Source organism: Neofelis nebulosa, chromosome 6 (assembly GCF_028018385.1).
Source record: "Neofelis nebulosa isolate mNeoNeb1 chromosome 6, mNeoNeb1.pri, whole genome shotgun sequence".
NCBI classification, from domain to species: domain Eukaryota; kingdom Metazoa; phylum Chordata; class Mammalia; order Carnivora; family Felidae; genus Neofelis; species Neofelis nebulosa.
The window spans coordinates 70,941,304-71,013,392 of NC_080787.1; the positions used below are offsets into that span (position 1 = coordinate 70,941,304).

Here is a 72,089-nt window from a genome sequence, read left to right on the forward strand (position 1 = left end):
CCAAGGAATCTGATTGCCCCACTGGAAATGTGCCTACCACTTATCAAATCACCTATTAGGGTATTGGAATCGGAATCATGTAATAATAAACTTGTTTTATACCCACATAAGAGATAGCAAAAGAGGAAGAGAGGGAAGAGAGGAGGGATTATCCTGCTGTTTCCCAGGTAATCCCTTGAGGTTTTCTTAAGGAGAAAACCCTAAAAATTGTTTGTTTGCTTGTTTGCTTGTTTGTTTTTAATTAGCTGCACCTAGAGGTGTGTTCTGGTAAAAGATTAAATATTTAAATACTGCATGTAAACAGTAACCCTTATTTTTGTGTAGCCAGTCACACATTCTACAAGCATAGTAATAAACAAGAAACAAGGGACTCAAATACTGTAAATTATGATTTAAAAACAAAGGTGGCTTTAGCAATATACTTTTTGAGTCATTTTTATTGACTGATAAATCAGTCAGAACAGAAACTCCAAACAGAAACTCCATTAAGGCAGAAATTTTTCTTTTGTTTGTTACTATACCTTCAGTGGCTATAACAGTTCCTGGCACAAATCAGGTTCTCAACAAACGTTTGTTGAATGAATGAATGAATGAATGAACGATGAATTCATGGATAAACTATTTTATAGTTCTTAACCTGACCTCCAAAATAGAACCTCAAGGTGTCCATGAGTGCCTGATATTGCATGAAAAATAGTGTATACATGCAAAGGTTTTGGGGGAGAATTCATCATTCCATCAAGAGATAACACATTATTAACCTCTGAATTTATTTATTTATTACTAAAGAAAATCGTGAAATATTTGTGTGGAACTTGGAAAAATATGGTGAGTTTTAAGTGTCAGTTAAGCTCAGTATGAGTTTAGCCACATACATCTCAGAACATCCCTGCATATATGTGTGCAGTTGATGCATCCTTGTGGATTCATACTCTCAGTTCTCTTTTCTATTTCCGCAATTGTTCTCCACTTTGGCTTTTTGGTTTTCTTTTTACTTGCTTTCTGTACTTACGTATTAACCTTTCCTATTTTGTCCTCTCTTCTCTTTTTCCTCTTTTTCTTCCTATGAAGTTTCTTTTTTAAAAAAAATTATTTTTCAGTTTAATCGAGGTATAATCAAAAGAGTTGTAAGATATTTAAAGTGTATTCAGGGATTATTTGATACATGCATGTGTTGTGGAAGGATTCCCTACATTGAGTTAATTAACAAATCCATCACCTAATATATTTTCCCTTTTTTTTAAGTTTTAGTGAGAAATTTTAAGTTCTACTCTTAGCAAATTTCAATTATACAATACAGTGTTATCAGTTATAGTCACCACCTTATACATTAGATCCTGAGAACTTAGTCGTCTTACACCTGAATATTCGTACCTTTTACCAACCTCTTCCTGTTTTCTCCACCCCATAGCCCTTGGAAACCACTTTTCTGTTTTTATCAGTTTGGGGTTTTCCTTTTTGTTGTTGTTGTTTCCACTTATAAATGATTCCATGGAGTATTTGCCTTTCCCCTTCTGACTAATTTCACTTAGCATAATGACTTTCTTTATCTGTTGTTACAGTCTTTGGCTTTAGTTCTGTTTTGTCTAATTTAATTATTCCTACTTTCTTTTGGTTTCCCTTTGCACAGAATGTATTTCTCTGTACCTTCTCTTTCAGTCTGTGTGCTCCCTAAAGCTGAAGTGAGTCTCTCATAGGCAGAACATAGTTTGGTCTTGTTTTTTAATCCATTTGGGCACTCTAAGTCTTTTGATTGGAGGATTGAGCTCATTTATATTTAAAGTAATTATGGGTAGGTATTAACTTACTATTACCATTCTGTTTACTGTTTTCTGTCTGTTTTGTAGTTCTTCTCTTTCTTTCTTCTCTTGTTCTCTTCCTTTGTAATTTGATAAATTTCTGTAATGGTATTGCTTAATTCCTTTCTGTTTTTCTTTTGTGTGGCTTTGTGATTGCCATGAGACTTACATAAAGTATCTTATATTTATAACACTGTATTTTAAGCTGATAACACTTAACTTCAAGTGTATTGAAAAGTTCTACATTTTACCCTCCCTCCACCCCATTTTATGTTTTTGATGTCATAATTTACATCTTTTTACATTGTGTAACCATTAACAAATTATTGTATTTATGGTTATTTTGAATACGTTTGTCTTTGATCCTTCATATGAGAGTTATAAGTGACTTACCCACCAGCCTTAAAACTGGGATATTCTGATTTTAACTGTATACTTACCTTTACCAGTGAGTTTTATACTTTCATATGTTTTCCTGTTATTAATAAGCCTCCTTCAGTTTCAACTTGAAGAACTCCATTTAACATTTCTTGTATAAGGCTGGTCTAATGGTGGCGAACTTCTACACATTTTGTTTGTCTCCTTTTTGCTTCTCCCTTTCTGCCTAGAATCTAAAACCCTAGGTACCTTACCTGATCTTATTTCTCAATAAAGGAATATAAGTTAAGTCTAACCAAAATGAGGAGAGATGTTTCCTCATGTTCATTTTTAAATAGCTTGGAACTTCCAAAGCCTAAGTTTTGGTTTGGTTTTCAGAAAGCGTATTTTTTTTTTTTTTGGAATTTTAAAAATATGAAGTTGATTTTATTACAAATTTCAGATAAACACATTTAGAAAATTGTTTTACTTGGACCCTTTACAAAAGTATTAATTTCACCAAATCTGGAATACTGGCAGTGTAAAAGTCTTAAACTAACTTTAAAGCTAACAAATCAAAGGCACAGTATTAACACACTTAAAGTAACTAGTGTTCACAGGACAACACTGAGAGGTGCTTTATAATTAAAGTGTTATCAACCTAGATCCAAAACTATCTAGCTATGACACAACCAGGAATGAAGCCCTTGATTAGTTCCAACCTATCAATTTCCAAGACTAAGATGCTATTTTCTATTAAGAAGAAAACCTAATAGTCATAACTATTATAACATCTAACTCCCAGACCTTAAGAATGAACGGCTGATGAACAAAGTTTCTGGACTTGATTAAAAAGATACAGGAAACCAGAGAAGGCATGAACTGATGAAAAATGTACTTGTAATGTAGATTATACTACAGTAAATTACTTTTCATGGCTCAAAATTGGGTCATTCAAGTCTTTTACCCCAAATTAATTTCAAAGATTTGACAAGTGATAATACGCTATTTTCATATATAAACTGCTAATATCCAGTATTTGTCAAAAGGAGGCAACGGTTGTCTATCACAATCTAATACCCGCTTTCCAATAGTGTCTGTAAATAGTAACAAATTCTGAACCATAAGTTATAGAAATTAGTCACAAGAGTGCAAAAAGTCCCTGGAGAGAAGTAGTCCACCTAACAATTACAAATATAAGGAAACACTTTACAAAGTTTCATTACTATGAAGATGATTTCCCCTTTGTTCAAACTTTGAACAAACGAAGAATTTTTTTTTACTGCAGGAAACAAACTGTAAGTAACAGTGCATTTTTAGGCATAAGTATTTATGTCTGGTTCCAGTATGGTCAGGTTAATACATAAATACTTTAGAAACACAGAAGTTCACATTAGTGGAAAAATCCAAGTTTCTCACGTAACCATTCTTCAGTTAGGTCTTCGGTGTTTCTTATTTCAAATACCTTGGTTAGTTCAGCTGTTTGGACTAACTTATTCTTACTCCCAGCATACATCATCTGTTGTTCAGGCTTACATCCAACAGGACTGGAGAAAATAAAGCACAGAGGATATGAAACTCTTCCATCATCATGTTGGTATTTATAACTATACACAATGAAGGTTCGAGGTTGTCGTTCAGGCAGTTCATCTTTAAGTTCATCCGGTGAAATGCCCTCGAGCTCTTCATCCAGTACCACCAGGCGTTTATCCTTATCAATCTTCATTATGATGGCAGCATTGTTCGTTTCTTTGCGAAAACGAAACTTTCTCAGCTTTTCCACTAAATCTTCAGCAACATCACAAACCACCAAAGACTCACTCTTTTTCTTGTCATTTCGCCTGAAGGACAAGCTCAGTCACACACAACTACAGGACAGTATACAGTGCAAATGCTCTGGAGATCCGCATCTTTCAGGCTAGAAGAACAGGCAGAGGGGGCCTCTGGGAGCCCAAAGGTGTAGGCGAAGCCCTGAGCCTTGGACAGAGATGGCCGGCATACATGTTTAGAATTCAGAAAGCGTATTTTTAACTTGTACTTCAGGTGGTTTTTGTTACAATGTCTTGAGTAGAGGCTCTGAGCAGTTTCCTACTAGTCACCTCTACAAGGGACCTTTAAAAAATACTCAAATCAGCTGTATAAATGTCACCAATTTCATTGTTAGTTACCATTTATGATTACATCCTATTCTTATAATCATAATTATGTGGGTTTTTAAGCATATGTTAGATGCATTTAGTTCTATCCTGTGTTGATTACATCACCAAATTCTTGATTTATAGTTGGTCTTCAAATTTTTCAGCTCATAATCATTGCCTCATTTTTAAAAATTAGAAGGAAAATTTCACAGGACACCCTTGAAGCTACAAACGTGGGTCTTTGGAGGTGGAATTTGACTGCTCATTTTGACCTTGGATTTATGACATCATTTGAATCAAGCTGATTAATGATACAATGTGGTGAACCTTGACTCACAGTTTTGTCCTCAGAGGATCCTTAACTCTGGAATGTGTTTCTTCTCTTGGTCCAATGAAATATGAGCTTCCTGGCTCCGGGGATACCTTCAAGGGCCAATTGTTTACAAAAACATTTGCCTAAGGGCTTGAAAGTAGGGGTCCAGATGATAGATGGCATTTTAAATGCATTTGCCATGTATGAATCCCAGGAGGATCAGTCATGGAAACATTTCAAAAAGTAATACCAGTAATTAGGCACATTGGTTTATGAAAAATTAGCCTCATATAGTTTGAAGGTTTGGCATGTCAATGATTCCCAGATTTCTAAAGTCAAGGTGTAAGAAACTAATTGCCAAAAATATAGACATGGATTTAATAAACATAACTCAGTCCAGCTTCAATAGCCCAGAAGCCCAAGAAAATCTCAGAATTTGATTTCTCAGAACTTCTATGACCTTTGGGAGCCTTCCATTAAAGAAAAATGAAGCAGATTTGCGTTAAGTAATTCCAGCCTTCAATGATAAATAAAAGGAATACTTCACAAACATCAGAGCTTTTTACAGTTTTTATTTCAAAAGGCCCAAATGTTCTGTAGGGGTTTTTAAATTATTTTCATAGATGTGGAGAAAGTTTTGGCTTCTCAGAGCTAATATTCTGGGAACAATGAAAAATATACTGAGAGAACTCCTTTTGTAGAGCCTATGTTAAAAGGAAATGCAAGGTAAGATTGAGATGGTTTCCTTGTTTAGGTTAGACTAGTACTTGAAATACACCCAGATTCTGTAAGATTGTATAGAGTGAGCTGGCCCCTGAAATTCCCATTAAACTTTTCACCTTCAGACTTTATTGAAACTTGGGACAACACCTCTCCCCCTCCCATCCTCAAATGGTTTAACTCCTGCAAGACAGAACAGGATTGCTCTCTTAGAGAAAGGACTCAAGGTCATTTTCATTCTTCACAATATACCAGGGATTTGAATTCTCCAATTTGCATTACAACACAGACTTCTGAGCTAAAACATCCTTAAGGGTATATGGAATGTGAGCGAGAACTTTTGTTTAGTAGTAAAATGACAAATTGCTGAGAAGAGGTATTACAATATCTTAGGAAAACTTCCTAATGTCATTGGGCTTCTTTGATAAATGTTTGTATTGCATAATCTCTAAAATTAATTCCAGCTCTAAATTTTTATCTCTCCTTCATAGAAAAAGAGTTACGCTGCAGCCTTGGTGTCTCTTTCCTTGAAAAGTTCAATTGGAATTGTTGTCAATAATGGTATTTTGCAAAGAACTATTTTAATATAATAACAAATGAATATAAAACCGTACAAAAATTAACACAGGGTCAGCCTGATTTTACGATATATGGATGCTGGTAAACAGTCAGAGAAAGTAGTCTTCCCTGATACATTCCCAAACGATGCACTCTAACTTCATGCGAAGCAGAAGGGAGAAATGTGTTCAATCTTTCCCTTTCTAGCTGTGAATGTGATTATTTTTTTTTATTGATACAGGTCTAATTTCAATTTACTGCATCTTCTAGAATCAAGTTTCTATTAAGATTTTCATTTTAGCAATACCCAAGATTTCTAGGTAGTAGAAATAGTGGAAATAATAGTAGAAATAGGAAATAGGAGTAGAATTTAGTAGTAGAAATTAATAGTAGAAATTAGAAAATAGTTTCTAATAGTAGAAATCTACTACCTAGAAATCTTAGGTGGTAGACTAAGAAACACCCACCACCACCACCATCCATTGTAGGATGAGCCTAGGAAAAGCTTTAAGCTCTTGGAGTCACAATTTCTACATCTCCAATATAGGAATGATTCATGACCTATCTTTAATATGTGTGTATGTGTGTGAGAAGCTCTTAAGTGATAAATAAATGTGGAAACACCTATTAACCATAAAGTAACTTACCAACATAATATATTTTTATTGTAGGATCAATAGAACATAGGACATTTCATCAGACACCGAAGAATGAAGACATTTTACCTATTTATCTGTGTGGCAGAGGGGCCAGTAGAAGCAATGGCCTCGGTAAAATTGCATGACCATAGTAGATGCTTTGGAAAGGGGAAAGGCATAATTTGTCATGTTATTTCTGCAAGATGTGAAAGCAGTATCAATTCCCACAGCCCATAAACTCCAGCTCTTCTTTAAAATGGACGTTTTATTATTTTTCAATCCGGAGATGATTGCCATTGAAAAGATAGTTTGTTCATCACAGTTCCCAAGAGGAAGAGACATTACGTATCGCACAGGGAGCACAGAGCAGTACAAGAAAGCATCAGAGCTGGTCAGCAGGCAGAGGGAGTGAGGGGAAAATACCGGTGAGAACCTTTATTGTGGTTTCTGTGGTCAGGAACTGGCAAGGCAAGGCTAGGCAGGTTTAGGATTGGCTACTTTGAATAACTTCAGTGTACTCAGAGGTATAGAGGCTGTCCCTGGTGTTCTGGTACTGGGCCTTGGGATGATTAGCACAGGCAAATAGTGCCCTTGAGTGTTGTTGGAGCCCAATAGGTGGTGGGGATGTGGGCTCTGGATTGATTACTTTACATATGAGAGGTATCCTCAGCAAGCCAGTCTTTCACTCTCACTAGGAATTGTCTAGCCCTGCGAAGACTAGTCCCTCCAGGGTCAGCAAGCCCCCTGATGCTGATCTGTCGGAAATATGGAAAATAAAAAGGTGATTAATAACAGAGAACACCATTTGATAAAAAGTCAAAGAGAAACTGTATCTTTCACAAACACACTAGTGTTCACGGTTCTACATAAGAAAATTCAACCTGATTTGTATCAACTAAGTAAAAAAACCATACTGAAATGAAATCTTTCAGAATGTCTCACTCACTTTGTAACAGCCAAATGATTCCAGTGACTATCACTGTCCCTGGAATGTTCTCTCTGTGTCCTCTACATCGCGATCTGGTCCTGGTGCTGTAGTGCAGCATTGCAGCAAATAGCTGAAAAAGAATATTGAAAACAATCTGTGAGTGTACTTGCTGAGAAGCTCCCTCAGTCCAGGAATAGTTTGTCTGAACCATCCTCGTGTCTCACAGTACCTTAAAGATTGCTTTTTTTAAGTGTTGAAAAAACGTTTCCATGAATTGTCTTGAAGATTTAAAGAAGTCGAAAGAGCTTTAAAGAAGATAAGATGAATCTAGTTTGGAACGTACTGACGGTTTGAGGTGTAAGATGGCCAAAGGAAGATACTGTAGTAAATGGCTAACTATAAAAGATTTGGAGACCACAAGAAAAAAGTGTCTTGAAAACAGAGACTGGGAGATATCACACAATGAGAACAGAACATGAAGGGGTGCCCAGGTGGCTCAGTCCTTAAGCATCTGACTTCCCCTCAGGTTATGATCTCGCGGTTCAAGAGTTCAAGCCCCACATAAGCCTCTGTGCTGACAGCTCAGATCCTAGAGCCTACTTCGGATTCTGTGCCTCCCTCTCTCTCTGCCCCTTCCCCGCTAGCGCTCTGTCTCTCTCTCTCAAAAATAAATAAGAACATTAAAAAAAAATTTTTTTTAAAGAATGGAACAGGAGGAAAGAAGAAGGTTGAGAACATACCGATGGGGATTATTTCACACGCCATGCACATTGTACCAAGTGCACCATATGGGAAGGGGCTCCCTGGAGAGGCAAGGGGCACAACCCATCCACTCTACACAGCAACTCTGAGCACTGCACAGCGCAGAGCTAATGTTCTATAAATGTGTCTAAATAAAAGGAAGGAGAGCAAAAGAGTAGCCCGCAAGGAGAAAGGGGAGAAATATTTTCATTGGAAAACTGTATAGTAATAGATTCCATTCTCGAAAAAATTTAGATAAAACATATCTTATGGTGAAATATGTTTAGGTACTCTTTCTCATTTCAAATAAATGTGATCTTCCCCTCCCTGTGAAGAAAACTGTCAATACTGTAGTTTAAACAGAAAGAAACTCTTTTATTTTTATTCCAATATAGTTAATATACAGTGTTATATTCATTTCAGTTACCCAGTATAGTGATTCACCAGTTCCATATATTCCTCAGTGCTCGTTAAGGTAAGTGTACTCTTAATCCCCTCCACTTCTTTCACCCATCCCCCACCCACCTCCCCTCTGGTAGCCATCCGTTTGTTTTCTGTAGTTGAGTCTGTTTCTTGGTTTGCTTTTTTCCTCCCCTTTTGTTTGTTCTGTTTCTTAAATTATATACACACGTGAAATTTTATGGTTTTTGTCTTTCTTTGGCTTATTTTTCTTAGCATTATACTCTCTAGATCCATTTATGTTGTTGCATATGGCAAGATTTCATTTTTTTTTATGGTTGAATAATATTCCATTGTGTATATATACCACACCTTCTTTATCTATTCATCTGTCAATGGACACTAGGACTGCTCCCATAGATTGGTTATTGTAAATAATGCTGTAATAAACATAAGGATGCATATATCACTTCAAATTAGTGTTTTTGCATTCTTTGGGTAAATACCCAGTAATGTGATTATTGCACTGTAGGGTAATTCTATTTTTAATTTTTTAGAGAACTTTGCACAGTGGGGGTTTGCACCAGTTTGCTTCCCCGCCAACAGTGCACAAGGGTTCCTTTTTCGCAACATCCTTGCGAACACTTGTTATTTCTTGTGTTTTTTATTTTAGTCATTCTGACAGGTGTGAGGTGATATCTCATTGTCTTTTGGATTTGCATTTCCCTGATAATGAGTGATGTTGAGCATCTTTTCATGTGTCAGCCATCTGGACGTCTTCTTTGGAGAAATGTCTGTTCATGTCTTCTGCCCATTTTTTAATTAGATTATTTGCTTTTTGATGTTGAGTTGTATAAGTTCTTTACATATTTTGAATGCTAAACCTTTATCAGATATGTCATTTGCAGATATCTCCTCCCATTCAGTAGGTTGTCTTTTAGTTCTGCTGCTTATTTCTTTTGCTGTGCAGAAGCTCTTTATTTTGGTGTAGTCCCAATAGTTTATTTTTGCTTTTATTTCCCTTGCTTCAGGAGACCTATCTAGCAAGATGTTGCTACAACAGTGTCAGAGAACTTATTGCCTATGCTTAAAGAAAAAGAAATTATTTTTTTTTATTTAAATGTTTATTTACTTTGAAAAAGAGAGACAGAGTGTGAGCAGGGGAGGGACAGAGAGAGGAGACAGAATCCAAAGCAGGCTCCAGGTTCTGAGCTGTCAGCAAGGAAAAGAAATTCTTACAGAATAAAGAATAAAAGAAAAATGGTTGAATGCAAACAAAGGAGGAGTTTAGTTACTGTTTAATCAAGCCACACTGTGTGTTATGAAATTAAGAGTTAGGGAAAGGGGTGCCTGGGTGGCGCAGTCGGTTAAGCGTCCGACTTCAGCCAGGTCACGATCTCGCGGTCCGTGAGTTCGAGCCCCGCGTCAGGCTCTGGGCTGATGGCTCGGAGCCTGGAGCCTGTTTCCAATTCTGTGTCTCCCTCTCTCTCTGCCCCTCCCCCGTTCATGCTCTGTCTCTCTCTGTCCCAAAAATAAATTAAAAAAAAAAAAAAGAGTTAGGGAAAATAAATGTAGAAACCTTAAAATTAGTTCATCAATTGAAAATTATATTAAAAAAAGAAAATTATATTAATATAACAGATAAAAAAGAGTGGTGAAAGAGTTGGTAAATGATACCTATTATTAATATTAACCCATTTGATAGTATATTTAGATTGTTTTAATACATTATTTCAATTGTCCATCTCCATTATCATTACACTTATACACCCCCTTTTATGTATACTCATGTACCTATATATAGCCTTTCCTTGCTAATGAAAGGCTTTTGTCATTTAAAAAAATTTTTAATGTTTATTTATTTTTAGGAGAGAGAGAGAGAGACAGAGTGCTAGTGGGGAAGGGTCAGAGAGAGAGAGGAAGACACAGAATCTGAAGAAGGCTCCAGGCTTCTGTCACAGAGCCCGATGTGGGGCTCAAACTCGCGAACTGTGAGATCATGATCTGAGCTGAAGTCAGGCGCTTAGCCAACTGAGCCACCCAGGAGCCCCATATTCTTTCAAAGCACCCCATACAAAAAAAAGACACTAATCATAGTATTTTTGTGTGGTCTTTTAATTGAAGGTTTGTTTGTCTCTTCCACTGGACTCTGATGTCAAAAATTCTATATAATTTCTTCACTGATGTGTCCCCAGCACCTGGCAGAGTATCTGGTACAAAGGAGATGCCCAATAGATCTTGAATGAATTAAATAAAAATGAATGAATAAGCGAATATATCTCAGATGAAAGATCAGTCATTTGATTGTGGATGAAATCACTGATACAAATTTGCCATGTTAACAAGGATGCAAACAACCTAAGGAATGATGATGTTGAAAGTAACATACTTTCCTAGCTGCATCAGTTGCTGTGTAAAAGCAATAAACAATTCTTAAGAAAATCCTCTGAGCAAATAGTTTGGTTGTCCAGAATGGGGAGGAGCTGCCCACCCGAGTGTTTTAAAATGAGAATGACTATCTTTTTCCACGAGGAGCATGCCAACTCTGAGAAGACCTATGAGTCGTGTCATTGATTTTATGCAATTCTTATTCTTGAAATTTTATTTTCATTATAAGTGTCCAATACAATATAAATCAAAGAAGGCCAAAAACCTAGATATTCCAGTAAAAGACCCAAAACCATATATTTAATTTTAAAACCTGATTTGAATCTTGCAAAAATCTTAGCTTTCCTAACACACTGATGTAGTGTTTATTTCTTTTTGCCAATTTCACTACATGTCAGTTTACTTGGTGCTATTTCAAGGCTTTCTTTGAATATGAGCATACTTTTTTATTTTGACATTAATTCAAGAAGCTTTATTTACCACTGGCAGTTACTTGCTATTGATTTTTACTACCAAATTATTTCTTTTTTAAGAATAGTGGACTTAAAATTTGGTCAAGCTGTCTAAAGTCTTAGAAACTTGCTCTACTGTCTGACCCATTCCACTTATTCTCACTCAGTTTATTCAGGTAAAATTTACATACAATAAAAATCACCATTTTTAATTATACAATTTGATGAGTTTGGGAAAAAATATATAGCCATGTGTACATATTCCCTTATACCACTTTGTAGTCAATTTCCTTCCCCCAGCCCCAGGCTCTGGCAACCTCAGATGTGCTTTTGATACTAAGGTTTTGTCTTTTCTAGTAACATTTTATACATGTCTAATCCGGCTTCTTTAACTTAGCCTAATGACTGAGATCCACCCATCTTGTGTATATCAATAGTTTGTTCCTTTTTATTAGTGAGTAGTATTCCATTTATGGATATTTCACAATTTGTTTACCCATTCACGTGTTGATAGACATTTGGGCACTATCAACGATTCGGTTGTTATGAACATTTATATACAAATACATGTGTGGACATATGTTTTGATTTTTCTTGGGTAAATACCTAAGAGAATCCAGTTAGGGATTGCTAAATCTTATGGTAAGTGTATATAAGTGGGGGTTGCACTTGATATTTTCCTTTTCAAGAAGTTTAGTTATGATGTGTCAATATTAGTTTATCAGTTGTGACCAATGTATCACAATAATGTAAAATGCTAACAATATGGGAAACTGGATACAGAGTATATACGAACTCTGTACCATCTTCACAAATTTTCTATGAATCTAGAACTCTTTCTAAAATAAGTTTATTACAGCAAAAGACCTTTGATCTTTGTGTTCTTAGCACAAATAAAGATGCTTCCTTCATTCATACTGAAGCATGTCTTAATTATTAAGAAGTAATTTACACTGTCATTAAATGTTAATTATGCCTTCAGAACACATATAAATTCTTCAAAACTCTCTTTTGAGTTCCACTGTCACTGAAAGTGCTAAGGGAAATTTACTAAATTATAATAATTTGACAGTTTTCCACACTTATACACGGCAAGTCAAGGAGGTGTGTTGCAAAGTAAAACTCTAAATCAAAAGGTAAACCAGATTAGCAACTTTTGTATAGAGGAAGCAGACTCTACAGAATTTATTTTTCTTTACCCTCTGCAGAAGCAGAAATTTTAATCTTATTTTAAATACTCCAAACTGGTTTGAAGCAGCAAATGAATGGCAGATATAAATTGAAGGGTGACAAGAAACATCAAGTAAGACTAGATAGTAATGCAGGATGAAAGTCTTTATTTCAGTTGACATGATATGGCTGGAAAACTGAAACTGAAAAGATGATCCATAAGAACAAAGGGCTAATGGAGCCAGGACAGTAAACTGTTTTACTTTCACTGTGACATCTAAAGGAAGGAACTAATAGGAGTGGAGATTCGGAGACCATCCTGGACTGTCCCGTGCCTATAAGAGGTAAGCTGTACGTTTTTGCTACTCCCAGCAGCCCCAGTGGAACCCACGTCTTGCCCTCTGCTGTAATCCCATCTTATTTAGCTCACTGTTAAGAACTGTACTGTGTAGGGGTGCCTGGGTGGCTTAGTTAAGCGTCCGACTTCAGATCAGGTCTGACTTCAGATCAGGTCATGATCTCATGGCTCCTGAATTCAAGCCCCCAGTCGGGCTCTGTGCTGACAGCTCAGAGCCTGGAGCCTGCTTCAGATTCTGCAACCCCCTCTCTCTGCCCCTCCCCTGTTTGTGCTCTGTCTCAAAAATGAATAAACATTTTCTAAAAATTAAAAAAAGCACACACACGACAACTGTGCTGTGTATTTCAAGGGCCATAAAAGAAGAAAACCAGAAAATGTGTCAATAACCCCAAGTAGAATTTATAGCCTTTCCCAAAATGATCCTACTGACCTGCTTCACCTTGTGCTGTCCTTTATTAATATCCATTTGTTTTAATCAGCTAACTGAAAAAACAAATTAACTATTTCCTTTTGCATGATCTGACACATGCAATTAATGCCTGGTGGTGGCAGTTTTTTAAGCTTTTAATTACATGTTTTGCCAAGGGCAGAATTTATTATGTTTTCAATGAAAACTAATGTTTTCATAATACATACTTCTTACAGTCAGTATAAATATTGAGAATTTCTTGATACATTGTTATCTAAACTGAAACTTTCAGAATGGAATTTTATTCATCCTAAGAGTTTAAAAAAAAGGGGTAATGTTATGCCTTAGGAAGAGCCAAATGGTATTACAAAAGCATAAATGAGACGTATTGTAACTTTTCATGGAATGTTATGATTTTCTTTGTTTTTTTCTTCTCTTTTCCTTCTTTCTTTCCTTCCTTCCTCCCTTCCTTCCTTCCTTCCTCATCCCTTTCTCTTTCTTTCTTTCTTTCTTTCTTGGTTATTCAATTAAGAACACAAATGCATAATGCATAATGCAAATTTTCTGCTGAAGTTTTAAAACAGCTTTACTGAAGTGTAATTGACATAGAATAGACTGTGCATATTTAAAATGTACAATTTTTTAAGTTTGGATATAAGAATAAACCCATGAAACTATTATTACAAGCAAAATAATGAATGTATTCATCACTCAAAAATTTCTTTTCGCTCTAATGTAATCCTCATCACCTGTTATCCTCCTATTTTTAATAAACTAATGACCTGTTTTCTGTCACCGTGCATTAGTTTATATTTCTCTTATTGTATATAAATGAAATCCTAAAGCATGCACTCTTTTTTTTTTTTTTCTGGGCTTTTTTACTCATCACAATTATTTTGAGGATTATCCATGTGGTTACATATATCAACAGTTCATTCTTTCTTATTGCTGAAAAGTACTCTGGTGTTTGGATACCATGATTGTTTATCCCCCATACCTGCTGATACATATTTGGACCATTTCTAGGTTTTGGTTATTATAAATAAAGCTTCTGTGAACATTTATGTCCAAGTCTTGAAAATACCAAGAGACTGAAAAGACAAGAAACAGACTGGGATAAAATATTTACAAATGACATATATGTTGAAGATTTTTAACAAGGACTTCACAAAAGCTATTATAAAGGTAGAAAATAAACTTAGGAAAAGATGCTCAACATTATTAGTCATGAGCAAATTAAAACTATAATTAAATACCACTGCATACCTATTAGAATGACTAACTTTCCAAGTGTTAGCTAGGATCAAAGGAACTTGAAGTCTCTTATGTTGCTTGTGGAATTGTAAAATGGTACAACCAACCATTTTGGAAAACAATTTGATAGTTTCCTTTAAAAAATGAATCAGATATATGCTACGTGAGTCAGCTTGTTTATTCCTAGATATTTACCCAAGGGAAATGAAAGTATTTGCCTTATCTGCTGAATGTATTCACTGATTTATTTGTTCTTCTGATCACTTTTCAGTTTGACTTACACTGTCTGTGCTTATCAGTTTACTTTTAGTTGTATACCTACCATATTGTTATTTTATGTTTTATAGGACTAGCTGAACATTTCTTTTGACATTCCAATTACTCCCCCACCCAAATACACCTAGTGTAAGTATCATGATGTATTTGTTTCCTTTAATATCTAACTTCAAACCTGAAAATAAAGTTTGTCAATTTTCCAATAGCCTATAAGTACATTCTTCAAAGTTGTTGGTACAAAACAAATCCACTATTTAAGGAATGCAGTAAAATGCATTTGAAAGAGACCATTTGAAAACCTGAAAACATAGGTATCTTTAACCTCATCAAGTTAGACTATTACATTCTATACTAAGGCATGGACACTTTATACCTTGGATATAGCAAGGATGAAACATTAGTATATTTGAGAATTAAGTTGTCCATAATCCTATAGAAATGTTATCAATTCCATTTTCATGCCTCTGTTTTTCAGCTGTAAAATGGGGGTGATGATATTTCCATCTCACAAGCTTATTTGAAGATTAGAGGTGGAAACCTTCACGAGGGCCTGTGTCATGGCCAATAATCACCAAATGTTTTTTTCATCTCTACTGTCAATAATTCTTTGTTTAATTTAGTGTCATTTACACAAATAAGCTTGTGATGAAATTAACTAAACTAACTTTTTTGCAGTGGAAATACATCTGAATTCTGGTAGATTTATATAAGCCTTAAACACATTTTCATTTGGGCATAATGATCAAGAAGCCCTAATAACTGTAAGGAAGGCCATGTAAATATTGAGGTTTAGATTCTCCAACAGATATGGAAAAGAACCATCGAGTATTGATTTGTTACTTTTTAAGTCTCTGTCTTCAGTTTATGAGCCCTTACATAGTTACTATCGCAGATGAGTTTTTTTTAAATCCAACATCATATTTTTAGTGCATTTAGCTTTAAATCTAGAGATTTGTGTTCCACAATTTTATAACTTTGTTAGTGAAAATCTTAAGAGATAGTAGCAGGTCAGAATCACAATACATGAGATATACAAATATAGATAAACATTTTCATTCTATTTTAGTGGCTTATATCATTCTTGCCTCATTCTAATATGTAAGTATTTTGAATGCCATAAAATAAACTGATGCTATCATTAAAAGAAACATTCTGTTTCATTTTAAATGGTCTCATTTTAGCACTTATGGTTTCATCTTTCCAGAACATTTCTATCCCTGCAATTATTGTATCGCATCATTGAGTACAAGATCATATTTTCTAAGATTGATTTCTGACTCTAAAATAGAATGTTGCTATAGTGTCCAGACGTTTAATGTTTTTGACAGACATACTATGTCTATGAAGTGGAATAAAATTTCTCAGAAGTATTTTTAGCAATGCTTAGCTAATGTTTTTAAAAATACTCTAGTGATTTGAAAAGGTTGACAGTTACCTAGCGGATACTTAGATCCAATGTGGCTGAAAAAAAATCTTCTATTATTATTACTAGTGCCAGTGTTGCAAAGATTAAATTATAACTATTAACAGCCAATATTTTCTTTTTTTCTTTTTTAAATGTTTACTTATATTTGAGAGAGACAGAGACAGACACAGGGACAGAGCATGAGAAGGGAATGACAGAAAGAGAGGGAAACACAGAATCTGAAGCAGGGCCCAGGCTCCAAGCTGACAGCACTGATCCTGAAGGGCCCAAACCCATGAACTGTGAGATCGTGACCTGAGCCGAAGTGGGATGCTTAACCGACTGAGCCACCCAGGTGCCCCTATAGCCAATACTTTCTAAAAACTGAAATTCTAAGGAATATTCATCTTTATTTTAAGGTTGTACATTTTGTTTAATGTGTAAATAGTTCAATATTACAATTTATTCAAAATGGGTGACAGTAAAATACATTCATAGAATTCCATAAGACATTAGATATTGATTCTAGAAATTATAAGCCATTGACGTAGTGTGAGACAAATTTTTTTTTTAATTTTTTTTAATGTTTATTTATTTTTGAGACAGAGAGAGACAGAACATGAATGGGGGAGGGTCAGAGAGAGGGAGACACAGAATCCAAAACAGGCTCCAGGCTCTAAGCTGTCAGCACAGAGCCCGAGGCGGGGCTCGGACTCACGGACCGTGAGATCATGACCTGAGCCGAAGTTGGCCACTTAACGGACTGAGCCACACAGGCGCCCCGACAAATATTTTTTAAAAACATATTTTATATATGATCAAGGAATAGATTCAATCTTTCATTCTTTTCTTGTTAAAGAGTTGTAGCAGAGTAATTAATTTCACTCGATTATCTTTCCTTTGCTTGATTATATTGCACTTCAAACTTGTAATTTTTAGGGATTCTTATGGCAGTATCCAGAATATCTCCCACTCTACTTTATATGCCATGATTGTACAGAACTATCACTTTCTCTGTAGAAATTAGGTAACCCTAACCAGTCATGAACACTTTATAATGACTAGAGTTCCTTAAGAGCTCAAATCCACACTATAAGCCAGTTGAGAAAACCCCAAGGTTAACTGGTATCAACCCCTAAGGTGACATCAGGGACATCTCCACAGACAAATCACTATTGTTGATACCCCGACTTCATAGCAAATACAAATAACATGCAAAGGGACACCTAGAAGCATTCTCTTTAATAGCATTCTGAACTTTATACTATCTGAAGCTGAAAACCCGACTGTGGATATTGGAAGGATATCATATGAACACTGAAAGGCTTGGACACCTTGGCTCCAACACTTAACTTCTTGACTGTGTGATCTTGGACAAGTTTCTTATCTCTCTAGCCTTATTCATCTTATAAAATGGGTATCAATACCAGTATCGCCAAGTTGTTAAGAAGCTTAAAAGAGCAAAATCTTCTCTAAAGCAAATGGAACAATGGATAGCATCATTCTTTAAAATGTATATTTTAAAGCACTTTGATTTCTAGCTTTCAGGAGTCATTCTAGGTAAACAAACACTTTTAGTTTGGAAACACATTATGAAAACTTTCTTTTGCTAACATAATTTACATGTGATCATGTATGAGAAATACTGTTCATTCAGTAAAGTTTTGTTGAGTGCCTGCTCCCTGCCAGACACCACACTGAGGGAAACAGTTGGTTTGTGTTTCAACGGTAACACTTGAAACTACCTTTAAATTCAAATGACACCAGAAAGCATAAGCAGCCCAAAGGCAAGTAGTGTGTGAGAAGGTGAGGTTTCTTTGCACTTTTAAGAGGAGAATGGAAAGTCATTCCCTTCCAACTGGAGAAGACATCTATAGAGATGTGGACTCTCAGAGGTGGCACACACAGTCCCATCTCTAAAGGAAGCTGCATGGAATTCGATGCCTAGCACAGAGTTTTGCAAGCCTGGGCATCCAATATGGAACCCAGAAGGCCAAGGGTTTCTCTTTATTTTGGAGTGGTAAAAGGGGAAAGGTAAAGAATCATAAAACATGATACAATGTCAGGTGAAAAAGACCAGGGCACAAAAGTATCTCTGCTTTGGTTACAACAATGTTTATGTATGGAAAAACTAGAAAAAAATGAAAATAGTTGATATGTCTGCATGAGCACATTGTGAGGACATTTTCCTCCTATTTGATATCCTGTATTGTTGCAATAACATTGCTTAGGCAATAAGTACAGGTCAAGAGAAAGTGCCAATAAGACTAAAAAGTAAAACTTCCACGGACAAGAGAGAAAACATCAAATTGAAATAAAGTGTTGTTTATTTAAAGCATTATCCTGAAATACCATCCAGAATAATCAACCTGTGGCAACTCAACCTGTATATCAAAAAAGGATTAATAAATTAAACAGCCATTTATCCTTAACTGCTAACCTCTTCCTTGCTGTAGAACTTTTTCTCTCCACCATGAGATCCTGAGTGTCTAAGGCTTCGTCCTTTTCTCTCTCCTCCCCTTGGGGCCCTCTCCTGCCCCCAGAGTTCTGCATCACCCCCCGGGGTGTACAACTTTCCAGAGGACCAGGACTTTGCAAATCATTTGTGCAAAGTCAGATCTAAGGAAATGGAGTTCTATTACTTTGACATAGAGGGACTGGCCTAGAGCTACCTCTCATTTGTAGCTTTATTTTATAGACAATTTTACTTAGTGGGTAAATTTTCCTGTGAACCTCAAACTTTTAACTTTTAAAGGAACTTTAAGAACAAAATCTGTTCTCGCCTGTGTACTGCTTATACCCTATAATGCGTGTATTCAGACACTTCATTCAAAAGTCACATTAATAGCAAACAATTAATAAGTAAATCGGTTTCCTAGTCATACTTATAAAATCCTAAAGAACGACTAGAATGGCATTTTTAAATTTGGTTCTTTTCTTTCTAAACTTAAGGAATGGTTGGCATCATAGATATGAGAAATACCATGGCCCAGGCATTTTCACCAGAATGCCGGGTTCTGGTAGAACAGGCCTACACTCTGTTCTTGCAAAAACAGAAGTCATGGCTGTGTTGTACCTATTATGCATTCTAGATAAAGAGAGAACTATGTGGAGAAATTAATTTACATTGTCACATAAATCATAGTATTGCAAGGTCCTTTAAAGGACTTTCCTTTAAAGGAAGTTTTATTGAACTAAAAACATTTGGAAACTTTAATTTATCTGTTTGTTCAATTTTCCCTTTTATAACTTTTGGCAACCTAGGTAATTACAAAAAGAACTTAGTATGTAATATGGTAATAACTACCTTTCACCAGCTAAGAACGGTGTCTTTGGAGAAATGTAAGAGGGACAAATTCAACTGGTGCTTTTATTAATGATGTTTCCCCAGCAGTACAGTCACTAATCCACTCTGGAAACTTCTGCCAACCTAAATTTTGTCAGCATTTTCATTCTTAGAACATTATTATGCATTTCTTTAGGCATGATTATGTAGTTGTTCCCTAAATGTTCTATCTGTGCATTTAATCTGTCAAATTATATTGTTGCTTCTTTCCAGAGAGTGAGCCTGACTTCTTAGGTTTGCACATCCTCTTTGATGTGCGATATATATTCAATAATACATTCCCAAATATATACCTGAATAGTTGAATTGCTTAAAGCAAAAATAGGAAAAATGTTCATATAGTTTAGGAAAATTTACTGCTAAGAATAACGTATTTATTTGCAAATAAACCAAACCACATTAATTTGGGTAGTAGTCCCTGATGAAATGGAATGGCTATTTGTTAATAACATGTGTGCCATGGCATCTACCCTGGGCTATCTTACGTATGCCGCATGAGCAAGCTGGGCACAGGAATGGTGAGGTGCCCACATTCCTTCTCCAGGACTGAGGCCCTCATTTCCCAGATGCTGGGAGTGTTGCCCACTGATGCTGCACACAGGAGGCCTTCTCCACAAGTTGCCCTAGACTATGAGGAACTGCCTAGCTGAAGGCTATTATCTTTCCCCTCCAGCAGCCCCTTTTACTGCCTTCCTCAAATGAGGACAGAAGTGACGGGCTGCGAGCTCAATGGGATCAGGAAAGGCTTCTCTTGTATCTGCATCTTGGTTCAATTCTCCCTCTGCCCAAGTCTGCCCCCACTCACTTCTTTCCAGAAGGTTCCCAAGGCATTGTTCAGTAACACTCTGCACACAAACCTTCATCTCCATGTCCGATGCCTGAGACTCAACTTGTGCCAATCCCATTTTATGATTCAAGGGAAAATATAATATGGGAAAGAAAAATAATTTGTCCACAGGCTGACTCTGCTTCCAAAATATCTGCATCTGACATTCTGTGCTTCAGTAAGTGCAAATGAATAGCAACTAGAATGGTTCAATCCTTTTATTTCTCCTGTGGTGGCTCAGTTTGGACACTCCCTTGTCAGGTATTAAAACTATGTGAATTCATTAAACGGGACTTTAGAAACTCCTTGCCCATAATGTGTGTGCCAAAGCAAATGTACTGTTGTCCTTCAAGCAGAGCTAATGAATATCTATGGAGACATTTAAAGCACTATTACATGATGAAAAAGAAAAATAAATCTATAATAAAAGATATTGGTAATACTTCCCTTTGTCCTTTGTGCAGCACAACCTAGAATTTGGGATGAAAATACAGTTATATGTATTTATTTTTCCAGTTAATTTCTCAAACTCCAAATTGCCCTTATTAGCAGGAAGCCAAGTGTCTCAATTTTGAAGCTGGGAAGGGATTCAAAGAGAAGTTGAACTACAACATTTTATTTCTTTAACAGCAGTCTGAACCAAGTAGGATAAAATACTAACATGAACTAATTCTGAGCAGATGCGTATGTATATTTGTATTACTTTGGGTACTTTTCTGTATCTATGCGAATTTACATAAAAGAGAGATGACTAGCCTTCTATTCAGTAGAATAAATAAAACTTGATTCACTGGGCACCCACTAACATGAAAGAGACAATTTTGTTTACATTAAATTGACTTATTTGAGAATCAGTTCAGCCTGAATTCCTCTTAGGAGCTCCCTGAGGAGCAATTGCCCAGCTGTGAGCATTGCCAAGATATTATCACTTTGCCAAGGATGGTGGCCATGTCCCCTCTCTCTGACCCAGCAACTGAGACATGTCTGTTCTGTATTTACCCATCAACCCAGGTATCTCTTCTTATATATCTGAACTGTGACTTCATGCAGGACTCACTTCTGGTCATGAGAGTCTCCTGCTCAGAATAAGTTCTAGATTTCATATACAATGACCCTCCTTAGCCCCTATTCCTTTCCTTCCTCTTTATCTTACTTTTCAGCAGTCCTCAATCTGCATGCCAGGGTCAAAGTTTTTCCCTGTTTTTATATACTCAACTTTCAAAGAGCTCTAATCAGCAAGCTTAGAAGTGTGCAAATACCCTAATAAATAAAAAAGAAATGTTAACAAGTCTTTATAAAGTACTACCATCAAATTTTCTCCCAGCCACATCACAAGGAAAAGAGAAGGATGATCTAGAAAGATTTGAGAAGATAGTAGGCAAAAAAGTTCAAAATCATCAAGAAGGGTATTTAATATATGTATTTACATCTGCCATCGTTATAAAAGAGCCTCCAAGCTTATATTGTCCTTTGAGATATCAGCTAATGATAATAAAGCCATTCCAATTAGAAAACCCCTCAAAACCACATTTTATTTCATCTTTAGCACATCCGCTTGAAATTTCTACCTTTATTTGTGTTTAGTAATGTACACTCAACAGGTATTTATTAGTACTCTCCGTGTGAGGTATGCTTATGGATACTTGAGAGATATCAATAAATAAAACTCATGTTTTAAAAACTGTCCTTATGGAGTTCACATACAATTATATAAATAAATAAACATCCATATATTGGAGGACTATGTGTGTCATTGAAAAAGTTTTTGTACCACTGGTATACAAAGGAAAGACTTACATGGCATGCAAGAATTTTTCTGCATATGTGACTTTAATTCTTGCCACATCTAGCCAAACTTCACTCCCCTATGACATATTTGCATGTCTTCAAACATTTCATTACACTATGCTTACCTCAGTGCTTTGTGTCTGTCTTCCTTCTGACTAGAGCACTTCGTCTACCCGTATTTCCCTTGCCTTCTTATTTCTCACATTTCTTCTTTCAACACTGGGCTCAGTCTCCCTCTTTTGTGTAACTGCATATGGTTGTTCCAGAATCAATCAGTTCTTTTTCTATGTCCTCCTCCATCACTGTGCCCTATATTCAAGTCCATTACTGCAATTACCGCACTGTTTTGACTCCATGTGTTTATGTGCCTGTGATGTCCTTGAGGAGGTCGTCTTTAACTCCATGCCTAGTACCATACCTGACATGCAGTATGCCCAGTAATCATGTCACTGAAATTGTATTAATCTCCAAACAGTTTCTAGATAACTGAAGTTTCACTTTTTTGTTTGTTTGTTTGTTTGTTTGTTTGTTTGTTTCACAAAAGAAGTTTAATTAATGAAGTTGACTTGCTGGTTTTCCAAGAGAATATGTGTCTGGTCAACTTGAAGTTAAAAAGAAGTTATTTGTATCATGTGCTATCTTGATCTGACAGTGTCTAAATGCATTAACCTGGTTCTTGCTTGGCAATGTTTGTTCCACAATCAAAATGGTTATAAATGTGTGTGGTAGACTAATGATGCTAATATTGTATGGAACAAGATTGTTAGAAGTTGTATATGATTTTTTTCATTTCTAGGAAGCAAGTTGAATTAGAGGGTCAATGTGCTTCCTTATTTTACTGAAAAGTCACTTTTGAAAATGATGACTAAAAAATACATGCTTTACCACTATGAATACTGACCATGTATGTAGAAATGTAGGAACCCAAGTTGTGTAGTCTTTAAACTGAAATAAATTTCAACTACCAAGGCTTTCATTTGGAATTTTGATTAGCTGTTTCTTGCCTCTGGCTAAATTGTCCATTTTTATGGATTTTGCTGTTGTAGACTATCTTGTATTGCATGCCAAAATGGATTTTAAGGACTCCAGTGATCTATGCAGCAAGGAAGAAAACATTGTGGTGACCCATTAAGAATTTAAGGGTGAACTTTTCCTGGTAATTTTAGTCACCCAGTTCCAAGGGGTCGGGGTGGGGGGGAGATTGGGAGAGAATATTAATGAAGTTCAGCTGCAACCATGATTGCAATAAAAAGTATGCAGAAAACAACAGGAAATACCCGACAGAAAATATTCCAGGGCACAACTTCTTTTGTTCTCATTACTTTGACAATAAATCTTAATATTTTCCAGAAATTTGGATGAATATGATAAGCAACTATGTTTATAGTAATGTGATTACATTTGTTAAATTAGAAACAGCAAGAAGGCCATGTATTCTCTGCTATTTTGGGAAACAATAAACAACTGACTGGTATCTATAGAAATTCCAGACTACTGTTGACCCCATTAATTCTTATTATAGTTGAACTAAGTTAGGGAAAGATTACATGTTCTATGAGATCATCTTGCCTAAGCTACATTAGTTAATTATTCTCTTCTTGGTATCGATTTTGTTCTATTGACTCCTTAAAATCTTTTAAAATGCTACATTTGTTATGTATTTTACTCACATGTAAAATATAAATCTTCCACTTGTCACTTTAGTGTTTGGTACTTTGGCTTAATCAGAGGTATGTCATTTTAGTAATTTATCATCTGGCTTATTCACTGTATGATAAGCCTTACTAAGAGCTACTTCTTCTAACGTGATCTTTTGCTGTGGTCCAAGTACAGAGTACCAAATTATATTTTACTATGTAAAAACAATTTTTAAATCCAATGTTATAAGTAATGATATAAATAATTCAGCATGTGCTTTTGTAATGAATATGCATGGTGATAGAAAAACACAAGTGCTAACTGTCATAATAACTTAGAGCAGTGGCTTTATGCATTTTTTCCCTTCAGTAGAATTCTTTTCATTATATGAAATCTCATGTCAAAATCCACTAAATAAAATAGATCAAAGTGGATCCCCTTTGGTGGAACCTGACTTTTGGGGGTGGGAGCTCTTTTTCCCGAGGCCTCTCACTTATTCCAACCACACTCACTGAGGAGCTGCCTTTGAGCTCTATGCTCCTAGAAATTCAGTGTAAAAACTACTGGGTTTTTTTAAGTTTCAATTAATTAATTAACTAATTAATTAATTAATTTGAGACATTGGATACTTTTAATTTTATTTTCATTTTTTAAATTTTAAGTAGGGCCTGTCCCCAATGTGGAGCTTGAACTCATGACCCTGAGATGGAATTGCATGCTTTACTGACTGACCCAGTCAGGCACACCCCTCTAAGTTTTTATTTGAATTTTAGTTAGTTAACATATAGTGTAATATTGGTTTCAGGAGTAGAGTTTAGTGATATATCACTTGCATATAACACCCAGTGCTCATCACAACAAGTGCCCTCCTTAATGCCCATCACCCATTTAGCCCATCCCCTGCCCACCTCTAACAACTCTCAGATTATTCTCTATAGTTAAGTCTCATGGTTTGCCTGCATCTCCCTCTTTTCTTTCCCCTTACCCTATGCTCATCTGTTTAGTTTCTTAAACTCCACATATGACTGAAATCATATGGTATTTGTTTTTCTCTAAAAACTACTGGTTTTAAAAAAATATTTATTTACTTTATTTATTTTAAAATTTATGTATTTATGTATTTATGTATGTATGTATGTATGTATGTATTTATTTTGAGAGAGAGAGAGAGAGAGCACATGCAGGGGAGGGGCAGACAGAAAGGGAGAGAGAAAAGCAAGCAGGTTCCATGCCTGGTGCAGAGCCAGTTGTGGGACTTGATCTTAAGATGGTTAGAACATGACCTGAGCCAAAATCAAAAGTTGGACACTTAACCAACTGAGACACCTGGGCACCCCTAAAAACTACTGTTTTAAAGTATATGATCTATTAAGGAAATGGAACAATACTTCTAGAAAACTTCTTATGTGACAGGTAGTTTACATTCATATTCTTATTTAATCCTCAAATCAACTTTGCGGATGGGATATTGATCCTCATATTACATCTGTGGAAGATGAATCTCAACAGGATGAAACCATTTACCTAGACATACTGCTTTGAGTGGTATTATTGAGATTTCAGTCCACATCTGTCCACTCCACAATCTGATTTTCTTTTAGTCTATGCACTGCATCTGCTATAAAAAATGAAGAGGAAAGAGACAGCAGTGTTCTGATTAGACTCTCCTATAAGAATTTATCTTTATTAAAAACAAATATGCATTTTCTCTTCTCTATGTTAGACATGAAGTCACTAAGTTAGTAACTGATAGTTGAGCAATTCACTCTATTAGGGTCTATAGAGAAGTCACAGAGTAAATGGTATCTTTTTAACCAAAACCTATGTGTGCCCAGAAGTGTGCTGAGCTTTGACCAAAGTTGGGGAACAATTTTTCACTACTAAACTGTGAAGGAAGTGTTGAGCCACAGGTTTTCAAGCCTGGTTTTCTATTAAAATTACCTGGGGAGATTTTGAAATGAAATGATGCCTTGGTCCCACTCATGGATTCTGATCACTGGTTGGGGTGGAAATCTGGGCACCGGTGTTTTTAAAAGACGTTTATAGTTATATACTGCAACTAATGTCACATTGGATGTCAATTATACTCAAATTAAACAAATAATAAAAGTTATTTACAGGGTATTTAGAGCTGATGTCAAGAAAGAACTTAGTTGGGGAAAACTCTAGTGTAGAGGTGCAATGTTACCGGGGCTGTGATGGAGGAGAGGTTGGAAGCCATGGTTGTGGAGTGTAAGAGAAGTTTAAAAACATCTTTATTTCTCTACTGAGAGAAAGTAAGAAAATTCAAGGATTTTTAGAAGACTCTTTCCAAAATGAGGTCTATATCTAAGATATTGACAAACTTCTGAAGTCTTGCTAAACTTTCAACCTGAATGTCTATTTGTCACAATTTTAAAGCAGAAAAAAGAAAATTAGGAAACTTACCTGTGGATCAAAGCAATTGAATTATAAATTATATTTTTTATCCTGATTTTAATCTAGTTTAATTTTTCTAATGTGAGAAAATTTCCAAATATTAGAAAATGATTTTAATAATCAAACTTTTCATTATTGAAAAAATTACCTAATGGTTAAATAGGTCATTAGCTGTTCTGAAAAGATACTATTCTACGTCACAAAAAGAATGAATTGTTCTGACATTAATCATCCTACAATAATATTGGATGACAATAAAACATTTCTTTTCATCAAAAATGTCTAAACAGTCAAAGATTAATGAAGATAATGAGTAACTAATGGATTATATGAAAGCCTTAGAACATTATCCCATCCAAACAAAAATTACCTGAATGGCTTTCTCAAACACAAGCTACTTGGAAACTTTAGGAGATTCGGTAGAAATATCTCCTGTTTAAGTAACTTTCTGAATCTGCTAATGATTAGAATATGAAAAATTAACAGAGAATGCAAATAAGTGGCATAAACATTTGATTAAAAAAAACTAAAGCCCTACTTTGATGAAGCATCTAAGTCTGTGAAGAAGACACCTAGCAAAGAATATATCATTTAGAATATATTTCATGGCCAGGGTTTCTGAGTCTCCTAATGTGCCCAATGGCATAAGGTAACATTTTCTAGATTTCATAAATGTGTGCCTCAATAATTTTTCTTTCTTTGATTCCTCCTTAGGCTCACTCTTTCCTTGGTTTACCCCATGCTTTTAATTGTTCAGCCCCATCCTTGAAGAAGGGACTTGCTTCCCCAGACGCCACAACCTCGGAGAGGAATAGAGCCATTCTTGTTATTTTTTCTGAATTTCTTCTAAAGAACTTTCCAACACCCATGCCATGCATGGTGACAGAGCTAAATTTCATCCCCGATAATCAGACATTTGCTCTACAGAAACTCTCCTGATAAGTTCAAGTATGCTATAAACTCTATGATGTATTTATTTTATAGAATTTAGTCTGTCATTTCTTAAGTCTTTCTCATTGTTATCAATAATATGATCAAATTACACACAATTAAAATTTTAAAAGACTACAAGAGCCAATCAAATAGACTCAATAAAAAATCTATTGTCTGTTTTCTACAACATGATTCCTTTTAGGTTTATTGTAACTTTTCTAAAGCCTTAAACCTGGGCTAACTTAAACAACTGGAAAATTATAGTCACAAAAACAAACAAACCACATGCTCAAATTTTGACTCTCCCACTTACTAGCCCTGTTGCCTTGGACAAGTCACAACTTCTCACAGCCACATTTTCCTCATCATTAAGGTGAATGTAGTATTACCCATAGCTTTCTGACTGCAAGGCATTATTGCAAAATAAAGTAAAATCATTTATGTAAAGATACTACTACATAATAGAGTCGTATATAAATATTATAATTATTAGCATGTTAAGTGTGTCACTTTCATTTTGCATGGACTTAATGGGTACAGTTAAGATGTTGTGTGTCCAATTGTATATATAACTGTGTTTGCAATATTAAGATCGTAAATACCAAGAAGCAAGGGAAGCAGAGCTCCTAACATGACAGATTATACGCTCAATAAATGTAATTTAACGAATGCCACATTTGAAACTGGTTTTCAACAATTCACTTTAAAAATTCCTCCCACATTAAGCCTGGTTTTTAAGGTAAAAGGGCAGGCAGTTATATTTACCATGTTGGGTGAGATACATTCATCAATGTTTGAGTTCTTTTGTGAAGTTTGGAGGCCCCTAATCATATCAGCCTGATAAATCCTTCTTCATTTTGTAGGTGAGAAAATTGAGAAATAGAGCTCAGTGATTTCCCTGCGATGGAATGCTCTGGGAGGCAGCATGTGTTTGGAGCGCCAGTCCCTCACACTGCTTTCACAGCCCCGTGGACCCGATTGTCCCTCCCAGTTTGGACTCAGCCCCCACCTGATCCTTAACCAATGTGTTCTTTCCTGACTTACCCTGTGAATACATGTGTTTTGTGTTTGTAGTTGGATGTTAGTTCAAATATTACTGGAACATTTTGTCTACTGTTATATAATTAAACTGGAAGAAACACTCTGCGGGATGTGGAATAGCATTACAACCCAAAGATCATCAAAGAAGTCATAAGTTCTTTAATGATAGTGTGTATTTGGTTAATCACATACAAATTGTCTTGATTTTGTTTACATTACAATTAATAATGTTTGGAAAGGAATATGCCTTATTTTGCAATATTTTTTTGTCTACAGCACATCATTATCTAACAAGATTGTATAGAAGCATGTATTATCTAATGAGGACAATACTGGCTCATAGAATAGAAGAAATAATCCTCACTGTAGATATATTATTATAATCCTTAAGATACTGGTTGAAAACCAATTTATGTGTTTATAAATTCATTTTATTGTAGGCAGAATAATTCCAACTGTAATTTTTTACTTTGCATAGCAGTGACATTTCTGTCCACAGAGTCAGAAGAGTTTAAATGGGATGGGATTCCCTGGAAATTTTCCCCTTCTTTAATTTTAAAAGCCTGTCAGAATGTTCTCTGTTCCATTCCATCAGGTCATGAGCTTTTCAGTAAAACACCAGCAGAAGAGGAAAAAAAGGGAGAAAATGAATTAGCGAAAGGGATCCTGAGTCTTTTCTCTTAAAGATTCCAATCAATTTTTGGTTCCACTACACTCAGATCCTTTAGATAAGAAAAAAATTTTTCATAATTCATATGCTCACATAAATTCTGACAAAACAGAGTTCAGTATTTAAAGTTACCCTAAGACAAACACTAAACTTGCCAAAAACAGTAGGTTCAAGATGAACTGTTATTCACTTACTCACTAAAGTACACCGAAGTCTGCCTTTGCTGATTTTCGCAAATACTCTGTCCTGCAGGATCCATTAGTTCACACCAGTAGAGATTTAATATCATATGCCTACACTTGGTTGAGAGTCCTCATTTGAAGTCTCTTTGGCGAAATATAGCTGTTTATTCTGGGAGTTTTTTCTCTTCGTTCTCCTAAAGTTTTTCATAAGGCTACTATAAGGAAAGATGTTCTTATATTAACCTGTCAAAAACATGGGTGACTGTGCTATGAAATTATTGATGAATTTTAGTTTCTATTAGATTATATACCATATAGGTAGTCAAGAAAAAGTGGTCAACCGGCCTCATTTGGAAAGAGGAATCTGTCACCTTTCTCTTGTGGAAGGATAAAACACAGATATTTTGGCTGAGGCTAGAGTGTAAAAGACTAAAAATATGGCAGCATTTACTTTTTGCTTGAGAATACCCATATATCTGAGTGGAGGTTCCCTTCTGCTGTGTCACATAACACACTACACACCAGTCCAGGTACCACATAATGTAGTTCCGGATTTGATGATGGAGGCAGAATTGGTCCCTCATCTTTGTTCCTTTGGTTCTTATATTACTATCACTTGAGTGATAAGATTTATAACCTTGACTTTCCTAAATGGATATGAGAACACTTCAGAACACATTTTGTTCATGCATTTAGGGTCAGTTTTTCTTTTATGTGTGAGTTGTTCAGTTTTGAATTTATAAGTTTAAACTAATTTTAGCCAAAAATTCTGAGACTGTACTGTGTGGACACTAGAGGAAGCCATTAAGGCAATAATAAAATGCTTAACTGGTCCTCCGTTTATATTCAGGAATAAGATATTTACACAAATAATTACAATATAAAGTGGGATGTATATTGGTTTGAATCAAGGGAATATGTTTTCATTTTCCCTTCGTCATATGACAACATATTTTAACTTTTCTCAAGTGTTTTTTCCTTATATGTTTATAATGTATGCTGTGACCTTTAATATTTATGTATGTTTAAAGCAATCTAGCTTGTTAGTTCTTCAAAGGAAAGCATTTGTTTATATTTCCAATAGTTTGACATTTGAAGTGTTGAATTTTCTCTACTGAAAAATTATTAAAGTGAAATGGCTTACAAAATATTGCCATTACTTCTCAGTTTCATAAAATCAGACTCCTTCACTTTTAGTAATTGAAAGTAAAAGGTGAAATGTTCATAGAGGATAATGACTACTAATATGGCTTTGATTTCATTGCTGCTACATGAACTATCCCCATGATGGTCTCATTTTAAGCCAGACACCATGACCTTCCCCAATTTCAATAAAATTTTCTCCACGATTGCTTCATCTCAGAACTGTAGTTCTTTTAGCACATATTTCCATCTGGAAATGAATCACTCAGTGATCCACATATGCCATACCAACTAAAGTCAACTTGAGGCCCGTCTCCAATGGCTGTGCCAAACACAGGGATAATATTCCAAGCCATGAGATGTTGACTTTCTTATTTGATTAATGAGGATAATATTTAAGTTTGGTATATTTTAAGGTCAATAATAAAAACAAAAGGCTTCCATTTATCGTATCCTTAATAAAATGGTCAAATACAAATGTGGATTCAAGTTGAAACCTGCCTCATTTTGGAAAGTGGGTTATTTCTGCCTAATTCTCTCCCTTTTCCTGATGGCAAAGAATTTCATTTACTGAATTTATTGAATTTCATTTGTCTCTCATTTATTTTCTTGATGGTAAGAAATTTTATTTATTAAATTACTGAATTTCATTTATTTTTCTTTTATGATATGAATTTCTCCTCTACCCTTAAAACAAATTTGAAGAATTATTTGACAAATCAAAATAATTTAAGTGTCTTCATACTTCAACAATATATCTCCCAAATGATACGATAGGTTTAAGAAGAAAATGAGAATATTTTAGATCACATAGACACATCAATTCTGTTATCAATAATATCAGTGACCACAATTTTTGCTGTCCATGCAGTTATCTTTTGGTTGCATAATTTATACCATGTTCACTAAATGTCATTATCATTGAAGATCTTTACTGAGTAAAAGTAGGAATAATAGCTATAATTCCACTTATGACTCAAACTCACATAAACCTTAGTATCAATCAGATACTCTGTGAGTTTAAGTGTAGAAAGTTATCTTCTTTATTCTCCCCCCACCCATGTAAAATGTGAGCTTTGTATCACATATGATTCCTTAAAGCTAATGTACCAAGATCAAAAGATAGAAAGCATAAAATTTTTTGTCTACACATATTTTGTATAGAGCCTATAGCATGTATTATATATGTTCTCATCTTAGATCAGATGTCTTAGCAGAGGTTCCCCAGAAATCAGATCCTGAGACAAGAGTTTTCATGCAGGCAGTTAATTTGAGAAAGAATTCCTTTACAGTAGTGAAGGACTTGAGAGGGTGAAAGGAAGATGAAAGGAATCAACATGGTAAGGTGTTACTAGTTGATCACCACTATGTTTGAATAGGTGCTCTGTCTTTCTGGGATCTTCAAGGGAGGAGGATATGGAACACATCCCACATCTGCCTATAAGGAAAAAAAAAGTGGTTATGTAGTGATGTAAAGAACTACATCATCTCTGAGTTGAAAATCGTCCCTTGGGTAATAATTACCCCATACTTCGAGGTTGGATATGTGTGACTACTAACTGGGCTCCTGTTGATATCCCACTCTGTGTATCAGGAAAGACCCAGGGCAGAAAACAAGAGGAAGCACTACATGAATGAGGTAAGACTCTTATTCTGCAAAACAGGTTGAAGTTTGTACAGAAGAGTTACTGTAGCCATGACTATGGCTCAGATGACACCTACAAGATTTGAAGCTATAGATATCCAATAGAATCTATTCCATTTTCCAAGTGTTTTGAACTGTACATAACTATTAAATTCATTCAGTTATAATGTCTTCAATGCAGCAATGCCCCAGATGGGTTCCTTAAAATACATAAATAATAAGATTTGTAACTCCTCTCCAATTTTATGTTCAAGTCAATATGAGAAATAATTAAACAAAGTGGAGTAAATTTCTTTACTCAGCATTTTTTGGATAATGTGTTGATTAGCTTGTGAATCTGAAGTTTTAAAATGATCTACTTCTTTGAATTTTATTTTTTTAATGGGGGAAGCATTTCTTCATGGAGCACTTCAAAAGACATAAGTGCTATAAAATAAAGATTTTTTTTAAAGTAATAGGTAATATGTATTGAGCTTGTATTGGTGCAGGGCACGGTTCCAAGAAATTTATGTGTATTAATGTACTTAACCTTCACAGTTTTATAAGACAGGGAATATTGTTTTCTTCTTCTTACAAAAGTAGAAATTGAAACACAAAGAGCACTAGGACATTTGCCTTAGAGCTTTTAAAGATCATTCAAGACAGAATCCCTTGAGACACATATAGGTTTGAAGATAGAATAAAATATTAATTTTCCAATTGTGTCCAAAGTTTTGGGTATCTAGAAGTTCTAATAATTCATATTTGTAGTTAATTTTCAAATGTGTTTTATACATCACAACTTTTAAATACATTTTTCAATACATCAATAAATATCCCATTAGATATCCAATGAGAATCACTCACTTTTTCTCTCTCTGGCAGTATTTTTGTCTCTCTGAAAACATATTATTTCTAATTCTAGGGATGACTTCTTTAATAATATTTATTTTGAAAAAATACGTTTTATTTTCATAGTTAATTTTTTTAGTTACTTTTTGACTTTCAATGTAGTTATATTAGTAAGTTAAGTCAAGGTTGAGCGAACTCAAGAAATTCTCAGGGTATAATACTTTTAGGGAAATAATGATATTTTGGAAATTTCAATTAAGCAAATTCTCCACTCCAAGACAAGATTGAATAAATGTTTACTGAGGCTGAATTGAAAAATCTCAACCTAAATTAATGTCAGTTTAGACTTTTTGTCTCGGTAAAATGCCATTATATATCACTTCCCTCCAAGTTTTATTGTCTGGCTTCTGTTATTCTGTTTCCAAAATAATCTCCTTCATCTTTATGTCTTTACCAGGAACGTCTGCAGATGATTGTGCATAAAATAGCTAAATAAATATTTCATAAATGGAGGATGAATTAATGAAACTTCAAATGTTTATGTCTTGTTATAATATATATTCCAAATTCTATCCGCCCAATCAATTCTTCATATATACACGAAACATTTACTTAGCACCTCCCTCTAGATACTGTGTTCTAGAATTAAATGCCTAATTCCAACTCCCTCTTCTGAAAAATGGAAATATTGATATCTTCATCACCATGTATTGTAAAGAATGGGGGAGACAATTTATATATAGAATATCAGCAACAATAAGAACTAAATAAATATGAGTTATAGTTTCCAAAACCCAGAGGTAAGAAAATGACAATCTGCAGATAAAATCAGGCTCATCTTTTTTGATAAATAACATTTTATTGGAACACAGCCATGGTTATTTGTTATATATTGCCTGTGGCTATTATAAGGACAGTAGAGCTGAATAGTTACAACAGAGATCATGTGGCCCAAAAAGCCAGTAATGTTTACTATCTGGTCCTTTACAGAAGAAGTTTGCCAACTCTGGGATGCCTGGGTGGCTCAGTAATTAGAGTGTCTAGCTCTTAATTTTGGCTCAGGTCATGATCTTACTGTTCATGAGATCGAGCTCTATACTGGGCTTTGTGTTTACAGCGTGGAGCCTGCTTAGGATTCTCTCTCACCCTCTTTCTCTCTGCCTCTCTCCTGCTTTCACACACTCTTTCTCTCACTCAAAATAAATAAACATTGGAGGGAAACAAAGAAGTTTGCCAACTTGTCTTTTCCAAATTTCCCAGATCTTAATACTTGTTACGTATAGAACAACTTATCATATAAAGAGATTGTCATTCCTCCCTTTTTGGATTTTGATTAAAGAAATTTGGAGGTAAGCCAAGAGTTCTATGCTCAATGAGATTCCCAAATAATTCTTATGAAGAAACAATTAAGAAGAAAATTTGGGAAACATCCCTAAGGAATAACTGTCTAGAGATAGAATTCAAAGTTCTGCAGCATCTTAGCAGAGGAGAAATTGTTCAAGGAAAAAAGACAGATCTCTTAATCTGGAACTAAGATAACCCTGAAAAGAACAAGAAATGACCAAAATTACTAAAATGCACATTCTAATTCCTGGGCTGAAATTTCTGAGGACAAGATTTAACACTGGGTATGGATTATCTCAGTACTAGACCAGTTAAAATTACAAAGAGACAACTTAAATAACAGAACACAGATCACTGAGGAGACTAGAAGACCTACATTAAGAGGGAAAAAAGAATGAGCCAAACTGTGACAGAGTTGTAAGCATTTTAAATTCAATGAGAAGGCTTTCAGAAGGGTCCAAGTGTTAGTAACAAGGCAGGAGAGTAAGAAAGAAAAGACCTAAGTAGGATATACCTCTAAATGTGTAATCTTGCCCAGTTATGTCACATATTCACCGCCAAAGGTGGTACCATTTCCTTTATTAATCTTTCTGAGATTAAAATCCATCCAAGCGGTGATAGTCTTGAAGACACTCATTTTGAGGGGCAATGAAAAGAAGGCTCAAGTCCACCATTTTATTAATTAAAAAAAAATTTTTTAATGTTTATTCATTTTTGAGAGAGAGAGAGACAGAGCATAGTGGGAAAAAGACAGAGAAAGAGGGAAAGAGAGAGAATCCCAAGCAGCCTCCATGCTTGTCAGCACAGAGCCCGATGTGGGTCTCAAACCCTCAAACAAAGAGATCATGTCCAAAGTCACTTAACCGACTGAGCCACCCACCTGCCCCCACATTTTTATCTCTAACTGGGGACATAGAGAAGGGCATCCCAGATCATAAGATCTACCTGCTCTCCATTTAGGAAGAAGTAAGTAAGAAATTGGGCCTAGTTGACTAGAGATTGTTTTGGCAATGAAGCCAAGCCATGGATGCTGCTTGGGACATTAGTCGTTCTACCCCAGACAAGACCCAGAAGACCTTTCTAGGAAGATGTTTGAGAATTTTAACTTTCCAGTAACTCTAGGAACCATATGGAGTAGAAGAAAGCCTATTCATACTAACTCCTACCTTTGGACCACTGAGCACATGCTCTGCCTTGATCTTGCAGCTCTTCCTCAGATGTGTGGGAATGAAATCATTGGTGGGAGCCTTCACTCAAGACTTTAATGTACTCACAACCAGCTATAGAAAGGCCTCAGATACCTTTTTCACACTTCTACTTCTGTATCTTTCCTTGGACCCATCAATCTACCTCAGTAAACTTTCAATTATATAATGCTTAATTTAATCTGGAAGAAATAAATTTGTCTCCTCAGATGCTAACCACAAGCAGGATGGAATCTGTATGAAAACCTGTGAAATTTTATCTTTAATCAGGAAAGAATTTTCCTGGCAATGAATTTAATTCACTCACTCAACCCCACCCTCCTTCATAAGCAATGCCTAATCATCAAGTGGGTTTCTTTATTTACTGCCATTTAAAAATGTAACATCTACCAAGGATCTGCTTTCAATTTTTAAAGGGACCATGCCCTTTCTTTTTAAATATTTTCAAGCCATGACTTTAAATAGAAATGTACAGTGGTTTCATCACTCAAGCAAGACACCTATACAGTCTTAATACATGTATGCTTATCCTTAGAGATCCTCAAATACAATGGAAACAACTTCGTATAAATTTTTAAATGTAAATATTTATTTCCTTATAATCCCTGATATGTATCTTTTGACCCACAGACATGTAAGCAACTTGTATACATATAATATATATGTACACACACACACACATATATATGTGTATATATAGTGCACACATAAGTCAACTTGTATATCACATATCCATGTATTTTTCCCTTTCCTACTTTCAGCCATGGACGCTCAGAGAAGCTCAGAACCAGGGGGCATTATCAGTGGCTCAATGTGGTAATTTTAACACATGTTCATAGAACTTTAGACAGTCTTCTTACCAGAGCACGCTGTGCTTTGTGATTGTTTGATTCAGGAACATGCTATGTGACTTCAATGGTCTTATCATAAAAGGAGATGCAGCTTCTTCCTAGCTCTCTTGGGACACTCACTTGCAGGAAAGCCTGCTATCATGTAAGCAGTCAAACTGACCTGAACCTACCATGTTGCAAGGAAGCCCAAAGTCACTACTTGAAAGACCATGTGAAGAGACAGAGAGATGCATGGTAAGCTCCTGATACCAGGCTTTGCTCAAGTTCCACTCACCATCTCATCTTTTTCCACTTGTTTAATAGACCTCAATCCAGCCAAGTTCTGTCCAAATTCTTGACCTACAGACACTGTGAAGGATCATAAACTGATTTTGTTTTAAGGCATGAAGTTCTGGGATAATTTATTTCGCAACAGTAGATAACTGAGGCTATCAGTGAACTTGTACCCCTCACTATCTTTAGCTGTATGAGACACTTTGAGTCCAGGGATGCTGCTGTTACCTTTGGTCCATCATGCACTGGCCATTAGCAGTAATGAATCTTTTTTTTTTTTTTTCAACGTTTTTTTATTTATTTTTGGGACAGAGAGAGACAGAGCATGAACGGGGGAGGGGCAGAGAGAGAGGGAGACACAGAACCGGAAGCAGGCTCCAGGCTCCGAGCATCAGCCCAGAGCCTGACGCGGGGCTCGAACTCACGGACCGCGAGATCGTGACCTGGCTGAAGTCGGACGCTTAACCGACTGCGCCACCCAGGCGCCCCCAGTAATGAATCTTTTTAAGGTGGGAATAGTTAGAGTGATACAAAAGGTTGACAATGCCTCTCCCAGAATTCCTCTATGTCCAAAATTTTTACTGGCTGTATTCCTAGATCTTCAGATAAACTCTAGAGACAGAGCTAAATTAAGTTGTCTGGCTACTATAGCAAAAGAAACAAACAAACAAAAAAGGTGTTGATTTATAATTGTGTTAAACCAGATCCTGTTGAACTGACCCAATTCACTCAGGCTTTTGGTGGGTTTGTATTCAAATTCTGGCTCAATTATTTCTAACTTATTTGACCATGAACACACTTCTTTCTAAAAGGGTAATTTCATCCAACTTCTCAGAATAAAGTTTTAAGAACCAGAAGCAAATGCCCAAACTTGAGCTTTAGGACAGAGTCATAAGTGTGATGAGTATAGGCTGGAAGTTGGATTGAGAGATTTTATAGGATGGGGGATAAGGGAGAAAGGAAACCTGATGGGTAATTTACATGAAACAGTTTGACAGCAGTTAACATCATTGTGCATCTATTTTCTTGAATTATTGTCTATTGTATCAGAATGGTTTGCAATAAAAATATTTAGTAAATATTTATATTGTTTATTTTAATAGTTATAGTTTTATAAGTTAGGGTAGATTATGGATGCCATCCATATCTGAAAAAACCAAATTAGTTGGTTCTCAATACTATATTTGTGTGTCATCTTCGCGCAAGGACCATGCTAATCTTCTCTGAATCATTCCAATTTTAGTATATGTGCTGCCTAAGCAAGCACTGGTTCTCAGTACTAGAAATCTGGTTCCAATGAGCTATTTGTGTGTTGAATCATGAAATCATTGTAAATTACTATTTAACCAGTGTTTATAAAGTTTAGCATCAGCACCACCTGGAGTAACTTCCAAAATTGAGACTCCTGCACCCTGCCACAGATGTATGAAGTCTGAATCTTTAGGAAGAGAGATCTACATTTTCAGAAGCTCTCTGAATACCTGTGAGAAACACTGTTGGAAAAGTATTATGGAAGCCAAAGTGATGAGCCCTTTCTAGTTAAAAGAATTTCTCATCTCACTTTCATCTCATGTCCTCACTGGTGCTTGTAATTTTATCTTTATGTCTCTGTGGTACAGTTCTTTTTGTTCAATCCCCTCCCTCCTTAAATCTCGAACTCCTTTTTCTTCTTATCTCCATTGTACCTACCCCAGCCTTTCCTCTTACTTTATGGAGAAGATAGAAGTCATTGAAATCTACTATCTTTGTATTCCCATTTTAATGTGTTCTCATTCTGGCTGAGAATTGGATGTGTTTCCTTCATCTGACTCTGCAACATGTTAGTGGTTGAGGTCAATTATTTTGACCTGTTTTCTCTCCTGTTTTCATTTTTCCTTGATGTACAATGTGGAATGTGGAATCTGTATAATGTGGAATCTACCATGGATCCCATAACCAAATTCAGAATTATTTACCTTGTCATAAGAGCACTTACCATATTATATCTTATCTGCCTAACAGTATCTTCTTGGTAAGAGCAGATATAAGGTCTTCATCCAAGTAGCCCCACTACCTAGAAAAGTGAACGCTTACCCATAGTAGATGGTCTGTCCAGCTCTAACATTTTATAAATTTTGACTAGCTAGCAGATATCTAAATTGTAGACATCCCTAAACTTCCGATGAGAAACTTTCTGTGGTATTATATGGACTTCGGTTAGAGGCATAGCTTTACCACTGCTAAGCTATAAGACCTTGGGAAAGATGCTTAAATAGTCTGATCCTCAATTCCTTCATCTTTAAAATAGATCTTATAGATAGTCCTGACTATCCATAAGGCAACATAAGAAGACATATATGAAATACCTAGGGCAATGTCTAACAAAGGATTGTCACATATCATTGAAACTAAGATAACCATGAATTAAATGACACACACTAAATTATAACACAGTGTGGGGTTTTCTTTTCCCCTTCCTTTTACCTCCCTGTTCTAATCGCGTTCCAGCCAGTGTCCCTCCGGCCTAGCAGCACTTTCGCTATGGCTCTCAGCGATGCTGACGTGCAAAAGCAGATTAAGCATATGATGGCTTTTATTGAACAGGAAGCCAATGAGAAAGCAGAAGAAATAGATGCAAAGGCAGAGGAAGAGTTCAACATTGAGAAAGGTCGTCTTGTGCAAACCCAAAGACTGAAGATTATGGAATACTATGAGAAGAAAGAAAAGCAGATTGAGCAGCAGAAGAAAATTCAGATGTCTAATTTGATGAATCAAGCAAGGCTCAAAGTCCTCAGAGCGAGAGATGACCTTATTACAGACCTACTAAATGAAGCAAAACAAAGACTCAGCAAAGTGGTAAAAGATACAACCAGGTACCAGGTGCTGCTGGATGGTCTGGTGCTCCAGGGTTTGTACCAGTTGTTGGAGCCGCGAATGATTGTTCGTTGCAGGAAACAGGATTTCCCTCTGGTAAAGGCTGCAGTGCAAAAAGCGATTCCTATGTACAAAATTGCCACCAAAAAAGATGTTGATGTCCAAATTGATCAGGAGGCCTATCTGCCTGAGGAAATAGCTGGTGGAGTTGAGATCTATAATGGAGATCGTAAAATAAAAGTTTCCAATACCCTAGAAAGCCGGCTGGATCTCATAGCCCAGCAGATGATGCCAGAAGTTCGGGGAGCCTTATTTGGTGCAAATGCCAACAGGAAGTTTCTGGACTAAGCCTTTGGGAGAGGTGGAGTTGATCCACTGCTCTCTGGCTGTGATGTGGAAGTTTCTAATAATTTGAAGAAACAAGATATCTGTGTGGCTTCCTCTTTCTTCACTGTTCTAATATTCTGTATTTATCAGTGGATACTCTTCTGTAGCTAATGCCTGTGGCCTAATTGTTAACAATGAGAGCAAGTTCCACTTAATGTAATCAGGAAACCTCCTTCTAGCTACTCTAAAAGTAGCACAGCTTTCATTTGCTTCTGTAGCATGAAGGTGAGGGTATCAGATGGTGGTTATGGGAGCTTCACCAAGTCTTTGCTCTTCCTCTGATTTCAGTTCTCCAGTCTAGAGGGTGACGTGTATAGTGTTCTCTGATATTAAATCTCTGCTTTTAGGCTTAAAATGCATGGTGGGGGGTGGGGGGTGGGGGCACGCATTCCTTCCAGCAGTAGTAGCTTCACTGTTAACCTGTTTGGGCCTAGAAGTGTTCCTCATCTGTAAATGTGATTTAAAATCTAAGCCGTGAATATGTTTTATTTATTAAAACAAAAGGTTTACATGGAAAAAAAAAATAAATAACACAGTGTGTTTTTAATCACTTAGAATTTATTGTATAATCATTGTAGTGGTTAATTTTATGTGTCAACCTGACTAGACTGTAGGTTGTCCAGATATTAGGTGTATATGCTTAGCCACAGAGCCAATAGGGCAAAGCTACCATTTGCGGGATTCTGACTTTAAGTCAGTGCCAGGTGAAACAATAAAGGAATATGACGTTGGATGAGGCCAGATTTATTGATATGGGCTTACTAAGCAGAGATTTTGTACTTAATGTTGCCCTAGAGAAAGTTAGAACAGACTCTTAACGGTTTGGTCGGTTGACTGAAACATGGATCAAGAAGGCCCACAGGGAGCAAATTGGAAATGCCAGATCACCTAGATTCAATGTAGAGGAAGAGATTCAGTGTTTTGTTTTGTTTTGTTCTTTTCACAAAATATTCTTTTTAATGTCATACAACACTTCTTAGAAGATTTTACCATTTTATCCATGCTGGTTAGTTCAAGTTGCTGGCACTCATTGTATATATTTTCATGCTGGTTCTTTTGTAATATTTCTAAACATATTGTCAGAACAAGTATGCCGTGTGCACCATCTGACTGATGATAATTGTAAGACAACATTGAAAAACACATTCTGACATCAGAGATGTTAAAATGTAAAAAAAGTATGCATCTTAGAATTGATGAAATTTTTACAGTGTTCAATAAATATATACTATCATTGAATTAATGATGATGGTGATGATGGTAATAAAGATGATGAATGTTAGCTAGTATATGTGTCCTTGTGCCTGATAAAGTATTTATGTATCTGGGAATGTATGCCTGATAGTTGGCGAACTTAGGGAGGGGCTTAAAAACCTATGCAAAATGGACATGGAAACCAATGGTCTCATGCGTCACCTGATAAAACTTTTAGTTCCACACCTGAGAGTGAACCACTTTCCAGGATGTTAACAGTTCACTAATGCTTACTGTTCTGATGCCGTGCAAGGCAAGCATTTCAGTCCTGGCACAAACACTGAGAGCCTGAGCTTACTATCACAGTTTTTCAGTCGCTTGTGTCAAAATTCTCATGGGTAAAATTCTTCAGGGAAAAAAATAAGTTTTCCAATTTTTGGAATTACAGTATTTCTGGGTTCCTTTCTTCTTTTTTTTTTTAATTTTTTTTCAACGTTTTTTATTTATTTTTGGGACAGAGAGAGACAGAGCATGAACGGGGGAGGGGCAGAGAGAGAGGGAGACACAGAATCGGAAACAGGCTCCAGGCTCCGGGCCATCAGCCCAGAGCCTGACGCGGGGCTCGAACTCACAGACCACGAGATCGTGACCTGGCTGAAGTCAGACGCTTAACTGACTGCGCCACCCAGGCGCCCCTGGGTTCCTTTCTTCTGATATGTTCTTTCACATTGTATATTTACCTGTTCTTTCTTTATATTCCCTACATTGAAAAAAAATGAGTAAATAAGTAACTTCTACTCTAAAATAAAAGCGAACTGAAATGGAGTGCCCAGACCATCAAGATGAAAGCCATTTAGACCTATTCACTTTTCAGCAGCTGGTTAGCATTCCTGTACAAATATGTTGTATTTATTTTGAAGCTTGTTCAGTTAATATCATTGTTCTTCTATTTCCTACATATGAAGTACTTGTGCCAGTGAAGCTGAATCATGTATTTTCCAGATGGCAAATCTTCCTGAAGAAAGTATTGCGGTGGCAGACCTGGCCAGCAGACTCTACCAACTCTTCCTTGTGCAGCTCCACTGGGAATAAATTAGATTAGGCATGGCCTTCAGGAATGCAGTCAAGGTCAAATTTCTCCTCTAATTCTGCAAAAACAACAGTTCTGAAAAGGAGTACCCTGTGTAAATTCTGAGTTACTTTTCATTGGAAGCTTTCAAATCATCTAGAGAATTTGATGTGGTTTATAGCAATCCCGAAGTGAGCTCTAATTTTTATTTTATTTCAAAATCTCTAGCAGGTTCCTAAATTGTTTTATTGGAAGTACATCATCTTTTTTTTTCTTATTTTAAGTTTATGTATTTATTTTGAAAGAGAAAGAGAGACAGAGAGAGAGAGAGAGAGAAAGACCACACAAGTGGGGGAGGGGAAGAGAGAAGGAGAGACAGACAGAATCCCAAGCAGGCTCACTGTGCCATCACTGCACAGCCAGATTTGGGGCTCACACTGAGGAACTCATGAGATCATGACCTGAGCCTAGAGCAAGATTCAGAGGCTTAAGTGACTGCATCACCCAGGTGCCCCTGGAAGTACATCATCTTAATGTATGTCTTAACTATTATTCCTGGCTTGGGATCATTTCCCTTTCTATGTTTCCTTGCTATACATGTAGCCACATAGCCAGAATGAACAGGGTCTTTCTTTATTATTTGCTAGTGCAGAAATCAGGTTATGAATGTTTTATAATGTAGTTGGAACTTCTTGAATCATCACAAGAATTCAAAAATAAAAAGATTTAATTTCCCTCCTTAGATTGCCTATAATATTCACATCTGATTATTTAAAATTATTTTGTTCTGAGGCGCCTGGGTGGCTCAGTCAGTTAGGCATCTGACATCGGCTCAGGTCATGATCTCGCAGTTCATGAGTTAGAGCCCTGTATCGGGCTCTGTGCTGACAGCTCAGAGCCCAGAGCTTGCTTCAGATTCTGTCTCCCTCTCTCTCTGCCCCTTCCCTAGTCATGCTCTCTCAATCTCTCTCTCTTTCAAAAATAAATAAACATTAAATTTTTTTTTAAATAAAGAAAAGAAATTTATTTTGTTCTATGAGGAAAAGAAACCAGCACAAGGAGCCAAAGCCATAGTTCTGAATAATTCCTGGCAGGTAGGCAGCTCCACTTCATGAATATGTTATATCCCAAAGGAGAATTGCAGGCCTGCTGCTTCATTCATTCACAGATTCATCGTTCATGGATTCATTCATTCATGAATTTATTCATAGATCTATAGAATTGTGAATTTATTCTTTCATTCATTCATTTTGGGAGGAGAATTTACTTTGGTAGGCCCTGAGGATGCAAAGACAAACATACTAGTTTTTGGTTCTAATGGATTTACCCTCTAATAGGGAAAGAAAGATATGCAAAAAGGAAGAGCAATGAAATATTTTATATACTACAAGAGGACAAACAGGATATCTAAGGGTGTGATGAAGAGAATAGCCAGTTCTTCCTGGGGTAGTCATAAAAAAACTGAAAAATGAGTTGCTGACTTAAAAAGTGAGTCAATGTTTCCCAATCACCTAGTCTAGGAAATACATCCCAAACTGGATTGAGGGCTCTGGTGGGAGTGAGAGTGGGGAGTGGAGGATTTGAGCAGATGCCCGAATGTATACTTCCTTACATGTTCCCAGAACTACAAACATTTTATCTGATTAATGATAAAGAATGCAGGTTTATCCTAAAACAAAGGTAGATGATGAAGTATCTTATATGCCTTTCTAAGGCATTTCTGTTGGGAAGTCTAAAGGGTTTGTTGTTTGGAATTTATAATACACACACAGCAATGGTTAGGTTCCCAGTCTCCTCAACAAAGGGCTATTTTTGTTAACCACTAAAACAGCTGAAATACAGTGAGAACAACACTTAATTCCTAAGAGCGGGGAGTAAGTAATTTAGGAGTAAGAAAAGGAAAAATTTAACTTCACTATCCTTTTCAACTACCTTGCAATTTATTTTCTTTGCAAATTCCTTGGACATCATAGGCACCCTACGTTCCTGTATCCCTATTCCTTCTTAAATCTTGACAATAGGACTTCTGATTCCATCATTCCTTTCCTCAGCTCAGGACAGACCCTTTTCAAATGTCTCATAGATGCCCTTTCACCTTCTTTTTTTACAGAGCCAAAGTACAGTCCATTCTGGTACTCCATGGATCCTTGCTGAAAGAAACCCTAAATAATACACCTCCACTCGTGCTCCAGAATTACTTTCTGTATAAACTCCCATTCCCTGAGTGCAATCTGCTTTTAATTCCTAGCAAAAAATCAATCTGATTTCTCTAATTTCTCTAACACATTCTACATGTCCCAAAAGTATTTGTTTTTATAACTCAAATAAATTGGTGGAATTTGAAGCAATTATATTAACTTAAGGAATATATTCAGACTCTAGGATAAAACACATTTATGAAATGGCAAGCTGGCACCATTTAGGCCCGCTGGTTGTGACCTGGAGACTGCCAGTATAAGTTCCTTAAAATTGTTGCCACTTTTCAAAGCTTTTCTTTATCTAGCATTTAGAACTTTCAAATTCTCCAGGTGCCTGGGTGGCTCAGTTGGTTGAAGGTCCAACTCTTGATTTTAGCTCATGTCATGATCCCACTGAGCGTGGAGTCTGCTTGAGATTCTGTCTCTTTCCCCCTCTGCCCTACTCCCTCTCTTGCTCTCTCTAAAATACAAAAACAAAACAAACAAACAAACAAACAAACAAAAACCTTCAAATTCTCTAAAAGTTTGAAGGGTTTCCCACAAAACCACGTATGGCAGCAACAGTAGAAGCTGAAAAGCAGTGGGGAAGGACAGGAAAAGGAAAGAGGAAGTTATAGGGGCCTTACTGTCAATAAAGATACAATTGTCTCCAAAAGAAATAACAGTGTTTGTAAACACATTTGAATATTCTGGAACATAACCTTGGAAATTATCATGGTCCATTGAGAATACAGGAAATTGTGCATTAATCCATGCATTCATTTTTGTGTTTAACATTTTTCCTGCTTAGGTTTTAAGTGTTCATTTCCTACATAGTGGTATAAACCCTAAGATACAAATAAAGATTTTCATCAAGCTTTGAAAAGCCAAACTTCAGTGAGATGTCTTTTTTTTAAGTTTAATTATTATTTATTTTGAGAGAGAGAGAGAGAGAGAGAGAGAGAGAGAGAGAGATGAACACAAGCAGGGGAGCAGCAGAGAGAGAGGGAGAGAGAATCTCAAGCAGGCCCTGCACTGTCAGCGTGGCTCAAACCCATGAACCGTGACATCATGACCTGAGCCAAAATCAAGAGTCAGACGTTTAACTGAGACACCCAGGAACCCACAGTGAGATTTCTTTTAAAAAGTGATTTCTGTTTCTTGTGATTATTGCCTATTTGTGTTGTGCCTTAACATTTTACATAAATTTTAAAAATCTAATTTATGTTTCTAACAGTTCTAGAAACGTCAAAGACAGCCATTTGCTCAGAGACCTAAAATATGCTTGCAAATGAGAAATTATTTACCAACTATAGTAAATATCTACTATATAGATTACTTGCCTATAAAAAGTGCTCATTTCATTTGATTTCATTTTATTTTTAAGTCAGAAAGAAGTATCCTTTCGGGTCTTTCATAATCCACTTTATAATTTTGCTGTTTCCTTCCTTTTCTTTATCAGAGAGGGCTGTGTTAACTATGGTTAAAAATATGAGGTTCTAACCTGTCTCTTTCTTCCCATATCTAGGATTCTCAGACCATAAATTATCTTTTATAATTCAGGGCTTTGCAGATTCATATATAATATATGAATGCAGTGAACTTCACACACTTACGATGTTGGTGTAATTAAGTAAACCAGACATAAAGTGGGCAATCTCTTTATGAAATAATATCCTTTGGAACTGCAGTAGAGCCTTTATCTTTGTGAAGTGGAAATAATTCTTCATGGATTCTGATGAGTCTGAGTAAGTCTCAGTGAACTTTTTAATCTCTTGATGTCTGCTTAGAGAGCAGCATGTTCCTACAATCTAGTTCCCATGTGGAGCTTCTCATTCTAAATAACCCACAGGTAGAGTGTTAGGAGGGACAGAATGTCCTGTACTAAGAAAGTCACTTCTTCTCACCTTTCAGCTAGCCAAGTTAATCCCAGCATATACACTTATGTTTTTTCCAGAGTCTGAATTAAGGGATCTTGGTTTCTTGGCAACTTCTTGGGTAGATCTAGTCAGTCTGTTCTTGACGGAATAGAAACAACTCAGCCTTTGGAGCTGAGGAGCCTGGGTTCGAAAACAGACTCTGACATTTACTAGAATATTATATAACTTCAACTTAGCTTTGACAACATCATCTATAAAATACGAATGAACACAATGTCTGTCTCATGGCGTTGCCATGAGCAAAGTGGTGAGCACCATGCTTGGCTGATAATAGAGATTCGGTAAATTAGTATCATCGGTGGTGGCGGAGTGGCAGCAGTAGCAGGAGGTAGGCATAACAGTAGATAGCAGTGGTGGTCGTAGTGGTAAATGGTAGTAGTAGTAGGGGTACTGGCTACTCCCAGCAGAGTAGTAGCAGTGTGGGTTGCAGAAGAGATAAAACATGGTGGGCTACTTTCTTGTGTTGGGATATGGTGGACATCTTCTGGACAGACAAGACTACCTACAAAGAGGGGAATCAGAAATCTTTGCAGTTATTAGGGGTTCATATCTCGGGGAGATGAGATTGAACAAATATCGGACTTGTCAGAGATTTGAGAAGGAAATGCAGAAAAATAACTGGTTTATGAAAATGAGAGTGGTTAGTTAGAAAAGTCAGCTGAGCAGAATGGACAGCACACTCTAAGCGGGACACTTACCTGGAGTTATCTTAAATCGTGGACCTCAGCCATGAGTCCTCAGTGTTGGTAAATTTGATCTCCTAGGAGTCATGTCTGCCCTGATAGCATTTTGACCTCCTTTAGAGAAGCGAATAAAGGGACACAGTAGGCATTCCTCAAGAAGTAATGAGGGTTCAGTGAATACTTCAGGTAAGACAAAATGAAGAATTCTTTTTATCTTTTTATTAAAAAAATTTTTAACATTTATTTATTTTTGAGAGAGGGAGAGTGACAGAGTGCGAGCAGGGGGAGGGCAGAAAAAAAGGGAGACACAGAATCAGAAGAAGGCTCCAGGCTCTTGAGCTGTCAGCACAGAGCTGGATGCAGGACTCAAACTCACGAACTGTGAGATCATGACCTGAGTCGAAGTCGGACGCTTAACCGACTGAACCACCCAGATGTCCCAACAAAATGAGGAAATCTTAAGTACTGAACTAGCCCCAATTGACACTGAGATCTCCATACTTCCCTCCTTTTAAAATGTACGTACCTCTCTCCTTTAAAAAATCCATTACAGAAAAGTGCCTGATCTAGCTACTCTATCCTTTGCCCATTAATAAAGATAGAAAATTAGAAAACTCAACTGAATATACTTGAGTTTAATGACACTGATAAAGACATGCCTATATAGAATGTATTCTGTTAACCAGACTGAAATAGTTGTCCAAGATTCCAAGGAGTTTGATTGGAAAGCTCAGAAAGACTGGATTATTGGTTAGTGTAATTTATTGCAAATAAGTATCTTTCTCTAGATACAATCTCTCACTTACTCTTTTTTCTTATTACACAATTATCTGTTTGGGTGTGCCTAGGTGGCTCAGTAGGTTTAGCGTCCAACTTGGGTTCAGGTCATGATCTCATGGTTAGTGGGTTCAAGCCCTGCATTGGGCCCCGGGTTGACAGCTCAGAGCCTGCAGCCTGCTTCAGATTCTGTGTCTCTGTCCATCCCCTGCTTGCACTCTGTCTATGTCTCTCTCAAAAATAAGTACTAAAGTTTTTTTTAAAAAAAAAAAACAACATTATCTATCTGAACAATATCAAATAGTCAATTAAATTCGAAGCTATGCATTTTAAATATATGTGCATATAGTATTGTAGAATACAATTCAAGCTTTTTTTGTTTGCTTTTGTTATCATTCTCTTTTTTCTAATTTGAAAAAAACCACCGAAGATATAATTTTGTGAAATTTGTAGTCCTTACTCTTTAAGTTACCCCATCCCATATATGTTTTCATAAATCTTCCTTGTATCCTGACTCTGTCCATGAACTCATATAAACACTCATACTCACATACACAGGAACCCCTCTTCATTTATATGTCTTCGTCTCTTCCTCTGTCTCTGGTGTCCTCATTCTCCATTTCTTCTTAGGTCCTCATGTGTTGAAATTATATCCATGTTCTCACTTTATTTATAAATCTACTTTAATCTGATTTTGGCTGTACTATTTCTCTGTATCTACTGATACTGAGGCCACCATAGATCATTTATTCCACACATTGATGATAACTGCTATGAGGAAGGTATGATGGATGTAAAAATAAATTATATTGTTTTTGACCTCTGTGAATGTGTAGTGCAGTAAGTAAAATTGCTTTTTCCCAGGTTATCACTGACCTCTCTTCCACCACCCATGCCTGAGTTCTGTCCTTGACTTTCAAATTCTTAACCATTCAATAGACATATGTTGAGGATCCACTATAATCTTAATTTTGTTAAGCAATAGATGGATGGTATCTGTGTCTTTCTACAGTTAATCTTGCTCTTACTCATATTCTTGTTCTGAGTCTAGGCTGAGTTCTTATTTGCTGTTCCCTTATCCTCTATGTTTTTTCTGAGCAGATGGTTCAGAACATGATGGGGCTGCTTGGTACTTCGTTTATGGTTTCTGAGAAACATGTTTTTCACATGCCAAGAACACTAGAGCTTCTGTTTACAAGTAAACAAATGTTGTACAACAGATTAAAAAGCAGGTGGGAGGGTTTGTCATTCTCTGTATTAGCTTCAGAAAACAAACATCCCCAAACTCAAGCAGAAGTTTTTTTGTTATAAAAAAAAATGTATCTAGTCCTACATGCTATCGATTTGGATGCATTGTAACAGAGGGTATGGATGAAATAAAAGTCATTGCTGGGTTCATAAAATAATTTAAAGTAAATTGGACGTGCTACCCAAAGCAACTTACGCATCTAATGCAGTTCCTATCAAAACACCAATGGCATTTTTCACGGAACTACAACAAATAATCCCAAAATTGTATGGAACCACAACAGACTCCAAATAGCCAAAGCAATCTTGAGAAAAAAGAACAAAGCTGAAGGTATCATGCTTCCCGATTTCAAACTATACTACAAAACGATAGCAATCAAAGCAGTCTGGTTCTGGCACAAAACAAACACAATGACCATTGGAGCAGACTAGAGAGCCCAGAGATAAACCCTTACTTATAAAGCCATTTACAGGCATTCTTGTTTTACCATTCTTTACTGCACTTCACAGATGTGTTTTTTACAGCTGGAAGGTTTGTGGCAACCTTGAATCTATGAAGTCTATGAGTGCCATTTTTCCAACAGCATTTGCTCACTTGATGTCTCTGGGTCACATTTTGGTACTTCTCATAATATTTCAAACTTTTTCATTATTATATTTGTTATGGTGACCCGTAATCAGTGATCTTAATGTTAATACTGTAACTGTTTGGGGGTGCCACAAACTGTGCCCTATAAGAGGGCAACCTTAATAAATGGTGTGTGTGTTCTGACTGCTCCACTGACTGGCTGTCTCCGTCTCTTTCCTCTTTCAGCCTGCCTATTCCTGCAGACACAGAAATGCTGAAATTAGGCAAATTAATAACCATCAACGGCCTCTAACTGTTCAAGTGGAAGGAATAGTCACATATTTCTTACTTTAAATCAAAAGTTAGACATGATTGGGTGCCTGTCTGATTTCAGCTCAGGTCATGATCTTGCGGTTTGTGAGTTTGAACCCAGCATCAGGCTCTACAATGGCAATGTGGAGCCTGCTTGAGATTCCCTATCTCTCTCCCTCTCTCTCTGGCCCTCCCCAGCTCGCTCTCTCTCTTTCAAAGTAAATAAATAAACTTAAAAAATAACAAATATCATTAAGCTGGAAAGATCTATTTTTTTTAAAGCTAGACTTGATTAAGCTTAGTGAAAAAGGCATATTGAAACCTGAGATAGGTCAAAAACTTGGCTGCTTGGGCCAAACAGTTAGCAAAGTTACAACTGCAAAGGAAAAGTTCTTGAAAGAAATCAAAAGTGCTTCTCCAGTGAACACACAAACGATAAGAAAATGAATCAGCCTGATTGTTGATATGGAGATAGTTTTAGTGGTCTGGATAGAAGATCAAACCAGCCACAACATTCTCTTAAGCCAAAGTCTAATGCAGAGTGAGGCCCTGACTCTTTTCAGTTCTGGGAAGGCTGACAGAGGTAGGTTTAAGGTGTTTGTTTTGACTTGATACTTATATTGGAATATGACTACCAGCATAGCATTAGCTAACGTTCCCATTTTGCCACATAGCAAACATCTCTTTTTGTTTTTTCTGTAAGAACATTTAAGATCTATTCCCTTAGAACTTTCAAGTATATAATGTAGTACTGTTAACTATGGCCACAATGCTGTTCTTTATATCCCCAGAACTTTTTAGCTTCCAACTGCATTTGTACGCTTTGACCAGTGTTTTCCCATCTCAGTGCTTACCACCACTCTCTGTTTCTTTTTTAGATTCCACATATAAGTAATAACTTGGTCATCGAGGTCTTAGAGCAGTCACATCAGAAGCTTGAAAGGAACAGATGAAGAAACTAATACCAGGTGAGAAACTGGGGACAGCCCTTTTAAGAAGTTTGTCATGATGAAGCATAGACAAAAGGGACAATATTTAGAGTAGAGAGTAGTCTTCCCATTTCGGTTAGAAAATTCCCAACCTTTTATGTTGTCCTATTAGTCTTCCATTCCCATCCTTCTGAATTTTCCCCTATCAACTGCTTCCACCCTCATTCACTACCGAAAAAAAAAAAAAAGCCCTCTCCTGCTCTTCCAAATCTTCAGAAAGCTTTCCTTCCTTCCTTCCTTCCTTCTTTCCTTCCTTCCTTCCTTCCTTCCTTCTTTCCTTCCTTCCTTCCTTCCTTCCTTCCTTTCTGCCATAGGTTCTGTACACTCGCCTTCCAACTGATTCCACATGGCAGGTTCTTCTTCACCCTACTTTCTCAATCCAAACAGCATCTCCAAGGAGACACTGCCTAATCATCATACTTAAAATGTTCCACAGTTACCTTATCACATTACCCTACTTCTTCTCCCTCCAAACACATACCATGATATTAAATTCATATATTTGCCTGTCTTTCTGTCCACAGTAGACTATAGGCTTCACAAGGGCATGAGCGTTGGCTGTGTTGTTCACTCTGCACCCTCAGTGCCTGGCACATACTAGAAGGTCAATTAATAATGCTGAATAAATGTATGCATGGAAGCAAATGTCAAGCAGCTGTTAAATTCAACTAAGTTTCCTACAACTTAGAAGCAAGAGAATATTCAGATGCATTCAAGAACTCAGGAAAAGCAACACCTGTGAGTACTTCTTGGAACATGAAAGAAAACAAACCGGCAAATTAAACTGGCAATAAATGAAAACCAAAATAAAGGATAAATCTAATAAGGAACTCTGAAATGGAGAAACCATAGCAAAATGCATTCATGGTGTATTTCAGATTAGTACAAAAAATTGTGGAAATTATGGCTACACAAGAAAATATAAAAGTAAAATATATCAAAGTCAGAGAGAATTGGAGTTGTAGGGAGGATAAATTGGGAAAACTTAAATGGGGGTATTTCCTATTCTTTTTGGCATGATAGTCAACTGATTCTGTCTATTGTTGAAATATGTAGCTGAAAAAGTCACCGACTTTGAAGTTGCTCACAATCTTTTCAATTAGTCTTAGAAGGATCTTCTAGGATTTATTAATCCTAGAAGGATTGTTGGAATAAAAATTTATTTGAAATTTAACAATTCTTTTACTAACTTCTTTGGCTAAATTCAACAAAATTTCAGTATTTTTTAAATTAAAACAGAATGTATCTTGTGGTTTTATTTTCATTAAAATATACATTATATTTTATATGGCCTATTATTTCTTGTACTATTTATATGTAATCTATAACCTATATTATATATAAAATATATACATACATACACTATGTATATAATATATACATATTATACATATGTATATATAGAAAGAATATATATATATATGAGAGAATATATGTATATATGTATATATATATGTATATATATATATATATAGAGAGAGAGAGAGAGACAGAGAGAGAGAGGTGTATAGAGAGAGAGAGAGAGAGAGAGAGAGAGAAAGGGAGAGAGAAAGGGAGAAAGACAGAGGAAATAGAGATTCTGGATAAAATTCTGTATATTCCATTTTTGTTTCTAGCTAATTAGAAATAGACTGACTTTTTTAAAATCATATTTTTACATATTTCTTAAATGATTATCACAAGCATGTCTAATTTTCAAAAAATAATAAAGTAATTAATCAAAAAATTTAAATATATGAGTATAATTTTTCCAAAAATACTAAGGAGATGGCCAGAGATAATGTTTGTTCAAATTTTCTAGGCAATCTGATCAAATATATTTTTAAAAAGCCAAATGCTTTATACTTAAGGAATTCCACAAACATTTTGATTATTTCTAATGGTATTTAACTGATTTGATAATATTCTAAAAACACTATCTAATTATTTGCAAATATGCAGAAGTGCATACGTAATCATCTTTATCATTGATATTTTTGGCTCTAGGGCATAGTAACATGACAGTAATAAATAACACTTTAAATTTTATTCCTTCCAAAGTAAAGTGAAATTGTCTGCCTTACTACTTGCTTTTGAATCTCTAAGGAAAGAAGAGAACTTACTTTCTATCAAAAGATCATTGAAAAAAAAAAACTAAAGCACTTGGATAAAATGGATATATGTGCACAATTTAAATGAAATTGAGAAACTCAATTTCTATTAGTAGTCCAAAAGAACAAACAAAATCCATTTTCTCACAAAAAAAAGGAAGATCATTGAAAAAGAGGAAAATTGAAAAAGAGAGAACTATAATTTACTTGCAGTTTCTCTCATCAGTTTGGCTTTTATTATGAAGTACATGACTGAAACTAAATGCATCTTTCAACCATGATATGAATTCTACTGATTAAACGATATACTAACTGGAAAAAAAAAAAAGGATGCCTAGATGATTGTGTCCATAGAGCATGTGACTCTTGATCTCAGGGTCATGAGTTCAAGCCTGACGTTGGGTGTGGAGCCTACTTAAGAATAACTAATAAATACATAAATAAAGAGAACATAGGAGGCTCCAATAGAAGAGACAGATTGCACTTTTTCTCTTCTCCATTCCTTGGATGAAGGAACATTTTGTTCCTGATATGCATTTTAAAATCCTTTGGCAATCATGCTTTCATGGGCAATCTACCAATATTCAAACATTTTATGGTCCTCAATAGTCTCCAAAAGAAACAGATTCCTTTAAACCATTATGTTCTTCAAAAGAGGTTAGCCTGTCCACAGTCCTCTGTTTGGCTCTGGATACAGTTAAAACAAGATAAAGAGGAAGAGAATTTAGGACGGATGATCTGATACACCTACTAAAGCCAAACCAGATGGTTTACTGCCTGCACTCTAGCTCACGTGGTTTATCATCAGATTATTTTACTCTCTTGCTTAAAACCTTCCTGCTGCTTCTCGTGACTTAGAGTAGAGTCAAATATTACCAGAACTCACAGAGCTCTAGATTATCCAGACTCTGCCTATTTTTTTACATCATTTCTTACAGCCTGCTTCACTAGAACCCAGCTATTTAGTTTTCTTCTTCTCAAATGCCCAAACTTGTTTGTGCCCCTAGCTGTTTACACTTGGGGTCCACTCTGCTTAGAGTAGGTTCCCTCCTATTCTCACATGTCTAAAGGCTTGGCGTATTGTGGAGTATGGAGGACATACCTCTCGAATAGTTTTCCTATCACTATCCTTAAAATACTGCATACTTCAGTCATTTTTTCCCTATATATTCCACTACCCACCTTTATTTTCTTCATAACCCTGAAAGCCATTTGGAATATTATCACTTTTAACATTGTCTACTTGTTTCCAGGTTTCCCCCCAGCAGAAACACAGTTCCATGAAGATAGGGACTTTGCTTGTAATGTTTACTTAGCACCTAGTATGTTCTCAGCATATACATAAATAAATGAAAAGAAGTGAAAAACCAAACAACCTTTTTGTCAGTCTCAACCCAAAACATAGTCTCTGAACGTCTGAGGAGTTAACATTCTGAGGTGTTGTGTGTATGTGCCAGTATAATACTGGATTTTAATTACATATTAAACATACCTGTGCGAAGATTTTTCTATCCATTGTTATTTGTATTTAATGGCCTTTAATTACCATAAAAATTCTTCATTCACTATATACCTGTCTCTTATTTATTGAATGTATTTATCTATATATAATACATACTATTTTTTGTAATTATCTAATATGTTAATGACATTAAGAAAGAAAAGATAAACAGCACCCAACATTCATTTGATATTAAGAAAGAATGTAATTAAAACCCAAGGTTGAAATTGAGAGTACAAGAGGAAAGTAATCCATGGAAACATTTCTATGTTGTCTCACTATGCTTATACTTTCAAATAAATAAACATATATTTATGTATACACATATGTAAGTATATACATATATATACTGATCTATGTAAACTATATAAAAAGCATCATCAAATAGAATCAAGTGATTTAAGAAAAAAAATACTAATGTTTTTGTTAGCTAGTCAGGTTTTATAATGTTTTATCTTTGTATGTCTAGATAATTTTAAATTATACCAAAAAACAGTTTTGTAGGAGGAAGAAAATAAATAAGCTTTTTTGATCACATGAAGATGTTCTGTATATTAATTACAAAAAATAATTTATATCTTATAATGTTGAATTAGTACAATTGGTCACACTCTATGGTCACACAACTCTATGTTGTCAGTAATTTATATTTAAATGGAAGACACATATGTTTATTTTGACCTAATTGTAGACATCAACAGAGCATAAGATTGCTCCTTATGTTTTTCTGGCTATCTTCTAATACTTGAGGAATTCAGAAGATTAGACTGAAGGAAGAGAGTAAAGAACCAAAACTCAGATGAAGATAGTCTCTGTAGGAGTGAGCTTAAAATAGCAACTTGTCGTCCTTCAGAGGTGGTCTTCTGGCTTTCTTATCCTTTTTAATAAGAACAAAGAAGTGTAACTTATCATTTATAATTCTCTCTGTTGCTGTGCCTCTAATGGTGCCTCCACCTGTGCCCAGTCCTTACAGCCTCTGCAAAAATGGGACTTATAGTTCAGATGCAGGCATGGCTTTTTCTTTTGCTGAGAACTTACTCTCCAGAACTCCTGATTTCTATCAGTTTCTTTCTGTTTGGATTTTGCCTCTCTACTCCATCAGGTTGCCATCTGAGGGAAACTGTTCACCTGGATTTTGAGCTCCCGTTGCCCCTACACGCATCTTTGGATTGGGATTGTCTCCATGACCTACAGTCTCAGGCAAGTTCTGCTGACAGACCACACTAAAGTTCCCAGCTATTTAAGGGAAGGAAAAGCAGTCATGATCAAACCCTTCAATAAGGTGATGAAATCAGAAAATTTGAAACTAAGCAATCATTGCTCTTATTTAGGGAAACAGTAGCATTTAACCCAATTCATCCTTCTGATCACTGGAGGCTAGGTTAGCTAAGTGTCAGTAAAATGAAGAGGGTGAAATTTGAGCTGAACTTAAGGAAGGGTAGGATGAAGTCAAGCGTAAAAAAAGGATAATGCATGTCAGATGGAGGCAAAAAATCAGCCAAGGAACAGCCTGAACAAAACACATTCAACAGACAGTCTCGGGAGAACTGCCACTTGCACAGTTGCAAAGGTAGACTCGACCAATTCAGGAGGCATTTTGAATGCCAATCTTTTGATTCTTCTTGTAAATTGATTTTTGGGTTTTCCAAAAGAATGTCTGAAGACCACTTGCATCATAATTACCAACTTACTTTATTAAAAATAGTTGGAACCCACATAAATCTACTCCTTAAGAATCTCTGAGGCCGAAGCTAGGGAATTTGGCTTTGTATGAAATTCACCAGTTCATTCTTATTTGAGAGAAAAAATGCAGTAAAGTAATCATTTTTAACTTATTATTTTTTTTAGCAGTCAGCCATCATATGTTGAAACAGTATATAAAACTGATGAAAGCACTCTGTGTGGCATGGGGTGTGTGTGCGTTAGTGGGGGGTGTTCTTGAAACCCTCTCTAGCTCTCAGAACAAAACTATTGCTGTATTTAATGGGAAAATAAAGGGAAATGTTATGATGACATTAGGGGTTTTTAGAAGATTAACCAGTCATTAAGATGTGAAATAGATTTGGAGAAGAAGACACACAAGACATAAGGAACCAGCTGGGGGCTAGTATAACATATTAATTGCCATCTCAAATATCAAATATATAAGAAATGTTGTAACTTTATTTTCTTTGACTCAGTTAAATCTGACTTTAACTCAGTCAGTATTTTCTTTGACTCAATTCAATCTTAACCAACATTAGGGCATCTCTTCCCAAACCCATCCTATACATGTGGGAAGTTCCTGGAATCTAAAACAGAGCAAATAATTATCAGAAAACCTCTTAGGTGTCGATCTACCCAGATTGCTACCAGTAAGCTCAGTGGGCAAGTCCACATGGTGCCTTAAAGGCCAGTGGCTCTGGATGTCAGTAAAAATGACAGAACAGGGACTTCTGAAAATTCTCTCCTCCAGAAAAGAAGTGAAAAACCTGGCAAAAAGAAATTTTGTCAGAATTAACTTTTTCAGAACTCTGGAAACTCAACTTGCACAAGTCCAATCCCCCATTCTCCAGCTTCATAGTAGTCTTGAAAAACAACCCACATTCATATGAAAAACAGCAGCCTGGGAGAACCTGGAAGGAGGCTAAAGGTTTTTTAAAACCTTATCCTCAAAGAACAGTCATTATTTTTCCTGTCTGATGGTTCACTGGAAGACCCTTATTTGCAAAACTATCCCTATTTGACCTGACTCAGAGCTTGCCTAATGTGAAAAGCCTTCTTCTCCCTCTCTCTGCCCAAAAGCTTTTCCCTGTGGGGGTGTTATCAAAAGTATATTACAGATGACTATCTATATTGTGGATACCTAAGACAGTAGAAAACAGTTTGGGAAAACAATAGACTAATCAAAATATTTTAAAAAGAGAAGGTAAGGAATGAGATGGTCATAGGAAGTTTGAAAGGCTTTGGTATACTCCTGGGACTCTTCAAGGCCACATGCATGTGTGGGAATGTGTCCATGACCAGGCCTACATGCACTCTGAAGAAATATGTGACAAATCTTTAAGATCTCACTTCAGACTGACCTTGAGCCTCTGTGAAATCAGGAGTGAAAGCTAAGGCAGAGTTGTCAGATGCCTGGCTGGGCATTGAAGGTGTGCCTAAAATTCACACAAAGCGTCATTTCAGAGACTGGGAGACTTACTGATTTGAGGTGTTGAAGACCATCCAACTATTCAGTAGGACAGCACGTATAAAGGACAGCATAGATTACAAAGTAGGCAAAGGATTTATGCAGATCTCTGAATAGACATTTTCCCAAAGAAGACACAGATGGCCAACAAGCACGTGAGATGATGCTCAACATCACCATCATCAGGAAAATGCAAATCAAAGTCACAATGAGATATCATCTCACATCGTTAAAATGGCTATTACCAAAAAGACAAGAAACAGCAATTGTTGCCAAGGCTAAGGAGAAAAGAGAGCCCTTGTGCACTATTGGTGGGATTGTAAATTAGAGTAGCCACTATGGAAAACAGTATAGAGATTCCTCAAAAAATTAAAAATAGTACAACCTCATGGTCCAGCAATTCTACTTCTGGGTGTTTTTTTTGAAGAGAATGAAAACACTAACTCAAAAAAATACGTACCTCCATGTTCACTGCAGCATTATTTACAATAGCCAAGACATGGAAGCAACCTAAGTGTCCATCAGTGAATGGATGAATAAAGAAAATTTTAAAAAAGTATAAAGAAAAATATAAATATTATATATATATAGAATAGACTATTATATAATGGAATATTATTCACATATAAAAAATAAGGTAATCCTGCCATTTTCAACAACATGGATGGATCTTGAGGGCATTATGCTAAGTGAAATATATCAGACAGCAATATATTTTATTAAAATGATTAACTGAAAATCTTGAGAGTTCAGTCACCAACATCAAGTTACTTATAATGAAAAAAAAAAAAATAGATTGACTCCAGATCTTCCCAGATCAGTGTTTTATACTAGAATACAATGAATTAACATATGTAAGATTTCAAGAAAAAAAGTTGTCAATGAAGAATTTCTTTATCCAGTCAAACTGACCTTACTGTATGAACTGACAAACTGTGAGGAATATGAAATAACAAAGGAAATATTGTTTCCATATGAGCTTCCTCAATAATCTACTTGAGAATAGGCTTCAAAAATCCAAATGATCAGAAATACATTAGCATAGAAGACTGGGTATGGCCATAGAATTTACATTTACCCGTAGAACAAAGACTAGATGATGCCTTTGAGGAAAATAGAATGGTATATGATAACTATAACCCCTGATAATGTAGAAGTTGTACAACTACAACAATGGTGTAAAAATTGGGAGTGTGCATGAAAAGTAGAACAAGCTCACTGATTTCCACATATTGCTTGAGATTAGACTGCCTGAGAAGTAGGGTATAATATAGTACTAGCTCATTTTTCTTCTACACGTGGGGAATACATTAGTGGTCTTCAAGAGGATTGGCACTGAAAGTATCATATAAAAGAATTAATATACTGGTTGATATTAGGACAGGAAAACAAACTTTTCTAAATACGATATAATAAAACAAAAAGAGGGGCAACTGGGTGGCTCAGTCAGGTAAGCATCTAACTTCAGCTCAAACCCCGCGTCGAACCCCATGTCGGGGTTTGTGCTGACAGCTGAGAGCCTGGAGCCTGCTTTGGATTCTGTGTCCCCTCTCTATCTGCCCCTCTCCTGCTCATGCTCTGTCTCTCTCTTTCTCAAAAATAAATAACTATTAAAAAAAATTTTTTTAAGAGAGTAACAACAAATATATGAAATTACATAAAAATATATCTATATTTATATCAACATATAAATATATATAAATATATAAAAATCATCATATAAATATATTTATATTCATTATATAAATATAACGAAATACGATATTGCAGAACTGAAGCCAAATGCATTAATCTTGTCAACAAACCTAAATTGGCAACACATATCTATCAAAAGTAAAAATGTTCAGATTTGTCAACAAAGCAAATTCCAAAGCTATCCAAGAGACACACCTACAACAAAGAAGTTCAAAATTATTAAAATAACAGGATGAACAAACATATACCAGCATAAAATATAAAGAAAGTAAAGGTGGAAATTTTAACATCTGATGAAGTAACAGAGCATTAAAAAAAGGGCAAAAAGGAAACTTCCTGGTGCTAAAAGCTATATTTCATAACAAAGATATAATTATGGATATTTATGCATCCAGTAACAACTTTTATAAGACAGAAACTACATGAATTTCCAGGATAAACAGGCAGAAGAAACGCAATAATAGGAAATTTTAGTATACTTTGCTCAATTCAAGTGTGATGAATTCAACAAAACATTAGTAATGACATAGAATATCTAAACAACATAATCAGTAAAGCAAATCTTAACCTTAATAAGAGAAAATGTATATCTTCTTTTCAAGTACACATGGAACATTTACCCCCCAAAATGAACATATTTTATGCCAGAAGTCAAGCTGAATACATTTTAAACATATAAATTTCAAAACATGAATAAGCAAAAATTCTCTTTCCTACTAATTTAAAACACACACACACACACACACACAGTAAAAAATATTTGTTTGACAGAGGATACACAGACAGGAGTTGCAAACTTATTTATGAAAGAAAAAATAATGATAAGCTGATATATCAGAATCTATTAGATACAGATAAAAATTGTCAGGAGATATTTATAGCATTAAACAATCAAATCAAGTATATTTAATGATTCTATATAAAGTTGATTATTATTTTCTTACCTATAGTTCAGTTTATCTCTGCTCTTACTGATTTTCTGCCACTTATTCTATCAATCACTGAACGAGATATTTTGACACTTCCACATATAACTGTGAATTTGTCTAATTTTCCTTTAGGATTGATCAATTTTCACCTGTTGGAATGAGCACTGGGTGTTGTATGGAAACCAATTTGACAAATAAATTTCATATTTAAAAAAAATGAATAAAGCTGTCTTTTTAGGTATACATACACTTAAGATTGTTTTGTCTTCTTTGAGAATGGACCCCTTTATCCTAATATATCCATGATAATCTTTCTTGTTCTAAAGTCTGCTTATCTGAAATTAACATAGCTACTCAAACTTTCTTCTCCTTATGTTTGCATGCTCTCACAATAGCCTAAACTCAGCCTTCAATAACTGATTAAAAATTTCGACTTTAATCTTCCTACCACATTATATGGCATTCTGTCTGGGATAAGCAAGCAAATGCATGGATCTTATTTCTTCTCACAGGTACCTGTCTCTCCAAATTTCAGATGTTTTCTGCCCTGCCACTTTTGCTCTGCTGGGTGCAAGAAAAATCATTAGTTTATAGTTTGTCTGTTTTTGTTGTTATAGAATGGAAATAATATTCCATCTGGCTCTATACATCTCTGAATGTAACTGGAAGCGCTGTACTAGGTTCTTTATTTGAGCTTAGTAAGAGTAGATATGCAATTTGTATGTCTGACAATCTATTTCTACATACTCGGGGAAGGAGACATCAGAAGGAGCCAATAAATAATACTGCTTCCTGAAGCAAAACAAGGGTAATCGCAAGAGGCTCACATGGAAGCTTATGAAGTGCTCCTATGCCTTAATCTATGATCAGACTATGTTAAAGACAGAAAACTCCTTTAATGGTGTTTTCTGTCACAGTCTCCTTCCCCTCAACTGAACTGTAGTTGTCTGTACTATTTGCTCCTTTGTGACCTGGATGGCACATAAGTTATTAGAAGGGAGGTACTTGATCTTTTCTATACTTTCCCACGCATGTCTCACTTTCTGTCATTTGCACATTGAAATTTATAAACTTTCTTTCTCTTCACAGATTGTCAGATATAGTCTTGGAACTTAAATATGTGAGGGATCTAGAAGATAATGTAGTTCAACTCTTCAGTTTTGGATGGGAAAAGGAGGCCTAGAGAATCAAAATGACCCTATTTTTTTTTTTTTTTTACAAAAACAAAGAGACAAAAAGGATTGTTATATTGTCAATGATATGGCTCTCCTCCTTAAAAAGTGCAAATAATCAACAGACAGCCCATGAATTTCTATTTAGCATATGTATGTATGTATGTATTAATGTTTAGTTATTTTTGAGAGACAGAGCATGAGCAGGGGAATGGCAGAGAGAGAGGGAGACACAGAATCTGAATCAGGCTTCAGGCTCTGAGCTGCCAGAACAGAGCCCCACCCGGGGCTCAAAGGAACCACGAGACCATGACCTGAGCCAAGTCCGACGTTTAACCTACTGAGCCGCACAGGAGTCCCAGCATTTGTATTTTAAAACAGTCAGTAGGGCGCCTGAGTTGCTCAGTCAAATGAGTGGAGGACTCTTGATTTTGGCTCAGATCATGATCCCAGGATTGAGCACTGCATAAAGCTCCATGCTGATCATGGAGTCTGCTTAAGATTCTCCTCTCTCTCTCCCCCTCTTCCTTGCTCGCACATGCTCTCTCTGGAAAAATTTAAAAAACAAACAAACAAAATATCCCCCAAAAAAACAGCCAGTGGATGAGCACAAAGAAAAAGAACAGGTATGAGACATAAGAAACCTTAAGATCTCTTCTGGTCTGTTGACTGTATAGTTAAAGTGAAACTAAACATCAGGGGCACATGGGTGTCTCAGTCAGTTGATCATCTGACTTCTGCTTAGCTCATGATCTCACAGTTCATGAGTTCAAGGTTCATGAGTTCAAGCCCTTCACTGGGCTCATCACCGTCAGCTCAGGGCCTGCTTCAGATCCTCTGTCCCCCTCTCTCTCTGCAACTCCCTTGTTCATGCTCTATCTCTTTCAAAAATAAAAAATAAACATTAAAAAAAGTGATACTAAATGTCATCTATGACTTTATAAATTTCATTCAATTTTAGCATAACTTTTCTTCCATTCTAAAAAAATCCCCTTATATTTAAGCATACTTTCTATTCTATAATAGAATGTTATAGATTCATATATTCTATTTTACAAGCATTTAAAGTATATGAAAACACCATTGATTGTTATGTGTATTTTTTATAGTATAATGTGCTAGGAAATCCATACATTATTTTTTAAAAACCTAAAATCCTCCTTTTTGAACTTATCATTATGTTCTCAAGGTGATTACAATCATGACTTTATAAATTAATAGCTATAATAACATTTCTTTAAGTTTTCCTGACTTCTGCATGTCTTTATTTCCTTCTTACTATGTTTCCCCCTGGGTTTTTCACGCATAGTGTAAAAATTAAAATTTTAAACAAAATAAATAAAAATGATTCAGCCTCCCAGCATTTCCAGATATACCAGAAACCCCAGTTATACCAGAACATGTACATAAGAAAATTGTTATAGTGCTAACCCAAAAATAAAGAAAATACAAAGTTTACTGGGTAAATAACCTTTTCCAGACACTTTCGTTACCTTGTGAATGGTTAATATGGGTTTCTTTTGTTTCATTGCTAGATTTCATAACAGCATGGCTTGAAACTACCAAATTAATCAAAAAACAAATGGAACATTAGATAATTAGGCTTTCATGGGATTAAACTGTGATGAGGCAATTTAATGATGGAACTCAAATTCTTGCTGAACATTCAGTTGGCACCTCTTCTTTCAGTCAGGCATCTGACGTACTTGTTTTAAAGACACTCTTGGTGTGTAAATATTACAAGATGTCAATACATTTGTTGATTTGAGAGTGCAGGCCATAAAATATATTTTAATTTATTTGCACCCCATTAATTTTAATAAAATTTACCACAAAACTACACACCTTAAGTTCTGGGGGCTTGGGTAAAATTTTGAGTGTGTATTATACAAAAATCTTTAGATAAGTTACAGAAGTCCCTTAGTCATCTGGATTTTTGTCTACACAGTGTCAAAAATTTAGATCTTTTGAAATGCTTAGCTGATTAAGTGAATATTCCATCCAAGTGTTTGGCATCATGTGGATACAAGGTTGGTTGGCTTTGTCTTTTGTCACTGGTTAGTTGCATAAATCAAGGGAAACTGAACTAGAATCATTAAAGTGTTAGGAAATTCAGTGGAAAAAAATGTGAAAATTCATGCTTTTATTATTTCAGATAATTGCGGCAAAGTATGAAAAAACAAAATTCCTGAATTTTTCTTTAGCTCTTAATCTCACTTTCTTGTTTTACATTTTCATTGCCTAATTGTTAAATTATTATCAGAGTGAACAATGAATAATTGTAAACTAACTTTAGACTACTTGCATGTCATTTTCAAATTATTTTTCATGAGGCAAAAAATACAGAGAAATATGGAGAAAAAGTAACAATCATGTGTTTAACACTCACCTTATCACCTCCAAATATTTTGTCATGTTTGCTTTAGATATTTCAAGCAATTAAATATTAGAGATAATACTGAAGTTTTTCTCTTCCTAACGCCATTCCAGTTTCTCAATCTACAGAAGTTATTACCATCCAGTTTTCATATTGAATACAATTAATATGAACAATGAGGTTTTCATCGAACGTTATAACTAATGCAGACTTTTTTTTTCACTTCAGTATTTAAAGAGACATTTATCTAAAGAGGAATGAATTGTTGTTCATTTGCACCATGTTTCAGAAATACACAAGACTATATGAAAAAGCAATTGGTGTTAATACTTCCCCATAATATGATTTACATCCTCTTTCATTGATGTACAGGTTTTATACTAGATTTATTCTTCTGCTAGTGAAAAAATGAAAAGGAATTAGAAGGAAATATCACTTTATATTATTTTTAAATATGTAGAAGTTACAATAAAAATATTTTTTGTGTGTTGGCTTTGGTTTTGCTTTTGTTTTCCCATCTACTTGACCCTTACAACTGTGTAAAAGCCAGTCAGCCACCTACTAAAGGAGGGAGGATGGAGGAGTTTAGAAACATTGCAAAAGAATGCAATAAGGTACATTTTGCTTCTTATATTTAGAATAGTATGATGAAGGATGAAAATGAAAGAAGTGTTACGGTGTGCATTCTGATTTCCCATCTCTGGGTGTGTGCTGAATAAATTGAAGGGAGGCTCAGAGAGCAAAGAGCTAATGCACAACTGCCCAGTGTGGGTACCAGGAGATCACTGCAGGGAGGCCTGGCCTCAGTGCTGATGCATCTCAGCCCAAGCTAATTCAGAGAACAGAGCAGCATGGTCATACTGAGAAAAGCTGGCTAGCACACCTGAGCCTGACTCACTTTCTGAGTGGCTTAGAGACTCATGGAAGAGCCTGCAGGACTGCCACAGGCCTGATGTTCTGGAATGGAGGAATAAGCCAAGGGGACTGAATGGAATATGTGGCAAATCCAACAAGAACCGAGAGGAATCTGAATTAATGAAGGGCATATGGTCTATTCTCTCTCAGAAATAAGGGACCTCAATTTCACCAGCTACAGAGTAAGGAAGGCCTATAGGCACTATCTGTTCATGAACAAGTATTATCATTCCAGATACCAACGAACCTCAGGCAGCAAGCATTCAAGGTCTAGCTCAATGGTCTAACTACCATTTGCCTCTCTACCACTAAGGCGCTTAAGACACAACCCCTTGTTCATTCATCCGTAAAACTATCTTAAGGAAAGAAATAGAGGAATGGAGATAAAATTAAGAGACAAAAAATTGGGGCGCATGGGTGGCTCAGTCGGGTGAGTGTCTGATTCTTGATTTTGGCTCAGGTCATATCCCAGGGTCATGGGAATGAGCCCATATCAGGCTCTACACTGACCATGGAACCTGCTTAAGATTCTCTCTCTCCTCTCTCTCTCTCTCTCTCTTTCTCTCTCTCTTCCCTCTCTGCCCCTCTCCCACACTCACGCCCTTTCTCTCTAAGATTAAAAAAATAGTTAATTAATTAAATATAAACTAATGTAAAATAATAAATTTACAGACAATGGACTCAATGAGAATATTTAGCCACATACATCAGGTACATCCATGACCACTAAAACAATTGCTAATTTTGTGTTCTAATCAAAACTTAGCATATCATGTTGTCCCTGAGATTTAATAAAAATCTTGTCCCCTGGGAAACCTCAAAATAACAGGTAATTTTTTTTGTAACAAAGTGGGAAAGCATTCTGCAATGTTTTATGAGTTAAGTTTCACTGTAATTGACAATAATTTTCAAAGTGAAACCACCTTTTAGATTAATTAGAGAGCAATAATTCATTCCTCATTATATCCATAATGTTTTCAATTAGGCTTAAGTATGCTGACATATTATCTCCATTTTCCACTTACATTTTCTACATTGTATGTTTCTGGTAATAAATATTGCCAGTTCAAAAATGAAAATAAATTAGCATTAATGTTCATATCCTTGAAACCTGATATCAATTTATCAAGTCACTATCAATCTGTTAAAAATATTCTGTGCTCCTTTGAAAGGATGTAAACATGCTTCTTGTATAATGTGAGTAGCTCCAAAACCCAATGATGGAATTGAACTCCAGGTGAACTGCAGGGTGAACTAGACAATTGTTGTAAATGTTATCTTTCACAAAGAAAATTGCACGGGGATTTCTGGAGGCTAGGGTTGTCTTTACAAGGAAATTGAACATTAAGGGAAAACAGATTTGACCCCAAGCTACACATGCAATGATGGAACTTGGCAAACTTTCCCATTATCTAGTGATTCCAGAATACATGCATCCCAACCAAAGGTCCTTGCACAGTCAGAATAGAAAAGGACTCCATCCCCTATAAAATAATAAATTTTATAAAATAATAAATAAATAAAATAATAAAAGTAAAATAATAAATTTTCAAATGATAGACTTACTCAAAACACCTAACAACATATGGCAGGTCCATCTACAAACACTAACACAATTGCTAATACTTTATTCCAAGCCTACCCTGGGGTCTGCTTCTCTACAACACATTATTTTTGACCATTAGAGTCATTAGATCTAAATTTGATCATTAGAATTCAAAGGCCTTGGGGGAACCTGGCAAACTACAAAATGGGAGAAGATATTTCCAAAGAACATATTTGATAAAGGCTTAGTATCCAAAATCTATGAAGAACTTATCAAACTGAACACCTAACACAGGGGCACCTGGGTGGTTCAGTTAAGTGTCCAACTCTTGATTTCAACTCGGGTCATGATCTCACAGTTATTAGATCAAGCCTTGTGTAACGCTCTACACTAGGCATGGAACCTGCTTAAGATTCTCTCTCTCTCTCTCTCTCTCTCTCTCTCTCTCTCTGTCCCTGCGCATGGGTGGCTAAGTCGGTTAAGCATCTGACTTTGGCTCAGGTCACGATCTCATGGTTTGTCAGCTTGAGCCCCACATCAAGCTTTGTGCTGACAGCGCAGAGCCTGCTTGGGATTCTTTCTCTCCTCTCTCTGCCTCTTCCCCACTCGTGCACTCTCTCTCTCAAAATAAATAAATGAACTTAAAATAAATAAATAAATACATAAATACATAGATACATAAATACATAAATAAATGAATTCTAGTTAGTTAACATACAGTATAGTATTGACTTCAGGAGTAAAATATAGCACCCAGTGCTCATCACAAGTGCCCTCCTTAATACTCATCACCCATTTAGCCCTTTCCCTTCCCACCTCTCCTCCAACAACTCTTAGTTTGTTCTCTATAGTTAAGAGTCTTTTATGGTTTGCCTCCCTCTCTTTTTTTCTTCCTTCTCCTATGTTCATCTGTTATGTTTCTCAAATTCCACATATGAGTGAAATCATATGGTATTTGTCTTTCTTTGGCTGACTTATTTTGCTTAGCATAATACACTCTATCTAGCTTCACCCACATTGTTACAAATGGCAAGATTTCATTCTTTTTGCTGGCTGAGTAATGTTCCACTGTATAAATAAAGCACATCTTCTTTATCCATTCATCAGTTAACGGACATTTGAGCTGTTTCTTTAGATTGGCTATTGTTAATAATGCTGCTATAAACATTGAGGTGCATGTACCCCTTTGAATCAGTATTTTTGGATCCTTTGGGTAAATGCCTAGAAGTGCAATTGCTGGGTCATAGGGTAGTTCTATTTCTAGTTGTTTTGAAGAACCTCCATACTGCTTTCCAGAGGGGCTACACCAGTTTGCATTCCTACCAACAGTGCAAAGGGGTTCTGCATTCTTGCCAACATCTGCTGCTTCCTGTGTTGTTAATTTTAGTCATTCTGACAGGTATGAAGTGGTATCTCATTGTAATTTTGATATGTATTTCCCTGATGGTTTGTGATGTTGAGCATCTTTTCATGTGTCTGTTAGCCATTTGTATGTCTTCTATAGAAAAATGTCTATTCATGTCTCTGCCCATTTTTTAACTGAATTATTTGTTGTTGTTCTTAAAGTTTTATTTATTTATTTTTGAGAAAGTGTGTGTGCCAGCAGGGGAGGGGAAGGAGAGAGGGAGAGGGAGAATTCCAAGCAGGGTCTATGCTGTCAGTGTGGAGCCTGATGTAGGTCTCGGTCTCGTGAACCATGAGATCATGACCTGAGCCGAGATCAAGAGTTGGACACTTAACTGACTGAGCCACCCAGGCACCCCTGTGTTATTTGTTTTTTGGGTGTTGAGTTTGATAAATTCTTTATAGATTTTGGATACTAACCCTTTATTAGATATGTTGTTTGCAAATATCTTCTCCTATTCTGCAGTTTGCCTTTTAGTTTTACTGATTGTTTCCTTTGTTTTGCAGAAGATTTTTATCTTGACAAAGTTCTGATAATTCATTTTTATTTTTGTTTCCCTTGACTCCACAGATGTGTCTAGTAAGAAGTTCCTCCAGCCAAGGTCAAAGAGGCTGCTGCCTACGCTTCTCTCTAGGATTTTGATGGTTTACTGTCCCACATTTAGGTCTTTAATACATTTTGAATTTATTTTTGTGTATGGTATAAGAATTGGTCCAGTTTCATTCTTTTAGTGTTTCTGTCCAGTTTTCCCAACACCATTTGTTGAAGAGACTGTCTTTTTTCCATTGGATATTCTTTCCTCCTTTGTCAAAGATCAATTGACCATATAGTTGTGGGTCCATTTCTGGTTTCTCTATTCTGTTACATTGATCTATGTGTCTGTTTCTGTGCTGGTGCCATACTGTCTTGATGATTACAGCTTAGTAATATAGCTTGAAACTCAGAATTGTTATGACTCTAGCCATGCTTTTCTTTTTCAAGATTGTTTTGGCTATTCACAGTCTTTTGTGGTCCCATTCAAATTTTAGGATTGTTTGTTCTAACTCTTGAAAAATGCTGGTGGTATTTTAACAGGCATTGCATTAAATGTGTAGATTCCTTTGGGTCATATAGACATTTTAACAATAGTTATTCTTCCCATCCATGAGCATGGAATTTTTTTTCCATTTCTTTGTGTACTCTTCAATTTCTTTCATAAGTGTTTTCATAGTTTCAGACTACAGATCTTTTACCTCTTCGGTTAGGTTTATTCCTAGGTATCTTAAGGTTTTTGGTGCAATTGTAAATGGTATTGATTCCTTGATTTCTCTTTCTGCTGTTCCATTATTGGTGTATAGAAATGCAACAAATTTCTGTACGTTGACTTTGAATGTTACAACTTTACTGAATTTGTGTATTAGTTCTAGCAATTATTTTAAGTTTATTTAATTATTTAGAGAAAGACAGAGAGAGAGAGATCAGGAGGGGGCAGAGAAAAAGAGACAGAGAGAGAGAGAGAGAAAAGGAGAGAGAGAGAGAGAAGATCCCAAGCAGGCTCCAAGATGTCAGTGCCCAGCCTGCTCTGGGTTCCAGTTTCATGAACCATTAGATTATGACCTGAGCTGAAATCAAGAGTTGGATGCTTAACCACGGAGCCACCCCAGTGTCCCAGTTCTAGCAATTTTTTTAGTGGAATCTTTTGGGTTTTCTACATACAGTATCATGTTGTCTGTGAAGAGTGAAAGTTTGACTTCTTCCTTGACAATTTGGACGCCTTTTATTTTGTTGTTGTTATTGTTGTCTGATTACTGAGGCTAGGACTTTCAGTACTATGTTAAATAGTAATGGTGAGAGTGGATATCCTTGTCTTGTTCCTGATCTTAGAGGAAAAGCTCTCTGTTTTTGCCCATTGAGGATAATATTAGCTGTGGTTCTTTCATATATGGCTTTTATTATGTTGAGGTATGTTCCCTCTATCCCTACTTTGTTGAGGGTTTTTATCAAGAATGGTATCATACAGAATGTGGTGAAAGCAAATATTTTGAGCAAGTCTTACCTAAAAGTGGCAATATTAAGTGTTTTCCAACAAACAGAAATAAGTGCTCTTAGGAAAGTTGAAGTTACACTTCAACACATATGAATTGTGACTATAAATTTTAACCTGTGACAATTGTCTCTGAGGTGTTTTGTCAGGACCAAGATGTATTGCCAGGATTGCATGTAGAAAGAGAACAGGAGTGGGGACAGCCCATGCATAGCATGGAAGTGTGCCTCTGCTTCTCTGACAGTCACCACTGTAATCCCTGAATACTCTTTTGCTTCTTCCCCAGAAAAACCAGGAATACCCAACATTAAGTCCTTCGTGGGAATTTGCAAGAAAAGCAAAGGAGTCTCAGAGGGGCTTCCATAGGTATTAAGTTGCTTTAGACAAATCATGGGAAAGGTGACAAGATGTGAGCTCTAATGGCTACTTGGAAGGCACAACAACCTTTGTGTCATTAGGAGATTCAGTGATAGGGTGGTTGCCTCTTCCATAGCATGTAATTCAAACTTAAAACTCAGGAAATGCCCAACTAAAGAAATAGTTTCTATTGAATTAACTTTCTTGGAAGGCAAGAATTGTGTTCATAATTATTTTTTTAAAAATTTAATTAATATCTTATCAAAATAATATGCCTATTTTAACAACAAGAACTCAAATAGCCCTAAATGCTTATTAAAAAGAAAAAAAAAATATGGGGCTCCTGGGTGGCTCAGTCAGTTGAGTGTCCAACTTCGGCTCAGGTCATGATTTTGCGGTTTGTGGGTTCGGGCCCTGCGTCGGGCTCTGTGCTGACAGCTCAGAGCCTGGAGCCTGCTTCGGATTGTGTGTCTCCCTCTCTCTCTACCCCTCCCCCACTTGCACACACTCTCTCTCTCTCTCAAAAATAAATAAACATTAAAAATTTTTTTAAAAGAAAATAAAAAGAAATAGCATTTCCTTGCCTCATAATCCCTCCCCATTCTTCCATGTCCCCAAATTTAACTGATGCTTCTTCTTTGTCATTTTCTTCTTTTCTCACTACAACTTCATACCTTTTTTGTCCTACTTTCATTCAGATGGGGCGTGTGGAAGGTTTTCAACTAAGTATGCATATCTTGCTTATGAAGTCTGGAAGTCTCATTTTCTTTATAATTCTTCACAGTGGCTGGCACAAGGATTAATCCAAAAGGACAAATTTGTAAACAAAACTGAATGTTACGGAGCACATAGAAGCAAACAGCTGATCTGAAAAAAATTAGAAGAAAGAAATTGGGAAAGTCCCATTGGTAAATCTGTTCTCAGCAATGGCCAAATATCTGTGGTCTGGATCTGCTGCACATCAATATTCCTGCAGCTCTTCAAGCCATGTGTGAATAAACCACCTGCAGAATTATTTGGAGATCCACAGGAAAATCACAGCATGTGTAATAAATGGTGGCCACTGCCGATTTTCTCATGCAATGTCTCTCTGCTGTCCTAGGCAATAGAGTCACATCTTTTTTTCTGTATGCTCATGGAGAGAATGATCTCTAATGTCTCTTCCTCTTCTTCCAAGGGCATAAACCCAGTGGGATTCGGGCTTCACACTTATGACCTCACTTAACCTTAACTACCTCTTTAAAGGTGCTATCTTGGGGCGCCTGAGTGGCTCGGTTGGTTAAGTGTCTGACTTTGGCTCAGGTCATGATCTCACAGTTCGTGGATTCAAGCTTCGCGTCAGGCTCTGTGCTGGGAGCCTGGAGCCTGCTTCAGATTCTGTGTCTCCCTCTCTCTCTGCCCCTCCCCTGCTCATACTCTGTCTCTCTCTCTCTCTCTCTCTCTCTCTCAAAAATAAATAAACATTAAAGAAAAATTTAAAAAATAAAAATAAAAAAATGTGCTATCTCCAAATGCATTCAAATTGGGGTTTAGGACTTTAACATATGAATTGGTGGGGAGGAAGGGACACTATTCAATCCATAACAGATAAAAATTATATGATTAAATTTCCAAATATACTACACTGTACTATACTATACTATACTATATTTAATACCCAGGGAGAAAGTCTGGGGAGGTTGAAAGCGGGAGTTGAAAACAGAAATATTCAATTTTCACTCAATTTTACTTGAAAATCAGATCATGTTTTTCAAAGGAGACATTTCATTGTAAGGCAGGAGAAATGGCACTGGACATCTGGAAATCACATTGTACTTAGCAAATGCCTCTTCTAAGAGGAGGTATCTCTATCTGTTGCAATCTATTTTATAAAAATTCACTAAAAATAAGTCAGAAAATCATTTGCACCTGGAGAACATATACTCTCAATAGCTTCTCCCCACAGATTAATTGTATCTCTGAATACACAAAAGTTGAATAAAATTTTAACAGTAAGCAGGCTTCCCTTAGGAATTTGTTATATTACTGGAAATTATGCAAATAGCTTCCCTGATTTTTTTCCAGAAAATTCTAAAACTGAATTTCCATATGTCTGCCAGATTCTGCAGAGAAAATATTTATCGACAAACTTCGTGGAATTATCTCAACTATTCATGTGGCTGTTAATTTCTCTTAAAGTCTGCATCAATTTACAACTGGACTTTCCTATTTAAACCACACTGATTTAAAAGAAAAGAAAAGCTATTGCACTGTTCTCGTACTTATGTTTAATG

The 72,089-nt window shown here is 36.0% G+C and overlaps 2 protein-coding genes and 1 non-coding gene across 3 annotated transcripts; 1 reads left to right on the forward strand and 2 right to left on the reverse strand.

Moving 5' to 3' along the window:
• Positions 1 to 2,624: 2,624 nt before the first annotated feature.
• LOC131514447 (glia maturation factor beta-like) lies at positions 2,625 to 4,006 on the reverse strand. Its single transcript, XM_058734489.1, has one exon. The coding sequence runs from the start codon at positions 3,880 to 3,882 to the stop codon at positions 3,550 to 3,552; it is 333 nt and encodes a 110-aa protein (XP_058590472.1). The 5' UTR covers positions 3,883 to 4,006; the 3' UTR covers positions 2,625 to 3,549.
• Positions 4,007 to 37,596: 33,590 nt separating this feature from the next.
• LOC131515566 (U6 spliceosomal RNA) lies at positions 37,597 to 37,704 on the reverse strand. The gene has a single exon (XR_009263634.1). It is a non-coding gene; the product is annotated as a U6 spliceosomal RNA (small nuclear RNA).
• A 1,165-nt stretch (positions 37,705 to 38,869) lies between these two features.
• LOC131514448 (V-type proton ATPase subunit E 1) lies at positions 38,870 to 40,186 on the forward strand. The gene has a single exon (XM_058734490.1). It carries the CDS (start codon positions 38,958 to 38,960, stop codon positions 39,636 to 39,638), a length of 681 nt encoding a protein of 226 aa, XP_058590473.1. The 5' UTR covers positions 38,870 to 38,957; the 3' UTR covers positions 39,639 to 40,186.
• Positions 40,187 to 72,089: the final 31,903 nt, after the last annotated feature.

Coding starts and splice junctions, on each gene's coding strand:
- LOC131514448 (XM_058734490.1), top strand. CDS start 38,958: ATGGCTCTCAGCGATGCTGACGTGCAAAAGCAGATTAAGCATATGATG.
- LOC131514447 (XM_058734489.1), bottom strand. CDS start 3,882: ATGAAGATTGATAAGGATAAACGCCTGGTGGTACTGGATGAAGAGCTC.